The following is a 72,089-nucleotide window of genomic DNA, read 5'->3' as shown; positions in this document are numbered from 1 at the left end:
CCGCAAATATCAGTACATAGGCTGCCTTATTCAACAGCGAACCACACGTAATGTCTAGGACATTCGTTGCACAACTACTGGTCGAAGCACATAAAGATCTTTTATCTTAGTGTTAACAACTTCCCACAGGTGCTCTGTTCAACAACGTATTTACATAAATTTCTCTGATTCTGAATGAGCAGAAAATTAAGTAGCTGTGTAACAGTAAGAAAAATCAATGGTGAAAAGATGTTATTCGCTCAGATACCTACAGCATTAGAGAAGCGAAGACAGGGGACAATTCTCTGAACTTCAAGTAAAATATGCGAGGGACGCTAAACTAAAAACTCAACACCTCTTTGCGGAACATCAATGATATGTCTCTCTACGTAACCAAAATTTACATTCCAAAATAATAAATAATGATACTGTTCTGATTTTACAATACTCATTAGGACTTCATGTGTCAGTTGCTAACGATGTGGAGTATCAGCTTTAACACAACAACAACACATAATTCCCAATACACTGTTAATCGCCAATGAGTAAACATTTATAAGTTTAGTTTTTTTATTTTAAGACTATAGTATGAAACTGCAAAAGTTGCCTAAGGCTAATTACACTTGCGCTGAATTAATAGTGTCTATTTATATTCTTTTATGCTAGAGGCAGAGTCGAAGAAGCTACACAGAGTAACTAGCAATGTCCCAAGTTATGTATTCAGTGGTGGACCTCTCTGAACATCTAGATGATAAAACAGTCAAGCAGTTCGTTACTTAACACTACAAGTGTTGACATAGCCGAGAAAGGTCCAACATGCAAAACAAGATCACTGTAGTAAGTGGTCAAATTCACTTAGCGTGTCTAACTGAATTACAAAATACGCAAAAATTATAAGAACAGGCCGAAAAGATATAAATATTTACATAGTATGATAAAAGTTTGGCCGAACAGATAAAAATATTTACTAAGTATGACAAATGATTTGAATAATGTGAAACAATCATAAATATGTAGGTATGCACAGCTAACTTACAAATATGTTGGTTTGTTCGAGTAAAATATACCGCTCTTTTCACTGAAACCTGAAAGTCGGCTCAGAAATCGCGTACAGTATTTGAGTAACACAAGTAAATAATAGTTTGTAATTTATATTCTCGACGTCTTGGAGATTATGAAATTTTTGAAATGTTAGGGGTCTATGACGTGGAGGGGTAGATGCTGGACTGTAATAAAAGCCATAATACTTTCACCTAATTTATTTAAATATTCAAAAAAACTAGGAGTATGGAAACTGCTTTTGTTTTACAATACAACACGTCCGCACTGAACGATAGATAATAATAATTTCGGTCAGAATGAACATAATAAGAACAGCTCCAACGAATTGCAGTTATTAAACTCACACTCGAAATTAAATGATGATCAATGAACTTTAAAATAGTTTTCCTATTGGCCATCAGAGGGCCATCTTAAGGCGTCCTACGATCTGCAATGCCTTTGGGGTGGCGTCCCCTGTTAAGAGCAACCCTGCACTCGTGCACCGAGCGTGCACCGAATCACATCGAATAACATCCTGTTCGCAAATGTCTAGATCCAACCACTGTTTCATCATAGTACGTTACACCATAATCGTAAAACAGATTGGCATAAAGAAGTTTGCGAAAAATTCCCTCAGTCCTTTAGATATTCCACTCAGGCTGACTGCTCACCAAGCATGTAACGATTACATTCGCTGATGACATTGCTTTCCTCAGTGAGCGGAATAAATAGTCTAACGAGTATACAATATGGACTGAGAGTAAACGGAAGGAAGAAGAAAATAATGAGAGGTAGCAACACTGAGAACAGTGAGAAACGTAAAATCTATTGGGGTTCACAAAGTAGAGGAAGTTTAGGAATTCTGCGGAGAAAGGAGGACATTAAAAACAGAGGAGATCATTCGCGTCCAGTTAAAGTCTATTACTGTCAACACGTGAGGCAATTCTAACCTTACGACTTATCTTAGAAGAAAGATTAAGAAACGGCAAACCTACGTTTCTAGCGTTTGTAGACTTAGAGAAAGCCTTTGACAATTTTGGTGGTAGGAAGCTCCCACGTTAGGCGCGTAATGGGATCCCTTAAGGACTTGGCTGACAAGAAGGGTAAGAAAACCAATGTGCACTCCACGTGCGTACTGGGTGGAGTCATTCGAGAGTTCGAAAGGGTCCTCTCGGATGCCGTGAGGAGCACAGGGTGCAGCCAACTGCAGGTGGTTGCTCATGTCGGTACCAACGATGTGTGTCACTTTGGATCACAAGAGATTTGCCGCATAGTTGACAGGACCGATTGCGGACCTATGGGACAGAGCCGAGCGCAATGTCTGATTCAGAGGCTCAGACGGTTCTACGATCGCGCAGACTCCAGATTCCTCGACTTGCGCCAAAGGGTGATTGGGTTTTGGGTTCCGCTGAATTGGTCAGGAATCCACTATATGCAGGAAGTTACATTAAAGGGTCCCGAGGAAACACAAGAAGGGCTTCAGTTACAGTTGTGAATTGTCGTAGCTGTGTTGGGAATGTACCAGTGCTCCAAGCGCTAATAGAAAGCACTGATGCTCAAATCGTTATAGGCACTGAAAGCTGACTAAAGCCGGATATAAGCTCAGCCGAAGCCTTTGCGAAAAACCTAAGGGTGTTGCGAAAGGACAGGGTAAACACGATCGGCGGTGGCATGTTTGTTGCTGTGGGAAGTAGTTTATCTCGACGCGAAATAGAAGTAGATACGCCCTGTGAGATAATTTGGGCAGAAGTCATAGTTGGCAGCCGGAATAAAATAATAATTGGATCGTTTTACCGACATCCCAATTCGAATGTTAAAGTTGCTGAAAGGTTCAAAGAAAACATGAGTTTGATTTCAAACACCTACCCGACTCATATGATAATAGTTGGTGGTGAATTTAATTTACTCTCGATGTGACTGCGAAAATACATGTTCAATGCCGAAGCACGCATAAAATATAACCCGAAATTGTGCTAAACGCAAAATCCGAAAATTATTCGGGCAGTTAGTTCATGAGCCCGCGCGAATTGTAAACTGTTGTGGAAACACACTTGACCTCTACAGGGAGGAACGATCGCTACGATAAAATAAGGGAAATCAGAGCTCGTACGGAAAGATATACGTGTTCATTCTTTCCGCGCTATACGACATTAGAATAATAGAGAATTGTGAAGGTGGTTCGATGAACCCTCTGCCAGGCACTTAAATGTGATTTTCAGAGTATCCCTGTAGATGTAGAACAACACAGTACATTCCACGTCATACAGAATCAGCTGCCTCGAATGGATGGGAGGTGTTGAACCAATCACGTGTCAGCTCTGGCCTTGCACCAAATGAATTTACACTGTTTCACTTCCTTACATGCTTTCAGCATTGAGACAGCGAGGCTGAGATACAGACAGCTGTGACTCCAGGTGTTAGTAGTATACAATTTTCGTGTGCCCGTATTTTATGGCTGTTGGAACTAATGGGAAACCCTTGTACGTAGTTAGCTATTTAGCAAATTGTCCGTTTCTCAGCACAGTCTCTTGACCGATTTTGAAAATATGTTTCGGAGTACACCAGGCTTTTCATGATTAATCCTTCAGTTAATATAATCCCAAAATTTATCACGTCTGAACAGTTGAAACAAAATGGTCGATCGTGTCTAAATGTGTGGTATAGTATATGAATTATCTCATTTCTTTTCGTCCATCTAGGCTGGAGTGTTAGATAGATCTAGACATCCACATGATTGTTGAGGTGGTATTTGATGCCATCTGTATTGGATTTGACGGAGCAGGGGGATATGCAGCAGAGATCGTTCAAGAGCATGGCCCGAATAGAACGCTCGAGGAGAACCTGAGAAGAGTGAGGACATGTTACAAGTAACTACCTATGCAAACCGACGCACTCCTTCCACATACGTAACATTGAAGACACCGCCAATCAGAATTCATTATAAATATCTACATGTTATAATGCCGACTATCAGAATTAAATATTGAGCAACAAAGCACCCAAAAACCTTCGAATTAGAATTAACAGAACTATCGAATGTATAAATAAACAAACGTACTCACATAATGAAAATGTCAAATGAAGTAAAAGAAAAACAGAAGTAGCAGAAGTGTAAATGTTCCTTGCCCACGAAATTTTTAGACATGCTGTTGAGATGATCACTATATCATCCACATTCGAAAGTAAACAAGGTAACACATTTTAGTATTCAATTTGAAGTCAAATATGTAGGATGTTTAGTTTCGTTTTTTTCGTCAGAAACAGTTTGTGTTCGTTATGATTTTCCATTCGTTGTTTAACTAACCAATTAGTACAATATTAGCCTGGAAATCATTAAAGTTAAAGCAGAAGGTTTTCCAGGCGTTTTTGACATATACTTATTGAATGTATGACAATTTCTGTTTGATGTTAGTGTTCCAACAGCACGTAGGGAAAATAAAACACAAGCACTGTTATAGTTCGACGGTGAAAAAACGTTAACCTGAAAAGTACAATCTGTCTTAAACCGATTTTCCCCCTTTACAAACACGGAGTTTCAGTTTTCTGTACGTATCGGTACTAAAGCTTTCATCGTGACGTTTCACATCACCACCGAATTCGTCACAATATGAAAGGTTGTCCTAGTTACAAAAATGGAACTGGGAGAAATCAGAAGTCAGTTGTGCCTAAATATATTACAAACCATCCACTGTGACAAGAAATTACTTACAACAGCTGAAAGAGTCGAACAATTTGTTTCACAGAGTTTAAAAACTAGAACTGCGACTGTGCCTACATCTACATCAGCCGACTAGCCTTTCCAGGACCAATTGCGTGCCTCTGGCGCAGAGATGAGTCGAGGGTCTGAATCAGAGGCTCAGACGGTTCTGCGACCGTGTAGGCTGCAGATTCCTCGACTTGCGCCAAAGGGTAGTTGAGTTTCTGGTTCCGCTGAATAGCTCAGGTGTCCACTATACGCAGGAGGCGGTTACACGGGTAGCAGGGGCTGTGTGGCGTGCACTCGGAGGTTTTTTAGGTTAGAGGGTCTCGGGAAAACACAAGAAGGTTGTCACTCACATAGGGTGCAGGCCGAACACAGGAAGAACGTAGATACAGGAACCATCGGTATAACAGTTATAAATTGCCGTAGCTGTGTCGGGAAAGTACCAGAGCTCCAAGCGCTAATAGAAGGCACTGATAATCTAAACGTTATAAGCGTTGAAAGCTGGCTAAAGCTGGAGATAAGCTCGGCTGAAACTTTTGCGTAGAACCTAACGTTCCGAACACGGTTGGCGGTGGCGTGTTTGTTGCTGTTAGATGCAGTTTATCTTGTCTCCTGGAGAGCTTCTGTAAAGTTTGGAAGGTAGGAGACGAGGTACTGGCAGAAGTAAAGCTGTGAGTACCGGGCGTGAGTCGTGCTTCGGTAGCTCAGATGGTAGAGCACTTGCCCGCGAAAGGCAAAGGTCCCGAGTTCGAGTCTCGGTCGGGCACACAGTTTTAATCTGCCAGGAAGTTTTCATATCAGCGCACACTCCGCTGCAGAGTGAATATCTCATTCTGGAAACATCCCCCAGGCAGTGGCTAAGCCATGTCTCCGCAATATCCTTTCTTTCAGGAGTGCTAGACCTGCAAGGTTCGCAGGAGAGCTTCTGTAAAGTTTGGAAGGTAGGAGACGAGGTACTGGCAGAAGTAATGCTGTGAGTACCGGGCGTGAATCGTGCTTCGGTAGCTCAACTGGTAGAGCACTTGCCCGCGAAAGGCAAAGGTCCCGAGTTCGAGTCTCGGTCGGGCACACAGTTTTAATCTTCCAGGAAGTTTTCAGCTCCATAGTTAACAATCATCTACAACCGTTCACTCGACGAAAGATCCGTACCCAAAGACTGGAAACTTACACAGGTCGAATCAATATTCATTAAATGTAGTACGAGTAATCCACACAATTACAGGCCCACATCATTAACGTCGATATGCAGCTGGATTCTGGAACATGTATGTTCAACATTATGAATTACCTCGAAGGAAACGGTCTACTGACACACATTAAACATGGGATTAGAAAACATCGTTCCTGTGAACCACAATCAGCTCTTTAATCACATGAAGTGTTGAGTGCTATTGACAAGGGATTTCGGACCGAATCCTTATTTCCGGATTTCCGGAAGACTTTTGACACCGTACCATCGAAGCGTCTCGTAGCTTGTAGGGAAATTGCATGCCTCTGAAATATCTTCTCAGTTATGTGACTGGGTTTGTGATATCCTGCCGGAAGTGGAGACCGAGAGGTTCTAGGCGCTACAGTCTGGAACCACGCAACCGCTACGGTCGCAAGTTCGAATCCTGCCTCGGGCATGGATGTGTGTGATGTCCTTAGGTTAGTTAGGACTAAGTAGTTCTTGGTTCTATGGGACTGAGGACGTCAGAAGTTAAATCCCATAGTGCTCAGAGCCATTTGCCCTTTGTGACTTCGTGGCAGAGAGGCCACAGTTTGTAGTAACTGGCGGAAAGTCATCGAGTAAATCAGAAGTGATTTCTGGCGTTCCCAATGTTGTGTTATGGGCCCTTTCCTTTTCCTTATCTATACAAACGATTTGGGAGAGGTCTGAGCAGCTGTCGTTGGTTGTTTGCAGATGACGCTGTCGTTTATCGACTAATAGAGTCATCAGAAGATCAAAACTAATTGGAAAACGATTTAGAATAGATATCTGTATGGTGCTAAGCTTGGCAGTTAACCCCAAATAACGAAAAGTTTGAGGGCTCCACATGAGTGCTAAAAGGAATTCGTTAAACATCGTTTACCTGATAAATCAGTCAACTCTAAAAACCGTAAATTCAACTAAATACCTGGGAATTACTATTACTAACAACTTAATTTGGAAAGAACACATAGAATATGTTGTGGGAAGGCTAATCAAAGACGGCGTTTTGTTGGCTAGACTCGTAGGAAATATATCAGACCTACGAAGAAGACTGCCTAAACTACGCTTGTCCGTCCCCTTTTAGAATACTTTTGCACGGTGTGGGATCTTATTTGCACGGTATGGGATCTGATTTGCAGATTATCCATGTAGATATAGATGTAGATGGTAAAGGGTTCATCGAACCAACGTCACGTTGTTTCACAACCGTTCCAATTTGGAACAGCGATTGGGAAAAAAGAACACTTAAATCTTTTCGTGCGAGCTCTGATTACTTCTACTTTTTATGATGATCATTTCACTATACGTCGCCAACATGATATTTTCACAATCGGTGGAATAAGTTTGTGGTTGTAATTTTGTGAGGGGATCAGGCCGCAACATAAAAAAATCTTTGCTTTATTAACTGTTACCCTGTTTCGCGACGGTACAAAACGTACTGACCTTCTTTGAGCTAAGGCTATTCTAAGCGAAATAACGTTCAACGTCTGTTCGAGAATTTGTACATGTAGGATTTGTACATGTACCTCAGTTGCAGCCATTTTGCCTCTTATTAAAGAACACATCGGTTTTTTACATTTTTCCGCATAGCATTAATTGGAAATTTAGATCTACATATTTTTAATGTGTGTTGTAATGGCCTGGAAGTGTCACTTTAAATTGCTCTTACAATGAAATGGTTGGTATGAGAAGCGTACCAGTCTTGCACAGAACTGGTCAGTGTCTTGCATTGTCTCATTAAACAAATGTTTTGCACAGACTTCCTGATCAGAAGAGAGTGATGGGTGGGAGGGGCAACCTTCACATTTCAGAATAGCTATACCTATAGCTGAAAATTTGTCTGACAAACATACAACTTATTATCCGCATTGTCGCAGCGGAATTGAATATCAGTTTATTGCTCTTATTCAGTATACGTATTCATGGATTCGGAATATTGATAATTACACGTTTCAAAACTGTTGTACGGTGAATGTCTTGTGATTAAGCTTCGACAAATGTGTAACCCTCTTGAAGTCAGTTTCAAAAGTAGTCTATCATTTTTTATTAAGTCACACTTTTTGGTGCAGGTAATGCATCCGAAATGTAAACGTAGTTTACCACTAATTTTCATCAAATATATGTACACTTCTCTTCATTTTAATGAAATTATCTCTTTCTCGTCCTGTTTTGTGCATATTCCAAATAAAGCACTGGCCAAGGAAGTGTACCTATATTGCCTGTCGCTGTACCACACATACAGTTCTGTATTGCAAGAGCTGAATCGTGTGTGTAAATGATATCCACAAGAGAGGTCGATTCGCTTGGGGGGGGGGGGGGGGGGGGGACCTAGCATTAACTACCGCATACGCGCTTCGAAACTCTCTTGAGCCGAGCTTCACACCACGCCAGAATTCCTCCTTTGTTATTCCACATCGCATTGGGTGTGTAGCCATTGGGGAATATAGCGACCCATCCAAACCATTGCATATTTTTCTGAGTTTCTTCTGACACTCGAAGGACACAGACCCATCCTAAATCCTTTCACAATCTGCACAGTCCATCGAATCACAAACTCATTCAGTGTGTCAGCTGATAAACCCCAAACCTTGTTGGTAAATGTCTGATGCAACCATATTTGGTCCAACTAAAGGTTCAGTGTTATCCAAACTACACAATATACATGAATTAAAAATTAGTTTATATTCATACGCAGTCATCACCACCACTTTACAACTCATTATAAGCTGATCAAAATTAACAGCAAGGGAAACAAAGCGAGGTGTTGCACTCACCGAAAAATATGAATAAAGCGGTAGATCGACCGCTTGCTTTTAAAGACATGTTGTTACACAATTGTTTAGGCAATTTGCTGTAACTATTCTCCGTTACCATTATTTATGTAAATACGTCATCTAAGAAATAAAGCGAGATAATTCCTTTAAATTTCGTAATTAAAAAAAAAGAAGTCTGATAGTGAAATTTTTAATTAAAAATTAGTTAGCGTAATCCTGGAATTTACGTGTACCTTTGTATTGAATTAAACTGGACACTTGCCATCTTAACGGGCTAGTAACGAATTAGTATGGTTGGTGAGGCTCTGTGGTACAGCCAAGAGCGGTCATCTCTCATTAGTTTGTATCTCAGGCAAATTTGTCAACAATGAAATATCGCACGACATGATGCGGGCAGTAGCGTAGCAACATTGCGATTCTGAATCGTGCTGCGTAAACATATTGCCTGTGCTTACGTGCTTTTTGTCGAGTTATTCGTTGTGCTATAGTTCTCCATCTTAGCGCCACAAGCTTCTCAACTGAATATCTGCGTCGCTTGCCGAAAACCGTCTTCAGATAGAAGATCGTGAAAAGGCAGCGTTGAGTGAGACGCTGAACGGAACCGTAAGTGACCAGTCAACATCTTGTTTACCCAAATTAACATCATTTGCTGTCGATGTCGTGTCCAGACTACTTCTGCTGGAATCTGTGGCCTGATGTGCCAAATCAGACGTATCTAGCTTCATTAGATGTTTAGTCATACTATCTAATTTTTATCGATAAACGGGAACTACAAAATGTTTCACTAAATTATAAGTACCAATCCCCCTGCTCTGTTTTGCGCAAAGCACATACCACTATATGTAACACATATAGGAGTTACTAATAATGCCAAGGGAAGAAACCAATGTTAATGGCGTATACATAGAATCCTGCACACTGTTCTACACTGCTAGAGAGGAAACTGATTCTTAGTCATCCTGTACGACAATTGTAGTGCTCTTCAAATCAATGTGACTTCCTCTATCACGAGCGATACTCGCTGTTCAGCTTACTGACAGACTACATCTCTCGGTCATTAACTGTCCAGTTCTCTTATGTGGGTGCACGAAATAAGTACACTGAGCTCGCATTTACGTTGCGAGCTACTTTATTTTTTAAGTTACTACCTATTTGTGAATGTTGAGGGAGAATTTGTGTTAAATGCCTTCCTATATATTAAGGCTCAATCTTGGGTTGTTATCAGTGGACTTTGTAGTAATAGTAGGATAAGAATGGAGACTAAATGTGGCACCTTGCTGCTGTCAATCGCTAAACGCCTATTGTACAGTTGTGTAACCATTCTGTAGTCAATGGTGAATTAATGGACGTACAGATACTCATTAGACTTCTCTTATTAATAGTTATACAGGTAGACTGCATAGATCTGTTCCACTCAAAAATTTCTGGCACTTGTAAGGGGAGATACACTGAGTGGAGACATTTCCCACAAACACTCTTCAGATTTTGGGAAACCCGAGGCTACGGTAATCCATTTCGTACCCCTCATGCTCTGGAATGTTTTCCTGCCATTGATAACAGGGACAATAACTTTGACACTGTCGAACACATATGGACAACATGTTACACTTGGGACAGGACCTTCCGTATGGTATTTTACAATAATATGTTCTCACTTCATGGACTAAAGACAACACCATTTTGTACACACGAGCTCAGTGAAATAATCTCGTACAGTCAGCTCGTGTACAGGATATCCGAAGTCAATTACACATGCCGGTTTCTTGTCATTCACGAAAAATTCAAGAAATGAAGTTCTCAACGCACCCCTACTCACAAGCTCCACCTTTTCTGCCGTCAGGAGTTTCAGTGTGTTGTTCATGGCACTGTCTTGTACCACAACACTGTCATTTTATCTACAGAAAACTTTTTCCCTAATTTTTCTTCATTAACTGGACAATGTGTTGATACATGACTCACCAACTGCTAATACACGTATATTAATTGTTTTTCCTACTTCTGTGGCATGGCCTAACCAATAGGGAGTGGAGGGGGCAGGTTTCCGTCCTAAACATAAATTAACTTCTCAACGCCAATTCTCTTAAGCTAAGCAGACAGACGCAAGTGTTCGGTTATTAGTTTGAAATAAAGCAGAGCATGTATGGGTATGGACTAGTTGTAAAATAAAGCAGAGCATGTATGGATGTGGACTATTGGTATATATCATCAAAGTTCAATGCCCATCACTCGGCACAGCAAAAATAACCTGTGACGGCTATCCATCCCCCCCCCCCTTCCCACCTCCCAATCTTCCCGACCCTTCACGTCCCATTTCTACGACTAAACCTTGCTATGTACCTATTAGGTAATATAATTAATTACTAATGAATAGGTTGTGTTTGTATCCCGCATCTACATCGGTACTCCTTTCCCCACCTGATGGTGGGTGACGACACGTAATTCTGGTACCATTAAATGATTCCCCCATCTCTGTTCCATACAGGAATGGCGCCTGGGCAAAACAGATCTCGGTATACGACTCTATTAGCTTTGACTTCTCTAATATCTCGGTATGATTTTTTCACGATGTGGAAGGAAGTACGTGTATTGTTCGACTCTTCGTGGAAAGTACTCTCCTGGAAACTTAGAGGTAAACCACAGTGTGATGGACAATGCCTCTCTTCTTAAGTGGCCACTGCAGTTAGTTGCGCATGTCTGTAAAGCTCCAGCGTCGACTAAACGATCCAGTGACGAAGCATTCCACTCTTCGTTGAATCTTTTCTTTCTCAAAAAAATGGTTCAAATGGCTCTCAGCACTATGGGACTTAACATCTATGGTCATCAGTCACCTAGAACTTAGAACTACTTAAACCTAACTAACCTAAGGACAGCACACAACACCCAATCATCACGAGGCAGAGAAAATCCCTGACTCTGCCGGGAATCGAACCCGGGAACCCGGGCGTGGGAAGCGAGAACGGTACCGGACGACCACGAGCTGCGGACCTTTCTATTTCCCTCTTCTTTTAGTCCTACCTGGTAAGGGTCCCAGGGCGATGTGCAGTGTTCGAGAATCGTTCGAACAAATATTTTGCTAGGCACTTCTATTTTAGATGTGCTACATTTCCTTAAAACTCGTGATGTGAATCTCGTTTTGCTATATGCGTTACCTACTATTTGCTTTATGGTGTCATTCCAGTTAAGGTAGCACCGGATTTTCTGTTTGCCTGTTAAGTACGGTACGAGAGTAATCCCAAAAGTAAAGTCTCCTATTTTTTTATACGTACAGAACTCTGTTTGTGTGGCAGTTTGTCATACTGTTATGGAGAGTGCTTCACGTGCTGTGTGTAAACATGCGCACGCCGCGCTGAGGCGCTCAGACTTGGCTTGTCAGCCGTTGAGAATGGAGCTCTACATCTACATCTACATCTACATGATTACTCTGCAATTCACATTTAAGTGTTTGGCAGGGGGTTCATCGAACCACAATCATACTATCTCCCTACCATTCCACTCCCGAACAGCTCGCGGGAAAATCGAACGCCTAAACCTGTCTGTTCGAGCTCTGATTTCTCTTATTTTATTTTGATGATCATTCCTACCTATGTAAGTTGCGGTCAACAAAATATTTTCGCATTCGGAAGAGAAAGATGGTGACTGAAATTTCGTAAATAGATCTCGCCGCGACGAAAAACGTCTTTGCTTTAATGACTTCCATTCCAACTCGCGTATCATATCTGCCACACTCTTTCCCCTATTACGTGATAATACATAACGAGCTGCCCTTTTTTGTACCCTTTCGATGTCCTCCGTCAATCCCACCTGGGAAGGATTCCATACCGCGCAGCAATATTCTAACAGAGGACGAACGAGTGTAGTGTAAGCTGTCTCTTTAGTGGACTTGTCGCATCTTCTAAGTGTCCTGCCAATGAAACGCAACCTTTGGCTCGCCTTCCCCACAATACTATCTATCTGGTCTTTCCAACTGAAGTTGTTCGTAATTTTAACACCCAGGTACTTAGTTGAATTGACAGCCTTGAGAATTGAACTATTTATCGAGTACTCGAATTCCAACGGATTTCTTTTGGAACTCATGTGGATCACCTCACTTTTTTCGTTATTTAGCGTCAACTGCCACCTTCCACACTATACAGAAATCTTTTCTAAATCGCTTTGCAACTGATACTGGTCTTCGGATGACCTTACTAGACTGTAAATTACAGCATCCTCTGCGAAACACCTAAGGGAACTGCTCAGATTGTCTCCCAGGTCATATATATAGATCAGGAACAGCAGAGGTTCAGGACGCTTCCCTGGGGAACACCTGATATCACTTCAGTTTTCCTCGATGATTTCTCGTCTATTACTACGAACAGCGACCTTCCTGACAGGAAATCACGAATCCATTCGTACAACTGAGACGACACCCCATAGTCCCGCAGTTTGATTAGAAGTCGCTTGTGAGGAACGGTGTCAAAAGCTTTCCGGAAATCTAGAAATACGGAATCAACTTGAGATCCCCTGTCGACAGCGGCCATTACTTCGTGCGAATAAACCATGCTGAATACGTATCAATAAATCGTTCCCTTCGAGGTGATTCATAAAGTTTGAATACAGTATATGCTCCAAAACCCTAATGCAAACCTACGTCAATGATATAGGCCTGTAGTTCGATGGATTACTCCTACTGCCCTTCTTAAACACTGGTGCGACCTGCGCAATTTTCCAATCTGCAGGTACAGATCTATCGGTGAGCGAGCGGTTATATATGATTGCTAAGCTCCCGTTGGATGTTACCACCAAGTCCGAATTGCGATCAGTCATTCGGTTTTTAAACGCAAATGGCACTGAGACGATTGAAATCCATCGCCAATTGACGGAAGTGTGTTGAGAGTCGTGCATGATGTCAAAAATATTCGTAAGTGGTGTAGAGAGTTTGCAGATGGTCGGACCGAAATTCACGACGAACAAAAGAGTTGGAGACCAATACTTTCTGAGGAGACAGTGCTGGAGGTTAAGCAAAGCATGCACGAAGATCGGCGGATCTCCCTGGATGATCTCTGCACGTTTATTTCTGAGGTTTCCCGAAGCACCGGTCACAGAATTTTAACGAAGACACTGAGCTACCGGAAGGTGTCACGCATGCTGACTGAGGACCACATGCGGCAACGAGTTGATGCTACACGCACATTTCTTCACCGCTTGCAGCCGAACAGGACAACTTTCTGGACTCAATTATCGCGGGCTGCGAAACATGGGCATACAACTTCGCACCTGACAGCAAGCAGCAATCACGCCAGTGGCGGCATCCTTCTTCGCCAAGGCCGCGGAAACTCAAATAGTCTGCCGGTAAAGTCATGACAACCGTTTTCTGGGATCGGAAAGGGGACTTGATGGTCGCCTTTATTCCCAGTGGTACCACAGTTAATGCTGACAGGTTCTGTGAGACTCTGAAAAAACTCAAACGGGCAATTCAGTATAGTGGAAGAAGAATTTTGAGGAGGGGCGTACACATTCTCCATGACAACGCTCGCCCACACATCGCTCCGCAAACCGTTGCTCTCCTGCAACAGTTTCAGTGGAACATAATCACCCACTCACCCTATAGTCCTGACTTGGCGCCCAGTGACAATCACCTGCTTCCTAGGTTAAAAGAACATTAGGCCGGAAAGTGATTCAGCTCCGACGACGAGGTGAAAGAAGACGTTCATAACTTTCTGAACAGTGTGGCGGCGAGCTGGTATGAAATGGTCATACAAAAACTGCCACAGCGTCTACAAAAATGCATCGACAGGAATGGTGATTACGTAGAAAAATACCTAAATGTTCAAGCAGTAAACTGATGTAATCCATTGTAGAAATAAACAGGTCATTGTACTTATAAAACATTGGAGACAATACTTTTGGGATTAGCCTCGTAGAACAATCGGGTATCTTTGAAAACACCGAGATATGAATCTAACGTCCTGGTAAACTGTCAGACCCTACACCAATATAAATACTCTGCAGGTCCTTTTGCAAAACGGTACAGTCTTATTATAGACACCTCCGTCATCTGCGACCATTTGTTACATAATTACATTAAACGAGGTATTGAAAATTTTGATCATACACTTACGTCTCTCACGACAGAACCTCTTTGCTGCTGGTGAATCTTCCGGCTACAGTGGCTATTGTCCGTGATACCTTCCTGCTCCTATCATTTCGACCAGAGCTATGTTGGACATCTTCAGCATTGCTCCTGATTCTGCACAGTCTCGGTGGCACAAAACATTAGTCGTTAGGACGTAGCGGCACTTGGAACAGCTCTCAAGATTTCCAGTGCTTAGCCAGAAAAGCCGCCACTTTTTACCCCGGTTTTATTAGTTAACTCTCTCTCTCTCTCTCTCTCTCTCTCTCTCTCTCTCTCTCTCTGTGTGTGTGTGTGTGTGTGTGTGCGCGTGTGTGTGTGTGTGTGTGTGTGTGTGTGCGTGTGTGTGTGTGTGTGAGAGTGTGTGTGTGTGTGTGTGCGTGTGTCTCTATGTGTGTGTCTATGTGCGTCTGTGTGTGTGTGTGTCCCTCCCGTACATTCACATACATATTCTCGGTCTTGCACACTTTTCTCATGTCGATATTAGGCGTACATCTGCCTTCGAATATGTAAGTAGTCAACAGCTTTAACGTGCTTCTCAGCTTCTGAGTCTTATGCTTCATTTTAAATACATATAGTTCTTGCAGCTCTAGAACATAGCACTGACACTGAAAAAGTGGACGAGTATCTGTTCTATATTAATGAGTGTAGGTGTGTATACGGGTCTAAATGGCCTGCCCTCGTTCTGATAAATGTGCATTTACGGTGTACCTAGCTCTTACGTGCTATTGTGAAGTTGGTGATTGAGTGGTAAACGATGGGAAGTGAAGACTAGCAATCGCGAGTCGTACATCGGAAGCCGATTAGTTACGAGCGACCGAAACAAACTGCCATCTTCAAAACGTTACGTAATAGCAGTATTCCCAACAGCTACACAATGACCTGTCTCTGTTATAGAAATTCTGTCGACATTAGAGAAAACAAAGTCTACCTGTAATTTTTCATTTTTCCAGGAAACTATGGAAAATACTTATGAGGAACTTGTTTCAGCATGTTTCTTAAGAAGTAGACTTATGACTTCGATGTGACTTTCTTAACATTTTATTACAATAAAAAAGAAATTTTGTAGATGTGGAAGGGAATGAAGCAAGGTCAATTTTATTTATCTGCTCTGTGGCAGTGGAAAGAAGTTCCTCTAATCACTCTGAATGTTGATGGTTACATTTTTTCGATACTGTTGTGTAGCTGATGTCTCACGATTAAGTATCCACAATTTCTTAGCTCTGTCTATTCACTATGCCTCACTTTTGGGTACAGGAACAGGAGTAAAGTAGTCCTTTAATTTGGATCGAATGTCTTACCGTAGATATTAGTTCCTCACGCATTCTGTTTTCCTCATATTTCACATACGGCACTGACCTAGAAACTGCGTGCAGTCCCACGTCTACAGCGCTTCCATACCATCACGTAACGTTTCGCTTTGTAAGTGTTTGAATGGTTCTCACAAGGGTGTTATTTCGATTGGTGGATCTCGATATACTACTGCATACACATTTAGACGCACTATAGAAACGGAGCATCCCCATCTGCATGAATTCCTCAGCAGTTAAGTCAGTCCTCATCGTAATGGATGTGTCATCTTCTCCAACTACAGTCTCCATGAAAACATCGCAACTATTTCTTATTCTTTCCCCACGCTCACTGTATTTGGACTCCACCTTACCGAAGATCTGCACACCACAATTACCCCTGATCCACTCAGTGTGTCGGCAAATAAATCTCTGAACGTCTTAGCAAATGTCTGATGCAAAGTTTTTCGTCGAGCTAGAAGTTCATTGTTATTCAAAATTCACAAGATGTGTATGTTTCGGATCCATATGTATCCATAAGTAGTCATCACCGTCATTTTAGAACTCACTAAAACATGATCTGAAGTACCGCACTGGGCGAACAGTCGTACTGTACTCATCGAAACAGTATGTGTATGGGTGTGTGTCGACTGCTTGCCTTTAAAGGAAACGTATTACACCATTCTGTATGCATCTGCGTGTAGCTGCTCTCAGACATAACGGCTTCTGTCAGAGCATGGCTTCATTTCGAGACATCGCCAGAAATTATTCCTTTATAATAGGTAATCAGTAAATCTCATAGTGAAATTTTATATTGAATACTAACTTCCTTGTGTATGGAACTTCTGCTTTTGCATCACAGTTGTATGGTAAATTCTGAAGATGACAGGCCAACCAAGTCTTGCGAAGCGCTGTGGAATAGTCGGAAGAGGCCGTTGGTCATTAATTTAGGTACCAGGCCTATTTTTCAAGAATGTGATATCGCAAGACACGGTAAGGACAGTTGCGTCGAAGTATTGCGATTTTTAGTCGTGCTGCGTAAACATATTGTCTGTGCTTGCGCGATTTTCGTTGAGTTATTCTTTGTGCTAAGTGCTTCTTCTTGACGAGACAAGCTTGGCAGCTAGATATCTGAATTACTTGTCGGGACCCGTCCTTAAATATAAGAACAGAAAAAACCGACGGGACCGTAAGTTCTCGCTAAATATATTCTCTCGGCCATCCCTTCGCCACACTAATATCCTGTAAACTGCTACTGTAGTGCATTGTGGCCTAACATGTCCAATCGGTAGGATCCATCCATTTTTTATTGTTTAATTGTAACATATATATTTTACCGAAAATAGATCCTTTCCTGATATCCGAGTTGATGATCACTGTGAGAGAGTTGTCTCACAAAATTGTCGTACACCGTTTCGATAAATGATTTTCTGCATTACAAAAATTTGCACGATTTTTTTTTTTACTTATTTTATCAACCGGATTTAATGGCCATGAGCAGGCGTTGTTCTGATTTATATTAGCGTAAAGTACCACGTTGCATACTGCATAAGTGTGGATTACAAACATATTATATTTTATTGTATACGACTTACCAGCTGTCGATATACGTACACATTTTGCTTTTGCTGGTTCTGGAACATGGACATACCCAGCTGCAGAAAAGGAGGCCAATTTTCCTCCCAAGAGAGAAATTATCATCCTGTATCAACAAACGGTCAAACATAATTGTTTCGGTGTCAGTTTGAAGAAAAGCGGAACTTTTATTGGGAGCTGACTAGTAACTTGTCTCGTAAAATCACTAAGCCGTTCCACACTTCACGGCAGAGCTAGTACGAGTTGCTTGCACCTACAACCCCCTTGTCCCCATTCCCATAAATCATTTTAGGTATTTACTTCTACTGCGATGTTGATGCTATCAATTGAGACGTTGTGCATGTGTTGTGTAATTAGAATAAACGGAGCATTCAAAATTGTTGTCATCCAATGCAGGCTTCCACGACCGTTCGGCTTAGCTGCCTATGAATCTTCCATTTTGCATGACTGCAGTCCAGAAAACATTTTTGTTCTTCACGCTTCGGTCAGAGCTGGCGTGGACACCTCAGGAGGTGCTCCTGGTTCTGGTGAGTCGTGCAGAAGCAAGCGGCCAGTCGACAAGTCAGAGTGGAACTAGCATTACCTCATTATTTGTCCAATACAACTCTCGACGGATAGTCAGAAAAAAAAAGTTTCATGGGCCACGATCACGCAATCCAGTAGATTCACCAGTAGCCATTTAATATTTTATTTAACAATGGATTCTCGCTTCAGAATAGGACGATCACACCATATAATATATTTTAGAACAACGCAATTGGTAGAGGAGGGAAAAGAATTTAACTTAAGAGACGCAATAACGTTCGTAGATTATGAAAAAGCTTTTGTAAAAGTCAGTAGACACGAGCTGTGGCATGTTATGGAAAAAGGTTCTTTCCAAAGTATCTAATTAAGTCATTTAAAGCTCTTTACATAGAGACTGAAATTATAATCGAATATATAGGTAACTTGCACAAAAAACATACAACGCAAGTAGTTACAAATGTATGTAGCCTATCTCCGGATCTTTTCATCTTCTACAGGGATGACCTATTCAGGGCGTGGAAACAAAGTATCACCTACGGCAAAAAGACCAACAGAGAGGAATGTGTTAGTACTCTACTATAGGCAAGTCATCATATGATGAAATTTCGACATTGATATTAGTAATAAGGTCTTAACATGTAACGCTATCTGTGTAACAATTAGAAATGCTCATCAAATGCAAGCCATGAGAGAGATATCGATGAAGCTTCGACGACAAGGTAGAAACCACGGCGCTCTATGCATCTTAAACCTAATTTCCCACGCAGAGGATATGCACTGGGTATAATCTGGTTAATGAGATTTCTCCATAGTGTTAAAGTGTGCACCAGAAGACATCATTCCAGAAATATAGACATTAAGAATGAGTTACTAACTGTTTTAATCCTTAAGAAAATAGACCAACAAAGGAAAATATGGCTGGAGCATGTTTCAGTACCGTTTATATCAATCCGCAATAGCAGTTTGACCGCAATCTAATTTCCAGTGAAGCCGAAACCGTGTAAAAAGCATTGACTTTATACTCTCAGCTGTGGCTTTCGGAAGAACCCTGCTGTGAGCCGAGCCATCCAACCACATATTTCGTTGCAAAATGCGGACTTCATACTCGATGTTACATTTGTTGCTAAGAACACTATCGCAGCGCGGTATTTATTCAGCTTATAACAGCCTTCCCGCCCACAGGCACGCATTTGGGTTCGAATTTCTCTACAGTACCAATATGTCACATTTTTGACAGTTTCAGATTACAGTTCTAATTTTCTGTTAGGTCGTTTTGTTATCTGTCTGTTGGATACCGATATTGCAGTTAATTTTAACTAACTTTTCGATGAGGTAGAGACTTGAAACTTTCAACACAGTCCAGGACTTCATGAAATGCAATATTAACTTCCTACCTTGTCTAGTGTGTGGCCAAAAGTACTTTTTCAATGAGTCCTAATGCCGATGTGTTGGACATTAGAAATGTTACAACGTAATTCAAAAGTGGATGAGAGTGAAATTTTAACTCGGTTTTTTGACTGATTCATGGAGGTGGGTACTATGGATACAATTGTCAGCCCCCTCTTTCCCTGTTCGTCTTTGTAGGTAAGTCTCCATGTGAGCCTGGATATCTGCAATTCTTTAATTTCACGGGCTTATCGCGAGATATACATAAGAGGAACTAATAAACTGGTAAACTCTGGTGAAGAGTAACTAAAATGAACGTGAAATATACCACAATGCATTTGGTTGATTCGGTGAAAAAGTCCAAACTGTGAGGTCATGGGTCCTATACGGTTAGGGAAGAATTGGGAAGGAAATCGCCGAGGCCTTTCACTGGTACACCGCATGTGAGTGTTGCGTTCTCATGAAGGTATTTGAAATAGGATGATAAAGTTTGACACACATCAGATAAGAAGCAGGAAATAATTATTTTCAAAAAAATCAAGTTTTAATATACTATGTTTCTAAATCGGAGTAAGAAGTATAAATTAATTTTTCATATCCACGTGCAGGTTCGTATTTTCTTACAGATAGTCCTGAAAAACTATGAACGTACTTGTAAGATCTAAAACGAAAAACGAGGAACTCATGCAAGAAGTTATTAATTCTTGAACTCTTTAATGTACTGAGCACTGTCCACGTTTTTAGTTTTAAATCTTACAAGTATTTTTCATAGCTATCAAAAATTCACAATCAAATATTTGCTCTATTACGTGTAAGGGCTTAAGCTTCTGTACAGAATTAGGGACACTTATAGTTTTTTTTCTGATTTAAGATGCGTGGCATATTAAAAATTGATTTGTAGTTAAATATCTATTCTCACTGGACTATCGATAGTCACTAGGACTTCCGTCATCAGAGATTTACTCATCTACATCTGCAGCTGCATCTACACCTATATTGTTTGGTGGAGTCGAGGGCGGGATTCATGACTCTCTGTGAACGACCCCGAACCCTTGAGTACCCACCTGATAACTGATCCTTCTGTGGGGCCTTTACTCTCATCCGCGAAGGAATGTAATGTCAATTAAATGCAAGTTTGACCTCTCCTGAAGACAGAGCTGCGATAATCTTTCTGATGGTCGATGTAGATTCTTCTGAGGAAACGTTTCGATCCGTTTATTCCTGGCCTTTGCTCTAAATAACTGGCATTTCTATACTCTATTTTCTTGAAATGTTAGTGCCTATTCACCAGCGCCCTAGCACATCGTATCTATGAGAGAAAGGAACGATCTTTCCCTCGTGAGCGAATTGTTACAACACGGAGAGACTTGGCAAGAACGGATGTGGAACTTTTGGACATTTTCTATCAACTAAGTAGCACAATGCATCGAGCTGATTGGGACAAGATCGACTGCATCACTCACACGAGCGAGCAGAACGAATTAGAGCGCTGCACTGAACGACAGATGAAAAAGTTTGAACGATGCCGGAAGCAGACAGTCAAGGCGATTCCCGACGTGTCACGCACAGTGGTCAAACTCACTGAACGGCAATTGACCGAAGAAGAAGTGTCTGCTCTTCAAAAACGAGTTAGTTCGAAATGTGTACATAAATGATTTAAAATTACCACAAGCGACAATAAGCATTCGTAATATCTGTCTCTTAATAACATATTCATTTAATTTTATATACGGTTATGACATCTTGCCACTAAATATAATCGATTTATTGTAAGCGGTTCGAAAATAAACACACTAATATCCATGATTAATATATGACGTCGATGAGCAAAGCCGATGAGTTAAATCGTATTCTTCAGTTGGCCCATGCTAGCAGCGCGTCTCAGAATTCGCATGATTTCTAGTGACATTTTGCACAGAAATTATACTGCTACCATATACCGTAACCCAGTAATGGCTTGTAGGCAATTTCATTTATAGATGCACTTCAAAGAAACGAAAGTCATGCTTTCGGCTTCCCTAATACTGATATATAGATACGGTCACATTGCATTTTAATTTTTGTACTACCCTAAATATTTATACTACTATGTGGCCACACCCGCTCGGTATGTTCAGAACTATTCTTGTGTCCACAGAGAATGTGATTATTTATCTTTGTTATAGGCACTATCACGTTTATCCGTAATTAAACATAACGATTATCTATTTTACCATAAATTTTCGGTACCAGTATAGAATTGTTGAACGACGGTATTTTTCTGCAAGAAAGAAAATCTTCGGCTAACATTCTTGTGCTGCCTCTGATCCTATCATACTAGTAAACCGAGACTGTTAGAGGTCTTACTACGCTTTCTTGGCGATCACTCGATGCGGCTTTCGTTTCGGTGGAACTTTCGCCAGCCAGTAGAACACGCAACGCTCTGTTAGTCCCGGCAAACACAAGTTATTGCCCTAATGCAAGACTTTTCGTTTTCTTACACTTTACAATGTCATCTAAGTGTTTCCTCATCCAATGCAGATAGCTACAGATTTTTTTCGTAGAAAATGAATGCGCATCATTCACTCTCTTTTCTCATATTCATATTTTCTCGACATTGTTTCAATTGTCGGCATTATTGTGATTTACGTGAATATCAACACCGAATATCTGCTTGCATTTGCACGTATATTTTGCAGGCATATTCTTGTGAATCCCAGAGTTACAGCTGTTTCAGAGCTATTTTATAGCCTTAACCGCACCACATGTATCAGCCAGTGGAAGCAGGGATGAATATCTAGAGTAAAAACTAGACACTTTTGGGATCAGTTTCAAGAGAAGCATGTTGAGTTCCGTCAATCTGACGATGTGAGCAACGCATGGTCTCTGTTTCACTTCAATTGAAGGTTGTTTCACCAAGCCACAGTGTAAATTCAGAAATCGAAAGACACGTGCTACTACACTTGTATTCATCTCATGCCTTCTAGAACCGAAATATTCAATGAGTCATTAGTATTGTTCCACTGTCTCCTTCTACGTTCACAAATGATGTGATCAGAGCTATTTTGTAGCTTCAGGAAGTAATGAAGTTTAAGCGACCTCGGCTATTGGACCTATAGTATGCTGACTATTTCAGAAAGTCACCAACTAATTAGCAGAAGCACGAGACAACAGAAAGCCAAACTGTGGACACCAACTATTCTGCGGTAGAGCTGGACAACGCTGTGACAGCAAAACACCACTTCCTCTTCAGATGAATGACTGCATTTTTCTCCTAATGAAGCTGATCTAAAGCCCCTAAATAAATAAATAATTGTGACTTAATGATGATTTGAACCCATCTACAGCCGTATGAAGCAGATGTGACTCAAACTCACCTCTACTTCAATCAACTATTCCTTCTCATCCTTAGTAGAAGGTAACCAACGCGGCGGGGGTTGTCATTCGATATAAAGAGTGGGATTGGTTGTTCCACGCTTGGTACTTTTGCTCCCTTTCTTTGGGCGCCGTTTCCCAGAAAAAGACTGGTGGCCTATTTTCATGCAGATGTGGCATTAAACTGGAAGGTGAATAATGTGTGGGAATATTGAAGAAGGGCACATAGAAGTAGCCAACATGAAAAATACCACATGTGTAACTTCTGTTTTACATCACATGTAATGTTGAAAAAATGTTCCTATATAAACAGTGAAACCCATCACTCTTACGTGATGTATCTAACACCAATCAGAAAGATGTTTGTGTTTCTCTTCTGCTAACCATAATAAGTCCACCCAATGTCACTGAAACTGAATTCGTCTGAGTGTGTCATTTTATTACCTAAAACATTACTCCAGTAAGACTTTATAAGTTATTTGTGAACCAATACTTACATTTCGGAAAAAATCATTCATTATCAGAGATTGAGACGTTTCCAATAGTTTCATCTGCATGTTGTCAACATGTTCTAATTCCAAACTTCATGACTACCCAGCCGCCAACAGTGGACACGCTGTCATTCTAATATATTAACGTTTTAACTCTGGTCGATATTTGAAATGATTATTTATTTTTTTTCGCAGATGTTCCGCAGGCTTTTGGGCGCGTTCTGCCTCCGCTTTAGGACGGAGTCAGATGATGAGTCTTTCGAAGACTTGATAGATGAAGATTTAATTGGAAAGCCAGAGGTGAGAAACATCGAGATTTATTGAACAAAGCGTAATAATTATGAGTATGTACTTTGTACTTAGTAGGACAATACACCCATTACATAACAAATTGCTATAACCACTACTGAAAGTGGGAAGTCCACCTCGGTTAAACGAAGAATGTCAATTTTCAAATAACAGTTGACTTCATACGTTCGTATAAACGAGTTTCTAGCATCAATCAATGGAAGTATCAATGGACTGTCTAGACATTCCTCTAATGAGTACATTGTACTCAGCAGTTCGACAAAAACTGCTGTTCATATACGCTCATACATGCAAATACACTCGGACACAATAGATATTTTGCACGATATAACTTACTGAAGTCACATTTATTCACCCGCACATTTTCATCAATATAGTGATAGGAATGAGAAGTATAATGCTATTATTGACATGTAAAACTTCAAGAGTTGGCAACAAATCGTTTTAACTTGGTGAATTTGCAATACTGCCAAATTTGATAACGCTAATATTGCAATAGTTTTTATTTTATACGTGAATAAACACACAAGAAATATTATACTTAAATAAAGAGTAGAAAAAAACGCAAGTAACCACAAAAGAATGAATTGTCACGGTGGAAACAAATCTCCCACAGAGGATGAGCACCGCGCGTTGGCGGCTGCGCTCAGACGTGGACGAGTTGGTGCTGCTGGCAGCGCAGGCGGAGAAGACCCGGCCACCGCCTGCTGCTGTTGACGTAGACTGTGGCAAAGTCATCAGGAAGGTAAGCTAGCATTGCGGCTGTCACTGAGGGTTGATATGACACACTACCGGCAGGATAGGGGACGACGAAATTCCAGACGAAGCTCAGATACTACACACTGGTGAATCATGAAGCACCCCCACCCAACTGTCCCCATCACCACCACCACCGTCCCGCCCCATTTAAAGCTCATACACTGCTGCCCACTGACGTTGCCCATTTTCAAAACGGTGGCGTTCTTCTAAATTATCTAAATCCGAAGAAGTATAACTTAGGACATTGACGGGACCGTTGAGTTCGCGAATCTTACATTTCTTATCGTTGTCATATATCTGTAGATCGCTATCTAGTGCACAAGTTAGCGTACTCCTTGGGACGAGCTTAGTTCATACTACTTGTATTTTCAGCGCAAACTCCAAGACCAACAATTTCGTGACACTTCTTGTCCACCCATCAAATGCTATCCATTTATAATGAAATGTACTGAACTCATAGTTCCACTAATAACGAGCCCAAAAGGTTTGAGTCAGATTTTAGTAATTAGCTGAAATACATATCCAAATCTCCTAGGGGATAATAATGTTGGACGTGTGATTTTCTTATGCTATTTGATACCGAAACTTTTCTTATTTTGCTCAAGATTCGTTGCATACTACTAGTAGATTCAAATGGTATGCTCAAACTACAGGCAGAATTCATCCAACATTTGCATTTTCAGACCACTACAAAGTTGCACAAGACTATTTACGGCTGAGGTACCATAAGTAATGAGGTCGTCATTGCTCATGAGTATGTTTTGAATCGTCTTTCTTTTATCCTATCACACAAAAAACAGAACAGTCCATGCCTCGGAAGAAAATCATCTTAGAAAATATTTGTACTCTTGCTATGTGATGTAGGTTCTAAGTATATTAACGCAAAGAATTGTTTTCTGTGCAGGTCAATGATGCTTGGATAATTGTGACGACCGCCGAGATCCATGAGCCGCCAGTGATGGAGTGTGACGAGGACATCCCGCCGATCCCTCGCCGCCGCAGAGGGTGTCGGAGGTGCTGGGCGGAGAAAGTGGGGGCGAAGACCGTAGTGAGCCCACTTGGTGGCCGGGCTCACCGCTTCACTACCCACTAAACGTATTCCAGTAGCGGCAGATGACGAGGAACTCCAGCTGATCCCTCGTCACTATATAAAGTGTTGGAAGTGCTGGGTGGACAAATTGGGGGCAAAGACTGTTGTGCTCTTACATGTTGAGTGGGAACATTGGGCCAGGGTGGATGACGGGATACTTTCATCGATGCCACGCCGCCAGAGAGGGTGTCACAGGTGCTGGGTGAAGAAAATTGTGTGTTTGCATGCAGTCTGGAGAGACTCGCTCCACAACCAATAAACATATTCATGAGGGAAGAAAGTGGCAGATGACGTGGAAGTCCCGCCGATACCAAGTCACAGAGAGGATATTGGAGGTGCTGGGTGGAGAAGATTGAGGCGAAAACTGTTGTACAGTGGCGTGGTGCCTGAAGACACTGGATCACCCGCCAATAAACATATTCATGAGACATTAATCCCATCAGATAACGATTGAGTCCCGCCGATGCCACATCGGCAAAGTTGGCATCGGAGGTCCAGCGTGTAGAAAGTCAAATTGATAACGGTTGTGCTATTATGGTTGGAGATGCAAGTTCACCAGCCAATAAACATATTCATGAGACATGATGCCAATCACATGACGAGTGAGTCCCGCCGATGCCAAATCGCCAAAAATGGCATCGGAGGTCCTGGGTGAAGACAGAGTGAAAACTGCTCTGCTATTGCATTATGGACGGAGACACAAGCTCACCAGCCAATAAACATATTCATGAGACATGAAGACCATCAGATAACGAGTGAGTCCCGCCGATGCCACATCGCCAAAGTTGGCATCGGAGGTCCTGGGTGAAGGATGTCGGAGCGAAAACTGATGCATAAGTGCATTTTGGGTGGGGACACTGGCTCACCAAGCAGTAAACATTTTCATGAGGCAAGAAGGTCAGCAGAAGATCAAGAGTTGAATTGATGCCACATCGCCAGGGAGTGCATCGGAGATCCTGTGCGAAGAAAATCGGAGAGCAGGCTGTTGTGCGGTTGAATGATGGGTGGTTACACTCGCTCACCAAGAGGCAAGAAGGACACCAGATGACGACGAAGTTCTGCTGATGCCACGTCGCCAGAAAGATGTGCCTCGATGTGAATTAAAATTATCTAAATTGTATAAATATTTGGACTGTATAATTCATTAAATTTATGAATGAAACATCGCTGAACTACTGACTTTATATGTTCCTGTGTTAACTAGGCTTAACTCTCATCCTGCTCTCCTTTAACAGATACTGAAATACCAATTACTGCGTTCACCAAGGTTGCATGAATCTCCCTTTATAAATGTGTCTGCACAGAGAGAAGTATCTCGCAGTGTTACCATTTTAGATGTGGATCTCACACGACAATATTATACGTGAATTGCCGCAAATATCAGTACGTAGGCTGCCCTTATTCAACAGCGAATCACACGTAATGTCGAGGACATTCGTTGCACAACTACTGGTCAAAGCACACAAAGATCTTTTATCTTAGTGTTAACAACTTCCCACAGGTGCTCTGTTCAACAATGTATTTACATAAATTTCTCTGATTCTGAATGAGCAGAAAGTTAAGTAGCTGTGTAACAGTAAGAAAAATCAATGGTGAAAAGATGTTATTCGCTCAGATACCTACACCATAAGAGAAGCGAAGACAGGAGACAACTCTCTGAACATTAGGTAAATTATGCGAGGGACGCAAAACGAAAAACTCCACACCTCTTCGCGGAACGTCAATGATATGTCTCTCTACGTAACCAAAATTTACATTCCAAAATAGCAAATGATGATACTGTTCTGATTTTACAATACTCATTACGACTTCATGTGTCAGTTGCTAACGATGTGGAGTATCAGCTTTAACACAAAAACAACATATATTTCCCAATACACTGTTAATCGCCAATGAGTAAACATTTATAAGTTTAGTTTTTTTATTTTAAGACTATAATATGAAACTGCAAAAGTTGCTTAAGGCTAATTACACTTGCGCTGAATTAATAGTGTCTATTTATATTCTTTTGTGCTACAGGCAGAGTCGAAGAAGCTACACAGAGTAACTAGCGATGTCCCAAGTTATGTATTCTGCGGTGGACCTCTCTGAACATCTAGATGATAAAACAGTCAAGCAGTTCGTTACTTAACACTACAAGTGTTGACATAGGCGAGAAAGGTCCTACATGCATAACAAGATCACTGTAGTAAGTGGTCAAATTCACTTAGCGTGTCTAACTGAATTACAAAATACGCAATAATTATAAGAACAGGCCGAAAAGATATAAATATTTACATAGTATGATAAAAGTTTGGCCGAACAGATAAAAATATTTACTAAGTATGACAAATGATTTGAATAATGTGAAACAATCATAAATATGTAGGTATGCACAGCTAACTTACAAATATGTTGGTTTGTTCGAGCAAAATACACCGCTCTTTTTAATGAAACCTGAAAGTCGGCTCTGAAATCGCGTACAGTATTTGAATAACACAAGTAATTAATAGTTTGTAATATATATTCTCGACGTCTTGGAGATTATGAAATTTTTGAAATGATAGGGGTCTATGACGTGGAGGGGTAGATGCTGGACTGTAATAAAAGCCATAATACTTTCACCTAATTTACTTAAATATTCAAAAAAACTAGGAGTATGGAAACTGCTTTTGTTTTACAATACAACACGTCCGCACTGAACGATAGATAATAATAATTTCGGTCAGAATGAACATAATAAGAACAGCTCCGACGAAATGCAGTTATTGAACACACAGTCGAAATTAAATGAAGATCAATGAACTTCAAAATAGTTTTCCAGTTGGCCATCGGAGGGCCACCTTAAGGTGTCCTACGGTCTGCAATGCCTTTGGGGTTGCGTCCCCTGATAAGAGCAACCCTGCACTCGTGAACCGAGCGTGCACAGAATCACATCGAGTAACATCCTGTTCGCAAATGTCTAGATCAAACCACTGTTTCATCATAGTACGTTACACCAAAATCGTAAAACAGATTGGCATAAAGAAGTTTGGGAAAAATTCCCTCAGTCCTTTAAATATTCCGCTCAGGCTGACTGCTCACCAAGCATGTAACGATTAGATTCGCTGATGACATTGCTTTCCTCAGTGAGCGGAATAAATAGTCTAACGAGTATACAATATGGACTGAGAGTAAACGGAAGGAAGAAGAAAATAATGAGAGGTAGCAACACTGGAAACAGTGAGAAACGTAAAATCTATTGGGGTTCACAAAGTAGAGGAAGTTTAGGAATTATGCGGAGAAAGGAGGACATTAAAAACAGAGGAGATCATTCGTATCCAGTAAAAGTCTACTACTGTCAAATATACCCGTTAATTTGAGGAAGAGATATCTGAGAATGTACGTTTGGAGCAAATTATTCTATTGTAGTGGAACACGGTCTATGGTAATACAGGGCCAGAAGAGAACCGAAGAATTTGGGATGTGGTGCTACAGTATGGTGTTGAAAGTAAGGTAGACTGAAATATTAAGTAATGATGAGATTCTCCGTAGAATCGGTGAGGAAAGGAATGTATGGAGAATACTGACAGAATAATTGGACTTCTGTTAATACATGATGGAATAACTGTCATGGTTCAAGAATGAACTTTAGAGGGTAGAAACTGTAGAGGAAAACAGAGATTGGAATAAGTCCAGCAGGCAACTGAGAATGTCCCAGATGGTTAGGTTGGCACAGTAGAGGAATCTGTGATGGGCCGCAGGCTGCTTCAAGCAAGTCAGACAACAGGCTGGTGATGGGTGACTGTGTAGCTCATATAGTCAACGGGGGCGGCAAATAAGGTCTCCTTGCCAAATTACAAACAAATCAACAACCTGTGCTAAGGCAGCGTAGTGGTTTGTATCTGAGTATCACTTCTGAGACATAAATTCTTATTAAAAAAGGATATATGTAAATAAATAAACGGACACTGTCAATGATCGTTAAGGAGTCTTCTACTGATCGAGCTTCTGTCGTGAATGGAGGCTGCAAATGCTGATCGATAATGTTAGTGCGATCTCAGAAGGATAATGCAGAATAAGCGAAGGAACAGGGAAGTAACCGCTTCTGTGACATCTACGAGTTCCTAACCAAGAGCACATTTAATTTATTATATCATCTGAGTGCTTTAATACCTTAGTTTCTTGAGTTTCTGCGTGAAAATTTAATATCTAGTAGCCACTCTTATCGCGTTTTCATTTGCGTCAGAAAGTAATCCGATTTTGTGACATATTACAAGTATTTAGTTTAACCTGAGTGCTTCGGTAGTTAGGTTTCTGAATATCTGCGTATTACTAGACACAGTTGGTGCTTTTTCGTCACGGTATACATCTACAGTACAGGTGCATAGCACGTGCCGGTAGTCCATTTATATTAATAGTTTAGTTTCCCACGGTCTTTAGTATGGACAGGGACTGCGATTGCAGTGTGCGGATGCGAGCCGATTTGGTGACACTTCGCTCTCATCTTCAGGCTGTGATGTCTTCGGTTACACAGCTTGAGACTGCAGTGGATGGGTAGCACTGTTGTGGGCTGGCTGTGGGGATCCAAGGGACGTCCAGCACGTCAGAGTCCTCCGATCGTTCCTCACCGGTGGCTAATCCAGTTACTGCTCGCACTGAGGCTGACCCCTCCCCTGTGGTCGAGTGCGATGTTCCCCAGGGGTGAAGCAGGTGGCTAAGGACTTCCAAGGCGGACGCACGTAAGACTTCCCCGGTTTGTCTGACAAGTAAATTACGGGTGGTGTCTGTGCCTGACACTGTCACTGAGACAGATACTGTCGCCTATCCTGTTTCGGAGGAAACCACTCAGACTGCAAGTTCCGGGCAATCGCAGAGGGTCGAACTATTGGTGGTAGGAAGCTCCCACGTTAGGCGCGTAATGGGATCCCTTAAGGACTTGGCTGACAAGAAGGGTAAGAAAACCAATGTGCACTCCGCGTGCGTACTGGGTGGGGTCATTCGAGAGTTCGAAAGGGTCCTCTCGGATGCCGTGAAGAGCACAGGGTGCAGAAAAACTGCAGGTGGTTGCTCATGTCGGTACCATTGATGTGTGTCACTTTGGATCACAAGAGATTTGCCGCATAGTCGACAGGACCGATTGCGGACCTATGGGACAGAGCCGAGCGCAATGTCCGAATCAGAGGCTCAGACGGTTCTACGACCGCGTAGACTGCAGATTCCTCGACTTGCGCCAAAGGATGATTGGGTTTTGGGTTCCGCTGAATTGGTCAGGAGTCCACTATATGCAGGAGGGGGCTACACGTTTGACTGGGACTGTGTGGCGTGGACTGGTCGGTTTTTTACGTTAAAGGGTCTCAAGGAAACACAAGAAGGACTTCAGTTACAGTTGTGAATTGTCGTAGCTGTGTTGGGAAAGTACCAGTGCTCCAAGCACTAATAGAAAGCACTGATGCTCAAATCGTCATAGGCACTGACAGCTGACTAAAGCCGGATATAAGGTTAGCCGAAACCTTTGCGAAGAACCTAAGGGTGTTGCGAAAGGATAGGGTAAACACGATCGGCGGTGGCATGTTTGTTGCTGTCAGAAGTAGTTTATCTCGTCGCGAAATAGAAGTAGATACTCCCTGTGAGATAATATGGGCAGAACTCATAGTTGGCAGCCGGAATAAATTAATATTGGACCCTTTTACCGACATCCCAATTCGGATGCTAAAGTTGCTGAAAGGTTCAAAGAAAACTTGAGTTTGATTTCAAACACCTACCCGACTCATATGATAATAGTTGGTGGTGAATTTAATTTACTCTCGATATGACTTGAAAATACATGTTCAATTGCGAAGCACGCATAAAATATGATCCGAAATTGTGCTAAACGCCAAATCCGAAAATTATTTCGAGCAGTTAGTTCATGAGCCCAGCGAATAGTAAACTGTTGTGGAAACACACTTGACCTCTTAGCAACATATAATCCTGAGTTAATAACGAACATCAAAATCGATTCAGGGATTAGTGAACACAGGTTTCTCGTAGCGAGATTGAATATTGTAATGTCCAAATCCTCGAAAACTAAGCGAAAAAGGAGATAAAGTTCACTTGTAGCCTTACTGAGAGAGAATCTCCACTCATTCCAAATTAATAATATAAGTGTAGATCATATGTGGCTTGAATTCAAAGAAATATTATCGTCAGAAAACGGGTGAAAACACTGTTGCAGAAACAACGAAAGAAACATGCCGTATTTAAACGGACGCAAAATCCCCAGGACTGGCGATCTTTTACTGAAGCGCGGACTACAATGCGTGACGCCTATAACAGTTTCCACAACGAAACTTTGTCTCGAAACATGACAGAAATTCAAAAGAGGTTCTGGATGTATGTGAAGTATGTTAGCGGCAAAAAATAATCAATGCCTTCTCTCAGCGATAGCAATGGAGATACTATCGAAGACAGTGCTGCCAAAGCACGCTTACTAAACACAGCCTTCCGAAATGCCTTCACAAAAGAAGACGAAGTAAATAATCCAGAATTCGAATCGAGAACAGCTGCCATCATGAGTAACGTACAAGTGAATATCCTCGGAGTTGTGAAGCAACTTAAATCACTTAATAAATGAAAGTCTTCTGGCCCAGACTATATACCAGTTAGGTTCCTTTCGGGGTATGCTGATGCATTAGCTCCGTACTTAGCAATCATATACAATCTTTCGCTCGACGATAGATCCGCACTCAAAGATTGGAAAACTTCACAGGTCACACCAATGTAAGACAGGTAATAGCAGTAATCCACTAATTTAGAGGCCCATATCGTTAACGTCGATATGCAACAGGATTTTAGAACATGTATTGTGTTCCAACAGTATGAATTAACGGTTTGTAGTAATTGACGGAAAGTCATCGAGTAAATCAGAAGTGATTTCTGGCGTTCCCCATGGTAGTGTTATAGGCCCTTTGCTGTTTCTTATCAACATAAACGATTTGGGAGACAATCTGAGCAGCCGTACTGTTTGCAGACGACGCTGTCGTTTATCGACTAATAAAGTCATCAGAAGAAAGAAACTGTAAAACGATTTAGAAAAAAAATATCTGAATTGAGCGGAAAGTGGCAGTTGACCCTAGTGAACTAAAAGTGTGAAGTCATCCACATGAGTGCTAAAAGGAACTCAAACTTTGGTTACACGATAAATCAGTCTAATGTTAAAGCCGTAAATTCAACTAAACACCTAGGTATTACAATTACGAACAACTTAAATTGGAAGGAACATCTAGAAAATGTTGTGGGGAAGGCTAATCAAGAACAGCGTTTTATTGGAAGGACACTTAGAAAATGTAACAGACCTACTAAGGAGACTGACTACACTACGCTTTTCCGTCCTCTTTTAGAATACTGATGCGTGTCGTGGGATCTTTACCAGGTAGGACTGACGGGGTACATCGAAAAAGTTCAAAGAACAGTACAACGTTTGTTATTCCGAATGCGGAACTATTTTGTTGAGACCGACCTCTACAGGGACGAACGATCGCCACGATAAAATAATGGAAATCAGAGCTGGTACGGAAAGATATACGTGTTCATTCTTTCCGCGCTATACGACATTAGAACATAAGAGAATTGTGAAGGTGGTTCGATGAACCCTCTGCCCGGCACTTAAATGTGATTTTCAGAGTATCCCTAAAGATTTAGAACAACACAGTACATTCCACGTCATACAGAATCAGCTGCCTCGATTGGGTGGGAGGTGTTGAACCAAGCACGTTTCAGCTCTGGTCTTGAACCAAATGACTTTACACTGATTCACTTCCTTACATGCTTTAAGCATAGAGACAGCGAGGCTGAGATACAGACAGCTGTGACTCCAGGTGTTAGTAGTACACAATTTTCGTGTGCCCGTATTTCATGGCTGTTGGAACTAATGGGAAACCCTTGTACGTAGTTAGCTATTTAGCAAATTGTCCGTTACTCAGCACAGTCTTTTCACCGATTTTGAAAATATGTTTCGGAGTACACCAGGCTTGTCATGATTAATCCTTCAGTTAATATAATCCCAAAATTTATCACGTCTGAAAAGTTAAAACAAAATGGTCGATCGTGTCTAAATGTGAGTTATAGTATATGAATTACCTCATTTCTTTTCGTCCACCTAGGATGGATTGTTAGATAGATCTAGACATCCACATGATTGTTGAGGTGGTATTTGATTACATCTGTATAGGATTTGACGGAGCAGGGGGAAATGCAGCTGAGATCGTTCAAGAACATGGCCTGAATAGAACGCTCTAGGAGAACCTGAGAAGAGCGAGGACATGTTTACAAGTAACTACCTATGCAAAGCGACACACTCCTTCCACAGACGTAACATTGAAGACACCGCCAATCAGAATTCATTGTAAATATCTACATGTTATAATGCCGACAATCAGAATTATATATTTAGCAACAAAGCAACCAAAAACCTTCGTAATAGGATTAACAGAACTATCGAATGCATAAATAAACAAACGTACACTCATAATGAAAATGTCAAATGAAGTAAAAGAAAAACAGAAGTAGCAGAAGTGTAAATGTTCCTTGCCCATGAAATTTTTAGACATGCTGTTGAGATGATCACTATATCATCCACTTTCGAAAGTAAACAATTTAACACATTTTAGTACTCAATTTGAAGTCAAATATGTAGGATGTTTAGTTTCGTTTTTCGTCAGAAACAGTTTATGTACGTTATGATTTTCCATTCATTGTTTAACTAAACAATTAGTACAATATTAATCTGGAAATCAGTAAAGTTAAAGGAAGGGGTTTTCCAGGCGTCTTTGACATATACTTATTGAATGTATGACTATTTCTGTGTGATATTAATTTTCCAACAGCATGTAGGGAAAATAAAACACAACTACTGTTGCAGTTCGACGGTGAAAAAACGTTAACCTCAAAAACGAAATCTGTCTTAAAGCGATTTTCGTCCTTTACAAACACGGAGTTTCAGTTTTCTGTACGTATCGGTACTAAAGCTTTCATCGTGACGTTTCACATCACCACCGAATTCGTCACAATATGAAAGGTCGTCCTAGTAACAAAAATGGATTTGGGAAAAATCAGAAATCAGTTGCGCATAAGGATATTACAAACCATCCACTGTGACAAGAAATTACTTACAACAGCTGAAAGAGTGGAACAATTTGTTTCACAGAGTTTAAAAACTGTAACTGCGACTGTGTCTACATCTACATGAGCAGACTAGCCTTTCCAGGACCAATTGCGTGCCTCTGGCGCAGAGATGAGTCGAGGGTCTGAATCAGAGGCTCAGACGGTTCTGCGACCATGTAGGCTGCAGATTCCTCGACTTTCGCCAAAGGGTAGTTGAGTTTCTGGTTCCGCTGAATAGGTCAGTTGTCCACTATACGCAGGAGGCGGTTACACGGGTAGCAGGGGCTGTGTGGCGTGCACTCGGAGGTTTTTTAGATTAGAGGGTCTCGGGAAAACACAAGAAGGTTGTCGCTCACATAGGGTGCAGGCCGAACACAGGAAGAACGTAGATATAGGAACCATCGGTATAACAGTTATAAATTGCCGTAGGTGTGTCGGGAAAGTACCAGAGCTCCACGCGCTAATAGAAGGCACTGATAATATAAACGTTATAGGCTTTGAAAGCTGGCTAAAGCTGGAGATAAGCTCGGACGAAACTTTTGCGAAGAACCTAAAGTTCCGAAAGGATAGGCTAAACACGGTTGGCGGTGGCGTGTTTGTTGCTGTTAGATGCAGTTTATCTTGTCACGAAATTGAAGTAAATAGTTCCTGTGAATTAGTATGGGCAGGAGTGATAGCTGGCAACCGGAATACAATAATAATTGGACCATTTTACCGACCTTCCAGCTCAGATGATGCAGTTGCTGAAAGGTTCAAAGAAACTTGAGATTAATTTAAAAACACGTACCCGACGCTTACGATTATAGTTGGTCGTGACTTTAACTTATGTTGACAAAACTACATGTTTAATTCCGGAAGGACGCATAAAACATCATCCGAAATTGTACTAAACGCATTCTCTGAACGTTCTTTCGAGCTGACGCGAATAGTAAACGGTTGTGAAAAGACACTTGATCTCTTAGCAACAAACGATTATGAGTCAATAACGAGCATTAAAACAGATACATGCATTAGTGAACATAGGGCTGTCGTAGCGAGATTGAATATTGTAACCCCAAAATTCTCCAAAAATAAACGAAAAATACACCTATTCATAAAAGTAGATGAAAATTCACTACAGGCCTTCCTGAAAACAATCTTCACTCCTTCCAAATGAATTATATAAGTGTAGACCAGATGTAGCTTGAATTCAAAGCAATAGTATCGGCAGCAATTGAGAGATTAATATCAAATAAATTAAAGAACGACAGAGCTGATCCGCCTCGGTACACAAAACGGGTCTTAACACAGCTGCAGAAACAAAAAAAAAAAAACATGCCAATTTTAAATAGTCCCAAAATCCCCATGATTGGCGATCTTTTACAGAAGCGGACTTCGATGCGAGATGCTTATAATAGATTCCACAACAAACGTTTCTCTCGAATTCCGGCAGAAAATACAAAGAGAAAAAGTGGTTCAAATTGCTTTGAGCACTACGTGACTCAACTTCTGAGGTCATTAGTCCCCTAGAATTTAGAATTACATAAACATAACTAACCTAAGGTTATCACACACATCCATGCCCGAGGCACGATTCGAACCTGCGACCGTAGCGGTCGCGCGGTTCCAGACTGTAGCGCCTAGAACCACTCGGCCAAAATCCAAAGAGATTCTGGTCGTATGCGAAGTATGTTAGCGGCAAGAAAGAACCAGTACCTTCTCTGAGCGATAGCTAAAGACATACAGACAGTGATGCCAAAGCGTAGTTACTTAAACATATCCTTCCGGAATCTCTTCACAAAAGACGAGGTAGTAAATACTTAGAAATTCGAACCACGAACGGCTGCCAACATGAGTAACATAGAAGTAAATATCCTCGGAGAAATGAAGCCACTTAAATCACTTAATACAAGAAAGACTACTGGTCCAGACTGCATACCAATTTTTCCAGAGTATTCTGATGCATTAGCTCCATAGTTAACAAACATCTACAACCGTTCGCTCGACGAAAGATCCGTACCCAAAGACTGGAAACATACACAGGTCGAATCAATATTCATTATAGGTAGTACGAGTAATCCACATAATTACAGGCCCACATCATTAACGTCGATATGCAGCAGGATTCTGGAACATATATTGTGTTCAACATTATGAATTACCTCGAATGAAACGGTCTATTGACACTCATTAAACATGGGATTAGAAAACATCGTTCTTGTGAAACACAACTAGCTCTTTATTCACATGAAGTGTTGAGTGCTATTGACAAGGGATTTCAGACTGATTCCTTATTTCCGGATTTCCGGAAGGGTTTTGACACCGTACCATAGAAGCGGCTCTTAGCTTGTATGGAAATTGCATGCCTCTGAAATATCGTCTCAGTTATGTGACTGGGTTTGTGATATCCTGCCGGCCGTAGAGACCGAGCGGTTCTAGGCGCTACAGTCTGGAACCACGCAACCGCTACGGTCGCAGGTTCGAATCGTGCCTCGGGCATGGATGTGTGTCCTTAGCTTATTAGGTCTAAGTAGTTCTAGGTCTAAGGGACTGAGGACGACAAAAGTTAAATCCCATTGTGCTCAGGGCCATTTGCCCTTTGTGTCTTCGTGTGAGAGAGGCCACAGTTCGTAGTAACTGGCGGAAAGTCATCGAGTAAATCAGAAGTGATTTCTGGCGTTGCCAGTGTTGTGTTATAGGCCCTTTGCTGTTCCTTATCTATACAAACGATTTGGGAGACGTTCTGAGCAGCCGTCGTTGGATGTTTGCAGATGACGCTGTCGTTTATCGACTAATAAAGTCATCAGAAGATCAAAACTAATTGGAAAACGATTTAGAATAGATGTCTGTGTGTTGCTAAGCTTGGCAGTTTACCCTAAATAACGAAAAGTTTGAGCGCTCCACATGAGTGCTAAAAGGAATCCGTTAAACATCGTTTACCTGATAAATCAGTCAAATCTAAAAGCCGTAAATTTAACTAAATACCTGGGAATTACTATTACTAACAACTTAATTTGGAAAGAACACATAAAATATGTTGTGGGAAGGCTAATCAAAGACGGCGTTTTGTTGGCTAGACTCGTAGAAAATATAACAGACCTACTAAGGAGACTGCCTAAACTACGCTTGTCCGTCCCTTTTTAGAATACTTTTGCACGGTGTGGGATCGTATTTGCACGGTATGGGATCCGATTTGAAGATTATCCATGTAGGTGTAGATGTAGATGGTAAAGGATTCATCGAACCAACGTCAAGTTGTTTCACAACCGTTCCAATCTTGAACAGGGTTTGGGAAAAAAGAACACTTAAATCTTTTCGTGCGAGCTCTGATTACATCAACTTTTTATGTTGATCATTTCACTATACGTCGCCAACATAATATTTTCACAATCGGAGGAATAAGTTTGTGATTGTAATTTCGTGAGAGTATCGGGCCGCAACAGAAAATATCTTTGCTTTATTGACTGCCGCCCTGTTTCGCGACGGTACAAAACGAGCTGACCTTCTTTGAGCTAAGGCTATTCTAAGCGAAATAACGTTCAACGTCTGTTCAATTGCACCACGTTTTGGTCAGTAGAATTTGTACATGTAGGATTTGTACATGTACCTCAGTTGCAGGCATTTTGTCTGTTATTAAAGAAAACATAGGTTTTTTCCATTTTTCATCTTTTCAGGAAACTCCGCAAAACGTTGTTTGGAAATTTAGATCTGCATATTTTTAAGGTGTGTTATGATGCCCTTGAAGTGTCACTTTAAATTACACTTACGATGAACTGGTTGGCATGAGAAAGATACCAGTCTTGTACAGAACGGATGTTTTGCGCAGAGTTCCCGATCGGAAGAGAATGATGGGTGGGAGGGGCAAAACCTTCACTTTTCAGAACTTTACCTATAGATAAGGGTTCGTCTGACAACCATACAACTTATTATCCGTATTGTCGCAGCGGAATTGAAAAACAGTTTATTGCTCTACCTCAGTATACGTATTTATGGATTGTGAATATTGAAACATAACACTATATGTAACACATATAGGAGTTACTAATAATGCCAAGGCAAGAAACCAATGTTAATGGCGTATACATAGAATCCTGCACACTGTTCTACACTGCTAGAGAGGTAACAGATTCTTAGTCATCCTGTACGACAATTGTAGTGCTCTTCAAATAAATGTGACTTCCTCTATCACGAGCGAACTCGCTGTTCAGCTTCCTGACAGACTACATCTCTCGGTCATTAACTGTCCAGTTCTCTTATGTGGGTGCACGAAATAAGTCGCATTTACGTAGCGACCTACTTTATGTTTATCAAGTCACCACCTACTTGTGCATGTTGAGGGAGAATTTGTGTTAAATGCATTCCAATAAATAATGGCGCAAACTTGGGTTGTAATCAGTGGACTTTGTAGTGATAGTAGGAAAAAAATGGAAAGTAAATGTGGCACCTTGCTGCTGTCTACCGCTAAACGCGTATTGTAAAGTTGTGTAAAGTTGTAGTCAATGGTGAATTAATGGACATACAGACACTCATTAGACTTCTCTTATTAATACCTTTACTGTAGACTACATAAATCTGTTCCACTCAAAATTTTCTGGTACTTGTAGGGTGAGATACACTGAGTGGAGACATTTCTCACACACCCTCTCCAGATGATGGGAAACCCGAGGCTACGGTAATCCATTTCGTAACCCTCATGCTCTGGAATGTTTTTCTGCCATTGATAACAGGGACAATGACTTCGACACTGTCGAACACATATGGACAACATGTTACACTTGGGACAGGACCTTCCGTATGGTATTTTAGATAAATATGTTCTCTCTTCATGAACTAAGGCAACACCATTTCGTACACACGAGCTCAGTGAAATAATCTCGTACACTCAGCTCGTGTACAGGATATCCGAAGTCAATTACCCATGCAGGTTTTTTGTCATTCACGAAAAATTCAAGAAATGGAGTTCTCAACGCACCCCTACTCACAAGCTCCACCTTTCCTGCCGTCAGGTGTTTCAGTGTGTTGTTCATGGCACTGTCTTGTACCACAGCACTGCAAATTGATCTACAGAGAGCTTTTTCCCTAATTTTTCTTCATTAACTGGACAATGTGATGATACATGAATCACCAACTACTAACAAACGTATATTAATTGTTTTTCCTACTTCTGTGGTATGGCCTATCCAATGGGGAGTGGAGGGGGCAGGTTTCCTTCCTAGATATAAATTATCTTCTCAACGCCAATTCTCTTAAGCTAAGCAGACAGACGCAAGAGTTGGGTTATTAGTTTGAAATAAAGCAGAGCATGTATGGGTATGGACTAGTTGTAAAATAAAGCAGAACATGTATGGATGTGGACTATTGGTATGCATCATCAAAGCTCTATGCCTTTCACTCGGCCCAGCAAAAATAACCTGTGACGGCTTTCCATTCCCCCCCCCCAATCTTCCCGCCCCTTCACTTCCCATTTCTACGACTACTTCTTGCTATGTACCTATTAGGTAATATAATTAATTACTATTGAATAGATTGTTCTTGTATCCCACATCTACATCGGTACTCCTTTCCCCACCTAATGGTGGGTGACGGCAGGTAATTCTGGTACCATTAAATGATTCCCCCATCTCTGTTCCATTCACGAATGGCGCCTGGGTAAAACAGATTTCGGTATACGACTCTATTAGCTTTGACTTCTCTAATTTCTCGGTATGTTTTTTTCCCGATGTGGAAGGAAGTACCTGTATTGTTCGACTCTTCGTGGAAAGTACTCTCCTGGAAACTCAGAGGTAAACCACAGTGTGATTGACAGTGCCTCTCTTGTTGCGTCGGCCACTGCAGTTAGTTGCGCATGTCTGTAAAGCTCCAGCGTCGACTAAACGATCCAGTGACGAAGCATTCCACTGTTCGTTGAATATTTTCTTTCTCCCTCTTCTTTTAGTCCTACCTGGTAAGGGTCCCAGAGCGATGTGCAGTATTCGAGAATCGTTCGAACAAATATTTTGCTAGGCACTTCTATTTTAGATGTGCTACATTTCCCTAAAACTCTCGTTTTGGTATATGCGTTCCCTACTATTTACTTTATGGTGTCATTCCAGTTAAGGTAGCACCGGATTTTCTGTTTGCCTGTTAAGTAAGGTACGAGAGTAATCCCAAAAGTGAAGTCTACTATTTTTTTATACGTACAGAACTCTGTTTGTGTGGCAGTTTGTCATACTGTTACGGAGAGTGCGTCATGCGCTGTGTGTAAAGATGGGCACGCCGCGCTGAGGCGCTCAGTCTTGGGATTGTCAGCCGTTGAGAATGGAGCTCTACATCTACATCTACATCTACATGATTACTCTGCAATTCACATTTAAGTACATGGCAGAGGGTTCATCGAAGCACAATCATACTATCTCCCTACCATTCCACTCCCGAAGAGCTCGCGGGAAAATCGAACGCCTAAACCTTTCTGTTCGAGCTCTGATTTCTCTTATATTATTTCGATGATCATTCCTACCCATGTAGGCTGGGGTCAACAAAATATTTTCGCATTCGGAAGAGAAAGATGGTGACTGAAATTTTGTAAATAGATGTCGCCGCGACGAAAAACGTCTTTGCTTTAATGACTTCCATCCCAACTCGCGTATCATATCTGCCACACTCTATCGCCTATTACGTGATAATACAAAACGAGCTGCCCTTTTTTGTACCCTTTCGATGTCCTCCGTCATTCGCACCTGATAAGGATCGCACACTGCGCAGAAATAATCTAACAGAGGACGAACGAGTGTAGTGGAAGCTGTCTCTTTAGTGGACTTGTTGCATCTTATAAGTGTCCTGCCAATGAAACGCAACCTTTGTCTCGCCTTCCCCACAATACTATCTATGTGCTCTTTCCAACTGAAGTTGTTCGTAATTTTAACATCCAGGTACTTAGTTGAATTGACAGCCTTGAGTATTGTACTATTTATCGAGGACTCGAAATCCAACGGGTTTCTTTTGGAACTCATGTGGGACACCTCACACTTTTCGTTATTAAGCGTCAACTGCCACTTGCCACATTATACAGCAATCTTTTATAAATCGCTTTGGAACTGATACTCGCCTTCGGATGACCTTACTAGACGCTAAATTACAGCATCATCTGCGAACAACCTAAGAGAACTGCTCAGATTGTTACCCACGACATTTATATATATAAGGAACAGCAGAGGTCGCAGGACGCTTCCCTGGCGAACACTTGATATCACTTCAGTTTTACTCGATGATTTGCCGTCTATTACTACGAACTGCGACCTTCCTGATAGGAAATCACGAATCCATTCGCACAACTGAGACGATACCCCATAGGCCCGCAGCTTGATTAGAAGTCGCTTGTGAGGAACGGCGTCAAAAGCTTTCCGGAAATCTATAAATATGGAATCAACTTGAGATCCCCTGTCGACAGCGGCCATTACTTCGTGCCAATAAAGAGCTAGCTGGCTTGCACAAGAACGATGTTTTCTGAAACCATGCTGATTATGTATCATTAGATCGTTCCCTTCGAGGTAATTCATAATGTTTGAATACAGTATATGCTCCAAAACCCTAATGCAGACTGACGTCGATGATATAGGTCGGTAGTTCGATGGAATACTCCTACTACCCTTCTCAAACACTGGTGCGACCTGCGCTGTTTTCCAATCTGCAGGTACAGATCTATCGGGGAGCGAGCGGTTATATATGATAGCTAAGCTCCCGTTGCATGTTACCACCGAGTACGAATTGCGAACAGTTATTCGGTTTTTAAACGCAAACGGCACTGACCCGATTGAAATCCATCGCCAATTGACGGAAGTGTGTTGAGAGTCGTGCATGATGTCAAAAATATTCGTAGGTGGTGTAGAGAGTTTGCAGGTGGTCCGACCGAAATTCACGACCAACAAAGGAGCGGGAGACCGTCACTTTCTGAGTAGACAGTGTTGAAGGTTGAGCTAAGCATGCACGAAGATCAGCGGATCACTCTAGATGATCTCTGCATGTTGTTTTCTGAGGTTTCCCGAAGCACCGGTCACAGAATTTTAACGAAGGCACTGAACTACCGGAAGGTGTGTGCAAGATGGGTGCCATGCATGCAGACTGAGGACCACATGCGGCAACGGGTTGATGCTACACGCGCATTTCTTCACCGCTTGCTGGCGAACAGGACAACTTCCTGGACTCAATTGTCACGGGCTACGAAACCTGGGCATACCACTTAACACCTGATACCGAGCAGCAATCATGCCAGTGGCGGCATCCTCCTTCGCCAAAGCCGCGGAAACTCAAACAAACACAGTCTGCCGGTAAAGTTATGACAACCGTTGTTTGGGATCGGAAAGGGGTATTGTTTGTCACCTTTATTCCCAGTGGGACCACAGCTAATGCTGACAGGTTCTGTGAGACTCTGAAGAAACTCAAACGGGCAATTCAGAATAGTAGAAGAAGAATGTTGAGGAAGAGCGTGTACAATCTTCATGACAACGCTCGCCCACACATCGCTCGGCAAACCGTTGCTCTCCTGCATCAGTTTCAGTGGAACATAATCAGCCACTCACCCTATAGTCCTGACTTGGCGCCCAGTGACAATCACCTGCTCCCTAGGTAAAAAGAACATTAGGCTGGAAAGTGATTCAGCTCCGACGACGAGGTGAAAAAAAGACTTTCTGAACAGTATGGCGGCGAGCTGGTATGATATGGGCATACAAAAACTGCCACAGCGTCTACAAAAATGCATCGACAGGAATGGTGATTATGTAGAAAAATACCTAAATGTTCAAGCAGTAAACTGATGTAATCCATTGTGGAAACGAACAGGTCTATGTACTTATAAAACATAGGAGACCATACGTTTGGTATTAACCTAGTAGGACAATCGGGTCTCTTTGAAAACACCTAGGAATGAATCTAACGTCCTGGTAAACTGTCAGACCCTACACCAATCATAAATCCTCTGCAGGTCCTTTCACAAAACGGTATAGTCTTATCATAGACACCTCCGTCATCTGCGATCATTTGTTACATAATTACATTAAACGAGGTATTCAAAATTTTGATCATACACTTACGTCTCTCATGACAGAACCTCTTTGCTGCTGGTGAATCTTCCGGCTTCAGTGGCTATTGTCCGTCATACCTTCCTGCTCCCATCATTTCGACCAGAGCTTTGATGGATATCTTCAGCATTGCTCCTGATTCTGATCAGTCTCGGTGGCACAAAACATTAGTCGTTAGGACGTAGCGGAACTTGTAACAGCTCTCAAGAATTCCAGTGCTTAGCCAGGAAAGCAGCCACTTTTTACTCCGGTTTTATTAGTTAGCTCTCTCTCAATCTCTGTGTGTATGCGTGTGCCTGTGTGTGTGTGTGTGTGTGTGTGTGTGTGTGTGTGTGTGTGTGTATTTGTGAGTCTATGTGCGTCTGTGTCCCTCCCATACATTCACATACATTATCTCGGTCTTGCACACTTTTCCCATGACGGTATTAGGCGTACATCTGCCTTCGAATATGTAAGTAGTCAACAGCTTTAACGTGCTTCTCAGCTTCTGAGTTTTATGCTTCATTTTAAATACATGTAGTTCTTGGAGCTCTATAACATAGCACTGACACTGAAAAAGTGGACGAGAATCTGTTCTACGTTAATGCGTGTAGCTGTGTATACGGGTCTAAATGGCCTGCCCTCGTTCTGATAAATGTGCATTTACGGTGTACCTAGCTCTTACATGCTATTGTGAAGTTGGCGATTGAGTGGTGATCGATGGGAAGTGAAGACTACCAATCGCTAGTCGTACATCGAAAGCCGATTTGTTACGAGCGACCGAAACAAACTGCCATCTTCAAAACGTTACGTAATAGCTGAATTCCCAACAGCTACACAATGATTGCTGAAAAAAATAGCGCTCAGTGTCTGTTCACCCACATCACGGTTTAATTCAATAATATATGTAGATAAGTACCTGTCTCTGCTATAGAAATTCTGTCGACAGTAGAGAAAATAAAGTCTTCCTGAAATTTTTCATTTGTCCAGGAAACTATGGAAAATATTTATGAAGAATTTGTTTCAGAATTTTTCTTAAGAAGTGGAGTTCTGACCTCGATATGACTTTCTTAACATTTTATTACAATAAAAAAGAAATTTTGTAGATGTTGAAGGGAAAGAAGCAAGGTGAATATTACTTATCTGCTCCGTGGCAGTGGAAAGAAGTTTCTCTAAACACTCTGAATGTTGATGGTTACATTTTTTCGATACTATTGTGCAGCTGATGTCTTACGATTAAGTTTCCAGAATTTCTTAGCTCTGTCTATTCACTATGCCTCACTTTTGGGTACAGGGACAGTAGTAAAGTAGTCCATTAATTTGGATCGAATATCTTACCGTAGATATTAGTTCATCGCACATTCTGTTTTCCTCATATTTCACATACGGCACTGACCTAGAAACTGCGTGCAGTCCCAAGTCTACAACGCTTCCATACCATCACGTTACGTTTCGCTTTGTAAGTGTTTGAATGGTTTTCACAATGGTGTTATTTCGCTTGGTTGTTCTCGATATATTACTGCATACACATTTAGACGCACTATAGAAACGTAGCTTCGCCATCTGCATGTATTCCTCCTCAGTTAAGTCAGTCCTCATCGTAATGTATGTGTCATCTTCTCCAACTACAGTTTCCATGAAAACTTCGCAACTATTTCTTACTCTCACCCCACGCTCACTGTATTTAGACTCCACCTTATCGACGATCTGCACACCACAATTACCCCTGACCCACTCAGTGTGTCGGCAAATAAATCTCAGAACGTCTTAGCAAATGTCTGATACAAAGTTTTCCGTCCAGCTAGAAGTTCATTGTTATTCAAAATTCACAAGATGTGTATGTTTCGGATCTATATGTATCCATAAGTAGTCATCACCGTCATTTTACAACTAACTATAACATGACCTGAGGTACCACTCTAGCCGAACAGTCGTACTGTACTCATCGAAAAAGTATGCGTATGGGTGTGAGTCGATTGCTTGCCTTTAAAGGAAAAGTATTACACAATTCTGTAGGCACCTGCGTGTAGCTGCTCTCAGATATAACGGCTTCTGACAGAGCATGGCTTCATTACGAGACATCGCCAGAAGTTATTCCATCATAATAGGTAATCAGTAAATCTCAGGGTGAATTTTGTATTGCTTACTAAAGTGTTCAGCGATAAAAATTGCAAACTTCCTTGTGTATGGTACTTCTGCTTTTGCATCCCAGTTGTAGTGGTAAATTCTGAAGATGACAGGCTAACCACGTATTGGGAAGCGCTGTGGAATAGTCGGAAGCGGCCGTTGGTCATTAATTTAGGTACCAGGAGTATTTGTCAAGAATGTGATTTCGCAAGACATGGTGAGGACAGTTGCGTAGAAACATTGCGATTTTTAGTCGTGCTGCGTAAACATATTGTCTGTGCTTGCGTGATTTTCGTTGAGTTATTCTTTGTGCTAAGTGCTTCTTCTTGACGAGACAAGCTTGTGAGCTAGATATCTGAATTACTTGTCGGGACCCGTCCTTAAATATAAGAACAGAAACACCCGGCGGGACCGTAAGTGCTCGCTAAATATATTCTCCCAGTCATCCCTTAGCCACACTAATATCCTGTAACCTACTACTGCAGTGCATTGTGGCCTTACATGTCAAATCGGTATGATCCAGCCATTTTTGGATGTGTAATTGCAACAGATATATTTTACCGAAAATAGATCCTTTCCTGATATCCAAGTTGATGATCACTGTACGAGAATTGTCTCACAAAATTGTCGTACGCCGTTTCGGTAAATGATGCACCCAACTGGGTTTTCAGCGTTACAAAAATTTGCACGATTTTTATTTACTTATTTTATCAACCGGATTTAATGACCATGAGCAGGCGTTGTTCTGCATTATTTTTACGTACTGTACCACGTTGCATACTGCATAAGTGTGGATTACAAACATATTTTATTTTATTGCATACGACTTACCAGCTGTCGATATAGGTACATATTTTGCTTTTGCTGGTTCTGGAACATGGACATACCCAGCTGCAGAAAAGGAGGCCAATTTTCCTCCCAAGAGAGAAATTAGCATCCTGTATCAACAAACGGTATCAGTTTGAAGAAAAGCGGAATTTTTATTTGGAGCTGACTAGTGGCGTGTCTCGTAAAATCACTAAGCCGTTTCACACTTCACGGCAAAGCTAATATGTGTTGCCTGCACCTACAACCCCCTTGTCCCCATTCCTACAAATCATTTTAGGTATTCACTTCTTCTGCAATGTTAATGCTATCAATTGACACGTTGTGCATGTGTTGTGTAATTAGAATAAACGGAGCATTCAAAATTTTTATCATCCAATGCAGGCTTCCACGACCGTTCGGCTTAGCTGCTTCTGAATCTTCCATTTTGCATGACTGCAGTCCAAAAAACATTATTGTTCTTCACGCCTCGGTCAGAGCTGGGGTGGACACCTTCAGGAGGTGCTCCTGGTTCTGGTGAGTCGTGCAGAAGCAAGCGGTCAGTCGATAAGTCAGAGTGGAACTAGCATTACCTCATTATTTGTCCAACACAACTCTCGACGGATAGTCAGAAAAAAAAGTTTCATGGGCCACGATCACGCAATCCGGTAGATTCACCAGTAGCCATTTAATATTTTATTTAACAATGGATTCTCGCTTCAGAATAGGACGATCCCACCATATAATATATTTTAGAACAACGCAATTGGTAGAGGAGGGAAAAGAATTTAACTTAAGAGACGCAATAACGTTCGTAGGTTATGAAAAAGCCTTTGTGAAAGTCAGTAGACACGAGCTGTGGCATATTGTGGATAAAGGTTCTTTCCAACGTATCTAATTAAGTCTTTTAATGCTCTTTACATAGAGACTGAAATTATACTCGAATATATAGGTAACTTGTACAAAAAACCTACAACAGAAGTAGTTACAGAAGTATGTAGCCTATTTCCAGATCTTTTAATCTTCTACTGGGATGACTTATTCAGGTCGTGGAAACAAAGTATCACCTGCGCCAAAAGACCAACAGAGACAAATGTGTTAGTACTCTACTATAAGCAAGTCATCATGTGATGAAATTTCGACATTGATATTAGTAATATGGTCTTAACAGTAAACGCTATCTGTGTAACAATTAGAAATGCTCAACAAATGCAAGTCATGAGAGAGATATCGATGAAGCTTCGAAGACACGGTAGAAACCACGGCGCTCCATGCATCTTAAACGTAATTTCCCATGCAGAGGATATGCACTGGGTATAATCTGGTTAATGAGATTTCTCCATAGTGTTAAAGTGTGCACCAGAAGACATCATTCCAGAAATATAGACATTAAGAATGAGTTACTAACTGTTTTAATCCATAAGAAAATAGACCAACACAGGAAAATTTGGTTGGGGCATGTTTCAGTATCGTTTATATCAATCCGCAATAGCAGTATGACAGCAATCTAATTTCCAGTGAAGCCGAAAACGTGTAAAAAGCATTGACTTTACACTCTCACCTGTGGCTTTCGGAAGAACCCTGCTGTGAGCTGAACCATCAAAGCACATATTTTGTTGCAGAATGAGGACTTCATACTCGATGTTACATTTGTTGCTAGGAACACTATAGCAGCGCTGTATTTATTCAGCTTATAACTGCCTTCCCGCCCACAGGCACGCATCAGGGTTCGAATTTCTCTACAGTACTAATTTGTCACGTTCTTGGTAGTTTCAGATTACAATTCTTGTTCTGACATGTATGCAATAGCTTACTGATCGTTTGAATGCTGGCTTATGCTGTATACGTCGTTTTATAGGATTTTACTCTAACATCACATCGCCAGATATACCATTACTTTCTTCTAATTTTCTGTTAGGTCGTTTCGTTATCTGTCTGTTGGATACAGATATTGCAGTCAATTGTAACTAACTTTTCGATGAGGTAGAGACTTGAAACTTTCAACATAGTCCAGGAGTTCATGAGAATGCAATATTAACTTCCTACCTTGTCTAGTGTGTGGCCAAAAGTACTTTGTCAATGAGTCCTAATGCCGATGTGTTGGACATTAGAAATGTTACAACGTAATTCAAAAGTGGATGAGAGTGAAATTTTAACTCGGTTTTTTGACTGATTCATGGAGGTGGGTACTATGGATACAATTGTCAGCCCCCTCTTTCCCTGTTCGTCTTTGTATGTAAGTCTCCATGTGAGCCTTAATATCTGCAATTCTTTAATTTCACGGTCTTATCGCGAGGTATACATAAGAGGAACTAATAAACTGGTAAACTCTGGTGAAGAGAAACTAAAATGAACGCGAAATATACCACAATGCATTTGGTTGATTCGGTGAAAAAGTCCAAACTGTGAGGTCATGGGTCCTATACGGTTAGGGAGGAATTGGGAAGGAAATCACCGTGGCCTTTCACTGGTACACCACATGTGAGTGTTGCGTTCTCATGAAGGTATTTGAAATAGGATGATAAAGTTTGACACACATCAGATAAGAAGCAGGAAATAATTATTTTCAAAAAAATCAAGTTTTAATATACTATGTTTCTAAATCGGAGTAAGAAGTATAAATTAATTTTTCATATCCACGTGCAGGTTCGTATTTTCTTACAGATAGTCCTGAAAAACTATGAACGTACTTGTAAGATCTAAACCGAAAAACGAGGAACTCATGCAAGAAGTAATTAATTCTTGAACTCTTTAATGTACTGAGCACTGTCCACGTTTTTAGTTTTAAATCTTACAAGTATTTTTCATAGCTATCAAAAATTCACAATCAAATGTTTTGCTCTATTACGTGTAAGGGCTTAAGCTTCTGTACAGAACTAGGGACACTTATAGTTTTTTTTCTGATTTAAGATGCGTGGCATATTAAAATTTGATTTGTAGTTAAATATCTATTCTCACTGGACTATCGTTAGTGACTAGGACTTCCGTCATCAGAGCTTTACTCATCCACATCTGCAGCTGCATCTACACCTATATTGTTTGGTGGAGTGGAGGGCGGGATTCATGACTCTCTGTGAACGACCCCGAACCCTTGAGTCCCCACCTGATAACTGATCCTTCTGTGGGGCCTTTACTCTCATCCGCGAAGGAATGTAATGTCAATTAAATGCAAGTTTGACCTCTCCTGAAGAAAGAGCTGCGAGAATCTTTCTGATGGTCGATGTAGATTCTTCTAAGGAAACGTTTCGATCCGTTTATTCCTGGCCTTTGCTCAAAATAACTGGCACTTCTATACTCTATTTTCTTTAAATGTTAGTGCCTATTCACCAGCGCCATAGCACATCGTATCTATGAGAGAAAGGAACGATCTTTCCCTCGTGAGCGAATTCTTACAACACGGAGAGACTTGGCAAGAACGGTTGTGGAACTTTTGGATATTTTCTATCAACTAAGTAGCACAATGGATCGAGCTGATTGGGACAAGATCGACTGCATCACTCACACGAGCAAGCAGAACGAATTAGAGCGCTGCACTGAACGACCGATGAAAAAGTTTGAACGATGCCGGAAGCAGACAGACAAGGCGATTCCCGACGTATCACGCACAGTGGTCAAACTCACTGAACGGCATTTGACCGAAGAAGAAGTGTCTGCTCTTCAAAAACGAGGGAGTTCGAAATGTGTACATAAATGATTTAAAATTACCACAAGCGACAATAAGCATTCGTAATATCTGTCTCTTAATAACATATTCATTTAATTTTATATACGGTTATGACATCTTGCCACTAAATATAATCGATTTATTGTAAGCGGTTCGAAAATAAACACACTAATATCCATGATTAATATATGACGTCGATGAGCAAAGCCGATGAGTTAAATCGTATTCTTCAGTTGGCCCATGCTAGCAGCGCGTCTCAAAATTCGCATGATTTCTAGTGACATTTTGCACAGAAATTATACTGCTACCATATACCGTAAGCCAGTAATGGCTTGCAGGCAATTTCATTTATAGTTGCACTTCAATGAAACGATAGTCATGCTTTCGGCTTCGATAATACTGATATATAGATACGGTCACATTGCATTTTTATTTTTGTACTACCCTAAATATTTATACTACTATGTGGCGACACGTGCTCGGTATGTTCAGAACTATTCTTGTGTTCACAGGGAATGTGATTATTTATCTTTGTTATAGGCACTATCACGTTTACCCGTAATTAAACATAACGATTATCTATTTTACCATAAATTTTCGGTACCAGTATAGAATTGTTGAACGACGGTATTTTTCTGCAAGAAAGATAATCTTCGGCTAACATTCTTGTGCTGCCTCTGATCCTATCATACTAGTAAACCGAGACCGTTAGAGGTCTTACTACGCTTTCTTGGCGATCACTCGATGCGGCTTTCGTTTCGGTGGAACTTCCGCCAGCCAATAGAACACGCAACGCTCTGCTAGTCCCGGCAAACACAAGTTATGGCCCTAGTGCAAGACATTTCGTTATCTTTCACTTTACAATGTCATCTAAGTGTTTCCTCATCCAATACAGATAGCTACAGATTTTTTTCGTAGAAAATGAATACGCATCATTCACTCTCTTTTCTCATATTCATATTTTCTCGACATTGTTTCAATTGTCGGCATTATTGTGATTTACGTGAATATCAACACCGAATATCTGCTTGCATTTGCACGTATATTTTGCAGGCATATTCTTACGAATCCCAGAGTTACAGCCGTTTCAGAACTTTTTTATAGCCTTAACCGCACCATATGTATCAGCCAGTGGAAGCAGGGATGAGTATCTAGAGTAAAAACTAGACACTTTTGGAATCAGTTTCAAGAGAAGCATGTTGAGTTCCATCAATCTGACGATGTGAGCAACGCATGGTCTCTGTTTCACTTCAATTGAAGGTTGTTTCACCAAGCCACAGTGTAAATTCAGAAATCGAAAGACACGTGCTACTACACTTGAATTCATCTCATGCCTTCTAGAACCTAAATATTCAATGAGTCATTAGTATTGTTCCACTGTCTCCTTCTACGTTCACAAATGATGTGATCAGAGCTATTTGGTAGCTTCAGGAAGTAATGAAGTTTAAGCGAGCTCGGCTATTGGACCTATAGCATGGTGACTATTTCAGAAAGTCACCAACTAATTAGCAGAAGCACAAGACAACAGAAAGCCAAACTGTGGACACCAACTATTCTGCGGTAGAGCTGGACAACGATGGGACAGCAAAACACCACTTCCATTTGAGATGAATGACTACATTTTTCTCCTAATGAAGCTGATCTAAAGCCCCTAAATAAATAAATAATTGTGACTTAATGATGATTTGAACCCATCTACAGCCGTATGAAGCAGATGTGACTCAAACTCAACTCTACCTCAATCAACTATTTCTTCTCATCCTTAGTACAAGGTAACCACCGCGGCGGGGGTTGTCATTCGTTATAAAGAGTGGGAATGGTTATTGGACGCTTGTTACTTTTGCTCCCTTTCTTTGGGCGCCGTTTCCGAGAAAAAGACTGGTGGCCTATTTTCATGCAGATGTGGCATTAAACTGGAAGGTGAATAATGTGTGGGAATATTGAAGAAGGGCACATAGAAGTAGCCAACATGAAAAGTACCACATGTGTAACTTCTGTTTTACATCACATGTAATGTTGAAAAAATGTTCCTATATAAACAGTGAAACCCATCACTCTTACGTGATGTATCTAACACCAATCAGAAAGATGTTTGTGTTTCTCTTCTGCTAACCATAATAAGTCCACCCAATGTCACTGAAACTGAATTAGTCTGAGTGTGTCATTTTATTACCTAAAACATTACTCCAGTAAGACTTTATAAGTTATTTGTAAACTAATACTTACATTTCGGAAAAAATCATTCGTTATCAGAGATGGAGACGTTTCCAGTAGTTACATCTGCATGTTGTCAACATGTTCTAATTCCAAACTTCATGACTGCCCAGCCGCCAACAGTGGACACGCTGTCATTCTAATATATTAACGTTTTAACTCTGGTCGATATTTGAAATGATTATTTATTTTTCTTCGCAGATGTTCCGCAGGCTTTTGGGCGCGTTCTGCCTCCGCTTTAGGACGGAGTCAGATGATGAGTCTTTCGAAGACTTGATAGATGAAGATTTAATTGGAAAGCCAGAGGTGAGAAACATCGATATTTATTGAAAAAAGCGTAATAATTATGAGTATGTACTTTGTACTTAGTAGGACAATACACCCATTACCTAACAAATTGCTATAACCACTACTGAAAGTGGCAAGTCCACATCGGTTAAACGAAGAGTGTCAATTTTCAAATAACAGTTGACTTCATACGTTCGTATAAACGAGTTTCTAGCATCAATCAATGGAAGTACCAATGGACTGTCTAGACATTCCTCTAATGAGTACATTGTACCCAGCAGTTCGACAAAAACTGCTGTTCATATACGCTCATAAATGCAAATACACTCGGACACAATAGATATTTTGCACGATATAACTTACTGAAGTCACATTTATTCACCCGCACATTTTCATCAATATAGTGATAGGAATGAGAAGTATAATGCTGTTAGTAACATGTAAAACTTCAAGAGTTGGCCACAAATCGTTTTAACTTGGTGAATTTGCAATGCTGCCAAATTTGATAACGTTAATATTGCAATAGTTTTTGTTTTATACGTGAATAAACACACAAGAAATGTTATACTTAAATAAAGAGTAAAAAAAAAACGCAAGTAACCACAAAAGAATGAATTGTCACGGTGGAAACAAATCTCCCACAGAGGATGAGCACCGCGCGTTGGCGGCTGCGCTCAGACGTGGACGAGTTGGTGCTGCTGGCAGCGCAGGCGGAGAAGACCCGGCCAGCGCCTGCTGCTGTTGACGTAGACTGCGGCAAAGTCATCAGGAAGGTAAGCTAGCATTGCGGCTGTCACTGAGGGTGGATGTGACACACTACCGGCAGGATAGGGGACGACGAAATTCCAGACGAAGCTCAGATACTACACACTAGCGAATCATGAAGCACCCCCACCCAACTTTCCCCATCACCACCACCACCGTCCCGCCCCATTTAAAGCTCAGACACTGCTTCCCACTGACGTTGCCCATCTTCAAAACGGTGGCGTTCTTCTAAATTATCTACATCCGAAGAAGTATAACTTAGGACATTGACGGGACCGTTGAGTTCGCGAATATTACATTTCTTATCGTTGTCATATATCTGTAGATCGGTATCTAGTGCACAAGTTAGCGTACTCCTTGAGACGAGCTTAGTTCATACTTCTTGTATTTTCAGCGCAAACTCCAAGACCAACAATTTCGTGACACTTCTTGTCCACCCATCAAATGCTATCCATTTATAATGAAAAGTACTGAACTCATAGCTCCACTAATAACGAGCCCAAAAGGTTTGAGTCAGATTTTAGTAATTAGCTGAAATACATATCCAAATCTCCTAGGGGATAATAATGTAGGACGTGTGATTTTCTTATGCTATTTGATACCGAAACTTTTCTTAATTTGCTCAAGATTCGTTGCATACTACTAGTAGATTCAAATGGTATGCTCAAACTACAGGCAGAATTCATCCAACATTTGCATTTTCAGACCACTACAAAGTTGCAAAAGGCTATTTACGGCTGAGGTATCATAAGTAATGAGGTCGTCATTGTTCATGAGTATGTTTTGAATCGTCTTTCTTTTATCCTAACACACAAAAAAAAAGAACAGTCCATGCTTCGGAAGAAAATCATCTTAGAAAATATTTGTACTCTTGCTATGTGATGTAGGTTCTAAGTATATTAAAGCAAAGAATTGTTTTCTGTGCAGGTCAATGATGCCTGGATAATTGTGACGACCGCCGAGATCCATGAGCCGCTAGTGATGGAGTGTGACGAGGACATCCCGCCGATCCCTCGCCGCCGCAGAGGGTGTCGGAGGTGCTGGGCGGAGAAAGTAGGGGCGAAGACCGTTGTGAGCCCACTTGGTGGCCGGGCTCACCGCTTCACTACCCACTAAACGTATTTCAATGGCGGCAGATGACGAGGAACTCCAGCTGATCCCTCGTCACTATATAAAGTGTTGGAAGTGCTGGGTGGACAAATTGGCGGCAAAGACTGTTGTGCTCTTACATGTTGAGTGGGGACATTGGGCCAGGGTGGATGACGGGATACTTTCATCGATGCCACGCCGCCAGAGAGGGTGTCACAGATGCAGGGTGAAGAAAATTGTGTGTTTGCATGCAGTCTGGAGAGACTCGTTCCACAACCAATAAACATATTCATGAGGGAAGAAAGTGGCAGATGACGTGGAAGTCCCGCCGATACCAAGTCACAGAGAGGATATTGGAGGTGCTGGGTGGAGAAGATTGAGGCGAAAACTGTCGTACAGTGGCGTGGTGCCTGAAGACGCTGGATCACCCGCCAATAAACATATTCATGAGACATTAATCCCATCAGATAACGATTGAGTCCCGCCGATGCCACATCGGCAAAGTGCGCATCGGAGGTCCTGCGTGTAGAAAGTCAAATTGAAAACGGTTGTGCTATTATGGTTGGTGATGCAAGTTCACCAGCCAATAAACATATTCATGAGACATGATGCCAATCACATGACGAGTGAGTCCCGCCGATGTCAAATCGCCAAAAATGGCATCGGAGGTCTTGGGTGAAGACAGAGTGAAAACTGCTCTGCTATTGCATTATGGACGAAGACACAAGCTCACCAGCCAATAAACATATTCATGAGACATGAAGACCATCAGATAACGAGTGAGTCCCGCCGATGCCACATCGCCAAAGTTGGCATCGGAGGTCCTGGGTGAAGGATGTCGGAGCGAAAACTGATGCATAAGTGCATTTTGGGTGGGGACACTGGCTCACCAAGCAGTAAACATATTCATGAGGCAAGAAGGTCAGCAGAAGGTCGAGAGTTGAATTGATGCCACATCGCCAGGGAGTGCATCGGTGATCCTGTGTGAAGAATATCGGACGGCAAGCTGTTGTGCGGTTGAATGATGGGTGGTTACACTCGCTCACCAAGAGGCAAGAAGGACACCAGATGACGACGAAGTTCTGCTGATGCCACGTCGCCAGAAAGATGTGCCTCGATGTGAATTAAAATTATCTAAATTGTATAAATATTTGGACTGTATAATTCATTAAATTTATGAATGAAACATCGCTGAACTTCTGACTTTATATGTTCCTGTGTTAACTAGGCTTAACTCTCATCCTGCTCTCCTTTAACAGATACTGAAATACCAATTACTGCGTTCACCAAGGTTGCATGAATCTCCCTTTATAAATGTGTCTGCACAGAGAGAAGTATCTCGCAATGTTACCATTTTAGATGTGGATCTCACACGACAATATTATACGTGAATTGCCGCAAATATCAGTACATAGGCTGCCCTTATTCAACAGCGAATCACACGTAATGTCGAGGTCATTCGTTGCACAACTACTGGTCAAAGCACACAAAGATCTTTTATCTTAGTGTTAACAACTTCCCACAGGTGCTCTGTTCAACTATTTATTTACATAAATTTCTCTGATTCCGAATGAGCATAAAATTAAATAGCTGTGTAACAGTAAGAAAAATCAATGGTGAAAAGATGTTATTCGCTCAGATACCTACACCATAAGAGAAGCGAAGACAGGAGACAACTCTCTGAACATTAAGTAAAATTTGCGAGGGACGCAAAACGAAAAACTCCACACCTCTTCGCGGAACGTCAATGATATGCCTCTCTACGTAACCAAAATTTACATTCCAAAATAACAAATGATGATACTGTTCTGATTTTACAATACTCATTAGGACTTCATGTGTCAGTTGCTAACGATGTGGAGTATCAGCTTTAACACAAAAACAACATATATTTCCCAATACACTGTTAATCGCCAATGAGTAAACATTTATAAGTTTAGTTTTTTTATTTTAAGACTATAATATGAAACTGCAAAAGTTGCTTAAGGCTAATTACACTTGCGCTGAATTAATAGTGTCTATTTATATTCTTTTGTGCTAGAGGCAGAGTCGAAGAAGCTACACAGAGTAACTAGCGATGTCCCAAGTTATGTATTCTGTGGTGGACCTCTCTGAACATCTAGATGATAAAACAGTCAAGCAGTTCGTTACTTAACACTACAAGTATTGACATAGCCGAGAAAGGTCCTACATGCAAAACAAGATCACTGTAGTAAGTGGTCAAATTCACTTAGCGTGTCTAACTGAATTACAAAATACGCAAAAATTATAAGAACAGGCCGAAAAGATATAAATATTTACATAGTATGATAAAAGTTTGGCCGAACAGATAAAAATATTTACTAAGTATGACAAATGATTTGAATAATGTGAAACAATCATAAATATGTAGGTATGCACAGCTAACTTACAAATATGTTGGTTTGTTCGAGCAAAATATACCGCTCTTTTTACTGAAACCTGAAAGTCGGATCTGAAATCGCGTACAGTATTTGAATAACACAAGTAATTAATAGTTTGTAATATATATTCTCGACGTCTTGGAGATTATGAAATTTTTGAAATGTTAGGGGTCTATGACGTGGAGGGGTAGATGCTGGACTGTAATAAAAGTCATAATACTTTCACCTAATTTATTTAAATATTCAAAAAAACTAGGAGTATGGAAACTGCTTTTGTTTTACAATACAACACGTCCGCACTGAACGATAGATAATAATAATTTCGGTCAGAATGAACATAATAAGAACAGCTCCGACGAAATGCAGTTATTGAACTCACAGTCGAAATTAAATGAAGATGAATGAACTTTAAAATAGTTTTCCAGTTGGCCATCATAGGGCCACCTTTAGGTGTCCTACGGTCTGCAATGCCTTTGGGGTTGCGTCCCCTGATAAGGGCAACCCTGCACTCGTGAACCGAGCGTGCACAGAATCAGATCGAGTAACATCCTGTTCGCAAATGTCTAGATCCAACCACTGTTTCATCATAGTACGTGACACCAAAATCGTAAAACAGATTGGCATAAAGAAGTTTGGGAAAAATTCTCTCAGTCCTTTAGATATTCCGCTCAGGCTGACTGCGCACCAAGCATGTAACGATTAGATTCCCTGATGACATTGCTTTCCTCAGTTAGCGGAATAAATAGTCTAACGAGTATACAATATGGACTGAGAGTAAACTGAAGGAAGAAGAAAATTATGAGAGGTAGCAACACTGAGAACAGTGAGAAACGTAAAATCTATTGGGGTTCACAAAGTAGAGGAAGTTTAGGAATTCTGCGGAGAAAGGAGGACATTAAAAACAGAGGAGATCATTCGTATCCAGTAAAAGTCTACTACTGTCAAATATACCCGTTAATTTGAGGAAGAGATATCTGAGAATGTACGTTTGGAGCAAATTATTCTATTGTAGTGGGACACGGGCTATGGTAAAACAGGGCCAGAAGAGAACCGAAGAATTTCGGATGTGGTGCTACAGAATGGTGTTGAAAGTAAGGTAGACTGAAATATTCTGTAATGATGAGATTCTCCGTAGAATCGGTGAGGAAAGGAATGTATGGAGAATACTGACAGAATAATTGGACATCTGTTAATACATGATGGAATAACTTTCATGGTTCAAGAATGAACTTTAGAGGGTAGAAACTGTAGAGGAAAACAGAGATTGGAATAAGTCCAGCAGGCAACTGAGAATGTATCAGATGGTTAGGTTGGCACAGTAGAGGAATCTGTGATGGGCCGCAGGCTGCTTCAAGCAAGTCAGACAACAGGCTGGTGATGGGTGACTGCGTAGCTCATATAGTCAACGGGGGCGGCAAATAAGGTCTCCCTGCCAAATTACAAACGAATCAACAACCTGTGCTAAGGCAGCGTAGTGGTTCGTATCTGAGTATCACTTCTAAGACATAAATTCTTACTAAAAAAGGATATATTTAAATAAATAAACGGACACTGTCAATGATCATTAAGGAGTCTTCTACTGATCGAGCTTCTGTCGTGAATGGAGGCTGCAAATGCTGATCGATAATGTTAGTGCGATCTCAGAAGGATAATGCAGAAGAAGTGAAGCAACAGGGAAGTAACCGCTTCTGTGACATCTACGAGTTCCTAACCAAGAGCACATTTAATTTATTATATCATCTGAGTGCTTTAATACCTTAGTTTCTTGAGTTTCTGCGTGAAAATTTAATATCTAGTAGCCACTCTTATCGCGTTTTCATTTGCGTCAGAAAGTAATCCGATTTTGTGACATATTACAAGTATTTAGTTTAACCTGAGTGCTTCGGTAGTTAGGTTTCTGAATATCTGCGTATTACTAGACACAGTTGGTGCGTTTTCGTCACGGCCTACAGTACAGGTGCGTAGCGCGTGCCGGTAGTCCATTTATATTAATAGTTTAGCTTCCCACGGTCTTTAGTATGGACAGGGACTGCGATTGCAGTGTGCGGATGCGAGCCGATTTGGTGACACTTCGCTCTCATCTTCAGGCTGTGATGTCTTTGGTTACACAGCTTGAGACTGCAGTGGATGGGTAGCACTGTTGTGGGCTGGCCGTTCGGATCCAAGGGAAGTCCAGCACGTCAGAGTCCTCCGATCGTTCCTCACCGGTGGCTAATCCAGTTACTGCTCGCACTGAGGCTGACCCCTCCCCTGTGGACGAGTGGGAGGTTCCCCAGGGGTGAAGCAGGTGGCTAAGGACTTCCCCGGCGGCCGCACGTATGACTTCCCCGGTTTGTCTGACAAGTAAATTACGGGTGGTGTCTGTGCCTGACACTGTCACTGAGACAGATGCTGTCGCCTATCCTGTTTCAGAGGAAACCACTCAGACTGCAAGTTCCGGGCAATCGCAGAGGGTCGAACTATTGGTGGTAGGAAGCTCCCACGTTAGGGGCGTAATGGGATCCCTTAAGGACTTGGCTGACAAGAAGGGTAAGAAAACCAATGTGCACTCCGCGTACGTACTGGGTGGGGTCATTCGAGAGTTCGGAAGGGTCCTCTCGGATGCCGTGAAGAGCACAGGGTGCAGAAAAACTGCAGGTGGTTGCTCATGTCGGTACCATTGATGAGTGTCACTTTGGATCACAAGAGATTTGCCGCATAGTCGACAGGACCGATTGCGGACCTATGGGACAGAGCCGAGCGCAATGTCTGAATCAGAGGCTCAGACGGTTCTACGACTGCGTAGACTGCAGATTCCTCGACTTGGGCCAAAGGATGATTGGGTTTTGGGTTCCGCTGAATCTGTCAGGAGTCCACTATATGCAGGAGGCGGCTACACGTTTGAGTGGGACTGTGTGGCGTGGACTGCGTGGTTTTTTACGTTAAAGGGTCTCAAGGAAACACAAGAAGGACTTCAGTTACAGTTGTGAATTGTCGTAGCTGTGTTGGGAAAGTACCAGTGCTCCAAGTACTAATAGAAAGCACTGATGCTCAAATCGTTATAGGCACTGACAGCTGACTAAAGCCGGATATAAGGTTAGCCGTAACCTTTGCGAAGAACCTAAGGGTGTTGCGAAAGGATAGGGTAAACACGATCGGCGGTGGCATGTTTGTTGCTGTCAGAAGTAGTTTATCTCGTCGCGAAATAGAAGTAGATACTCCCTGCGAGATAATATGGGCAGAAGTCATAGTTGGCAGCCGGAATAAATTAATAATTGGATCCTTTTACCGACATCCCAATTCGGATGCTAAAGTTGCTGAAAGGTTCAAAGAAAACTTGAGTTTGATTTCAAACACCTACCCGACTCATATGATAATAGTTGGTGGTGAATTTAATTTACTCTCGATATGACTTGAAAATACATGTTCAATTCCGAAGCACGCATAAAATATGATCCGAAATTGTGCTAAACGCCAAATCCGAAAATTATTTCGAGCGGTTAGTTCATGAGCCCAGCGAATAGTAAACTGTTGTATAAACACACTTGACCTCTTAGCAACATATAATCCTGAGTTAATAACGAGCATCAAAATCGATTCAGCGATTAGTGAACACAGGTTTCTCGTAGCGAGATTGAATATTGTAATGTCCAAATCCTCGAAAACTAAGCGAAAAATATACCTATTCAAAAAAGGAGATAAAGTTCACTTGTTGCCTTACTGAGAGAGAATCTCCACTCATTCCCAATTAATAATATAAGTGTAGATCAGATGTGGCTTGAATTCAAAGAAATATTATCGTCAGATTTATACCAAATAAACTAACATATGACGGAGGTGATCCTCCTTTGTACAGAAAACGGGTGAAAACACTGTTGCAGAAACAACGAAAGAAACATGCCGTAATTAAACGGACGCAAAATCCCCAGGACTGGCGATCTTTTACAGAAGCGCGGACTTCAATGCGTGACGCTTATAACAGTTTCCACAACGAAACGTTGTCTCGAAACATGACAGAAATTCCAAAGAGATTCTGGATGTATGTGAAGTATGTTAGCGGCAAAAAATAATCAATGCCTTCTCTGAGCGATAGCAATGGAGATACTATCGAAGACAGTGCTGCCAAAGCACGCTTACTAAACACAGCCTTCCGAAATGCCTTCACAAAAGAAGACGAAGTAAATAATCCAGAATTCGAATCGAGAATAGCTGCCAACATGAGTAACGTAGAAGTGAATATCCTCGGAGTTGTGAAGCAACTTAAATCACTTAATAAAAGAAAGTCTTCTGGCCCAGACTGTATACCAATTAGCTTCCTTTCGGGGTATGCTGATGCATTAGCTCCGTACTTAGCAATCATATACAATCTTTCGCTCGACGATAGATCCGCACTAAAAGATTGGAAAACTTCACAGGTCACACCAAAATGTAAGACATGTAATAGCAGTAATCCACTAATTTACAGGCCCATATCGTTAACGTCGATATGCAACAGGATTTTAGAACATGTATTGTGTTCCAACAGTATGAATTAACGGTTTGTAGTAATTGACGGAAAGTCATCGAGTAAATCAGAAGTGATTTCTGGCGTTCCCCAAGGTAGTGTTATAGGCCCTTTGCTGTTTCTTATCTACATAAACGATTTGGGAGACAATCTGAGCAGCCGTGCTAGGTTGTTTGCAGACGACGCTGTCATTTATCGACTAATAAAGTCATCAGAAGAAAGAAACTGTAAAACGATTTAGAAAAAAATATTTGAATTGAGCGGAAAGTGGCAGTTGACCCTAATGAACGAAAAGTGTGAAGTCATCCACATGAGTGCTAAAAGGAACTCAAACTTCGGTTACACGATAAATCAGTCTAATGTTAAACCCGTAAATTCAACTGAACACCTAGGTATTACAATTACGAACAACTTAAATTGGAAGGAACATATAGAAAATGTTGTGGGGAAGGCTAATCAAGGACTGCGTTTTATTGGAAGGACACTTAGAAAATGTAACAGTCCTACTAAGGAGACTGCCTACACTACGCTTTTCCGTCCTCTTTTAGAATACTGCTGCGTGTCGTGGGATCTTTACCAGATAGGACTGACAAGGTACATCGAAAAAGTTCAAAGAACAGCAGAACGTTTGTTATTCCGAATGCGGAACTGTTTTGTTGAGACCGACCTCTACAGGGACGAACGATCGCCACAATAAAATAAGGGAATTCAGAGCTGGTACGGAAAGATATACGTGTTCATTCTATCCGCGCTATACGACATTAGTATAAAAGAGAATTGTGAAGGTGGTTCGATGAACCCTCTGCCAGGCACTTAAATGTGATTTTCAGAGTATCCCTGTAGATGTAGAACAACACAGTACATTCCACGTCATACAGAATCAGCTGTCTCGATTGGGTGGGAGGTGTTGAACCAAGCACGTTTCAGCTCTTTTCTTGCAGCAAATGAATTTACACTGTTTCACTTCCTTACATGCTTTAAGCATTGAGACAGCGAGGCTGAGATACAGACAGCTGTGACTCCAGGTGTTAGTAGTATACAATTTTCGTGTGCCCGTATTTTATGGCTGTTGGAACTAATGGGAAACCCTTGTACGTAGTTAGCTATTTAGAAAATTGTCCGTTACTCAGCACAGTCTCTTCACCGATTTTGAATGTATGTTTCGGGGTACACCAGGCTAGTCATGATTAATCCTTCAGTAATATAATCCCAAAATTTATCACGTCTGAAAAGTTGAAACAAAATGGTCGATCGTGTCTAAATGTGTGTTATAGTATATGAATTACCTCATTTCTTTTCGTCCACCTAGGATGGATTGTTAGATAGAGCTAGACATCCACATGATTGTTGAGGTGGTATTTGATTACATCTGTATAGGATTTGACGGAGCAGGGGGAAATGCAGCTGAGATCGTTCAAGAACATGGCCTGAATAGAACGTTCGAGGAGAACCTGAGAAGAGCGAGGACATGTTTACAAGTAACTACCTATGCAAAGCGACACACTCCTTCCACAGACGTAACATTGAAGACACCGCCAATCAGAATTCATTATAAATATCTACATGTTATAATGCCGACTATCAGAATTAAATATTTAGCAACAAAGCAACCAAAAACCTTCGTAATAGGATTAACAGACCTATCGAATGCATAAATAAACAAACGTACACTCATAATGAAAATGTCAAATGAAGTAAAAGAAAAACAGAAGTAGCAGAAGTGTAAATGTTCCTTGCCCATGAAATTTTTAGACATGCTGTTGAGATGATCACTATATCATCCACTTTCGAAAGTAAACAAGGTAACACATTTTAGTATTCAATTTGAAGTCAAATATGTAGCATGTTTAGTTTCGTTTTTCGTCAGAAACAGTTTATGTACGTTATGATTTTCCATTCATTGTTTAACTAAACAATTAGTACAATATTAATCTGGAAATCAGTAAAGTTAAAGGAAGGGGTTTTCCAGGCGTCTTTGACATATACTTATTGAATGTATGACTATTTCTGTATGATATTAATTTTCCAACAGCATGTAGGGAAAATAAAACACAACTACTGTTGCAGTTCGACGGTGAAAAAACGTTAACCTCAAAAATGAAATCTGTCTTAAAGCGATTTTCGTCCTTTACAAACACGGAGTTTCAGTTTTCTGTACGTATCGGTACTAAAGCTTTCATCGTGACGTTTCACATCACCACCGAATTCGTCACAATATGAAAGGTCGTCCTAGTAACAAAAATGGATTTGGGAAAAATCAGAAATCAGTTGCGCATAAGGATATTACAAACCATCCACTGTGACAAGAAATTACTTACAACAGCTGAAAGAGTGGAACAATTTGTTTCACAGAGTTTAAAAACTGTAACTGCGACTGTGTCTACATCTACATGAGCAGACTAGCCTTTCCAGGACCAATTGCGTGCCTCTGGCGCAGAGATGAGTCGAGGGTCTGAATCAGAGGCTCAGACGGTTCTGCGACCATGTAGGCTGCAGATTCCTCGACTTGCGCCAAAGGGTAGTTGAGTTTCTGGTTCCGCTGAATAGGTCAGGTGTCCACTATACGCAGGAGGCGGTTACACGGGTAGCAGGGGCTGTGTGGCGTGCACTCGGAGGTTTTTTAGATTAGAGGGTCTCGGGAAAACACAAGAAGGTTGTCGCTCACATAGGGTGCAGGCCGAACACAGGAAGAACGTAGATATAGGAACCATCGGTATAACAGTTATAAATTGCCGTAGGTGTGTCGGGAAAGTACCAGAGCTCCACGCACTAATTGAAGGCACTGATAATCTAAACGTTATAGGCTTTGAAAGCTGGCTAAAGCTGGAGATAAGCTCGGACGAAACTTTTGCGAAGAACCGAAAGTTCCGAAAGGATAGGCTAAACACGGTTGGCGGTGGCGTGTTTGTTGCTGTTAGATGCAGTTTATCTTGACACGAAATTGAAGTAGATAGTTCCTGTGAATTAGTATGGGCAGGAGTGATAGCTGGCAACCGGAATACAATAATAATTGGACCATTTTACCGACCTTCCAGTTCAGATGATGCAGTTGCTGAAAGGTTCAAAGAAACTTGAGTTTAATTTAAAAACACGTACCCGACGCTTACGATTATAGTTGGTCGTGACTTTAATTTATGTTGACAAAACTACATGTTTAATTCCGGGAAGGACGCATAAGACATCATCCTAAAATGTACTAAACGCATTCTCTGAACGTTCTTTCGAGCCGACGCGAATAGTAAACGGTTGTGAAAAGACACTTGATCTCTTAGCAACAAATGATCCTATGTCAATAACGAGCATTAAAACAGGTACATGCATTAGTGAACATAGGGCTGTCGTAGCGAGATTGAATATTGTAACCCCAAAATTCTCCAAAAATAAACGAAAAATACACCTATTCATAAAAGGAGAAGAAAATTCACTACAGGCCTTCCTGAGAAACAATCTTCACTCCTTCCAAATGAATTATATAAGTGTAGACCAGATGTAGCTTGAATTCAAAGCAATAGTATCGGCAGCAATTGAGAGATTAATATCAAATAAATTAACGAACGACAGAGCTGATCCGCCTCGGTACACAAAACGGGTCTTAACACAGCTGCAGAAACAAAAAAAAAAACATGCCAATTTTAAATAGTCCCAAAATCCCCATGATTGGCGATCTTTTACAGAAGCGGACTTCGATGCGAGATGCTTATAATAGATTCCACAACAAACGTTTCTCTCGAATTCCGGCAGAAAATACAAAGAGAAAAAGTGGTTCAAATTGCTTTGAGCACTACGTGACTCAACTTCTGAGGTCATTAGTCCCCTAGAACTTAGAATTACATAAACATAGCTACCCTAAGGTTCTCACACACATCCATGCCCGAGGCACGATTCGAACCTGCGACCGTAGCGGTCGCGCGGTTCCAGACTGTAGCGCCTAGAACCACTCGGCCAAAATCCAGAGAGATTCTGGTCGTATGTGAAGTATGTTAGCGGCAAGAAAGAACCAGTACCTTCTCTGAGCGATAGCTAAAGACATACAGACAGTGATGCCAAAGCATAGTTACTTAAACATATCCTTCCAGAATCTCTTCACAGAAGACGAGGTAGTAAATACTTAGACATTCGAACCAAGAACGGCTGCCAACATGAGTAACATAGAAGTAAATATCCTCGGAGAAATTAAGCCACTTAAATCACTTAATACAAGAAAGACTACTGGTCCAGACTGCATACCAATTTTTCCAGAGTATTCTGATGCATTAGCTCCATAGTTAACAATCATCTACAACCGTTCGCTCGACGAAAGATCCGTACCCAAAGACTGGAAACTTACACAGGTCGAATCAATATTCATTATAGGTAGTACGAGTAATCCACATAATTACAGGCCCACATCATTAACGTCGATATGCAGCAGGATTCTGGAACATATATTGTGTTCAACATTATGAATTACCTCGAATGAAACGGACTATTGACACACATTAAACATGGGATTAGAAAACATCGTTCTTGTGAAACACAACTAGCTCTTTATTCACATGAAGTGTTGAGTGCTATTGACAAGGGATTTCAGACTGATTCCTTATTTCCGGATTTCCGGAAGGGTTTTGACACCGTACCATAGAAGCGGCTCTTGGCTTGTAGGGAAATTGCATGCCTCTGAAATATCGTCTCAGTTATGTGACTGGGTTTGTGATATCCTGCCGGCCGTAGAGACCGAGCGTTTCTAGGCGCTACAGTCTGGAACCACGCAACCGCTACGGTCGCAGGTTCGAATCCTGCCTCGGGCATGGATGTTGTCCTTAGCTTATTAGGTCTAAGTAGTTCTAGGTCTAAGGGACTGAGGACGACAAAAGTTAAATTCCATAGTGCTCAGGGCCATCTGCCCATTGTGTCTTCGTGTCAGAGACGCCACAGTTCGTTGTAACTGGCGGAAAGTCATCGAGTAAATCAGAAGTGATTTCTGGCGTTGCCAGTGTTGTGTTATAGGCCCTTTGCTGTTCCTTATCTATACAAACGATTTGGGAGACGGTCTGAGCAGCCGTCGTTGGATGTTTGCAGATGACGCTGTCGTTTATCGACTAATAAAGTCATCAGAAGATCAAAACTAATTGGAAAACGATTTAGAATAGATGTCTGTGTGTTGCTAAGCTTGGCAGTTTGCCCTAAATAACGAAAAGTTTGAGGGCTCCACATGAGTGCTAAAAGGAATCCGTTAAACATCGTTTACCTGATAAATCAGTCAAATCTAAAAGCCGTAAATTTAACTAAATACCTGGGAATTACTATTACTAACAACTTAATTTGGAAAGAACACATAAAATATGTTGTGGGAAGGCTAATCAAAGACGGCGTTTTGTTGGCTAGACTCGTAGAAAATATAACAGACCTACTAAGGAGACTGCCTAAACTACGCTTGTCCGTCCCTTTTTAGAATACTTTTGCACGGTGTGGGATCTTATTTGCACGGTATGGGATCCGATTTGAATATTATCCATGTAGGTGTAGATGTAGATGGTAAAGGATTCATCGAACCAACGTCAAGTTGATTCACAACCGTTCCAATCTTGAACAGCGATTGGGAAAAAAGAACACTTAAATCTTTTCGTGCGAGCTCTGATTACATCTACTTTTTATGTTGATCATTTCACTATACGTCGCCAATATAATATTTTCACAATCGGAGGAATAAGTTTGTGATTGTAATTTCGTGAGGGGATCGGGCCGCAACAGAAAATATCTTTGCTTTATTGACTGCCACCCTGTTTCGCGACGGTACAAAACGAGCTGACCTTCTTTGAGCTAAGGCTATTCTAAGCGAAATAACGTTCAACGTCTGTTCAATTGCACCACGTTTTGGTCAGTAGAATTTGTACATGTAGGATTTGTACATGTACCTCAGTTGCAGGCATTTTGCCTCTTATTAAAGAAAACATAGGTTTTTTCCATTTTTCATCTTTTCAGGAAACTCCGCAAAACATTGTTTGGAAATTTAGATCTGCATATTTTTAAGGTGTGTTATGATGCCCTTGAAGTGTCACTTTAAATTACACTTACGATGAACTGGTTGGCATGAGAAAGATACCAGTCTTGTACAGAACGGATGTTTTGCACAGAGTTCCCGATCGGAAGAGAATGATGGGTGGGAGGGGCAAACCTTCACTTTTCAGAACTTTACCTATAGATAAGGGTTCGTCTGACAAACATACAACTTATTATCCGTATTGTCGCAGGGGAATTGAAAAACAGTTTATTGCTCTACCTCAGTATACGTATTTATGGATTGTGAATATTGAAACATAACACTATATGTAACACATATAGGAGTTACTAATAATGCCAAGGCAAGAAACCAATGCTAATGGCGTATACATAGAATCCTGCACACTGTTCTACACTGCTAGAGAGGAAATAGATTCTTAGTCATCCTGTACGACAATTGTAGGGCTCTTCAAATAAAAGTGACATCCTCTATCACGAGCGATACTCGCTGTTCAGTTTACTGACAGACTACATCTCCCCGTCATTTACTGTCCAGTTGCCTTATGTGGGTGCACTAAATAACTTCATTGAGCTCGCATTCACGTAGCGACCGACTTTATGTTTATCAAGTCACCACCTACTTGTGCATGTTGAGGGAGAATTTGTGTTAAATGCATTCCAATAAATAATGGCGCAAACTTGGGTTGTAATCAGTGGACTTTGTTGTGATGGTAGGAAAAAAATGGAAAGTAAATGTGGCACCTTGCTGCTGTCTACCGCTAAACGCGTATTGTAAAGTTGTGTAAAGTTGTAGTCAATGGTGAATTAATGGACATACAGACACTCATTAGACTTCTCTTATTAATAGCTTTACTGTAGACTACATAAATCTGTTCCACTCAAAATTTTCTGGTACTTGTAGGGTGAGATACACTGAGTGGAGACATTTCTCACACACCCTCTCCAGATGATGGGAAACCCGAGGCTACGGTAATCCATTTCGTAACCCTCATGCTCTGGAATGTTTTTCTGCCATTGATAACAGGGACAATGACTTCGACACTGTCGAACACATATGGACAACATGTTACACTTGGGTCAGGACCTTCCGTATGGTATTTTAGATAAATATGTTCTCTCTTCATGAACTAAAGACAACACCATTTCGTACACACGAGCTCAGTGAAATAATCTCGTACACTCAGCTCGTGTACAGGACATCCGAAGTCAATTACCCATGCAGGTTTTATGTCATTCACGAAAAATTCAAGAAATGGAGTTCTCAACGCACCCCTACTCACAAGCTCCACCTTTCCTGCCGTCAGGTGTTTCAGTGTGTTGTTCATGGCATTGTCTTGTACCACAGCACTGCAAATTGATCTACAGAGAGCTTTTTCCCTAATTTTTCTTCATTAACTGGACAATGTGTTGATACATGACTCACCAACTACTAATAAACGTATATTAATTGTTTTTCCTACTTCTGTGGTATGGCCTAACCAATGGGGAGTGGAGGGGGCAGGTTTCCTTCCTAGATATAAATTATCTTCTCAACGCCAATTCTCTTAAGCTAAGCAGACAGACGCAAGAGTTGGGTTATTAGTTTGAAATAAAGCAGAGCATGTATGGGTATGGACTAGTTGTAAAAAAAAGCAGAACATGTATGGATGTGGACTATTGGTATGCATCATCAAAGCTCTATGCCTTTCACTCGGCCCAGCAAAAATAACCTGTGACGGCTATCCATCCCCCACCCCCCCCCCCCCCCAATCTTCCCACCCCTTCACTTCCCATTTCTACGACTAATTCTTGCTATGTACCTATTAGGTAATATAATTAATTACTATTGAATAGATTGTGTTTGTATCCCACATCTACATCGGTACTCCTTTCCCCACCTAATGGTGGGTGACGGCAGGTAATTCTGGTACCATTAAATGATTTCCCCATCTCTGTTCCATTCACGAATGGCGCCTGGGTAAAACAGATTTCGGTATACGACTCTATTAGCTTTGACTTCTCTAATTTCTCGGTATGATGTTTTCCCGATGTGGAAGGAAGTACCTGTATTGTTCGACTCTTCGTGGAAAGTACTCTCCTGGAAACTCAGAGGTAAACCACAGTGTGATTGACAGTGCCTCTCTTGTTGCGTCGGCCACTGCAGTTAGTTGCGCATGTCTGTAAAGCTCCAGCGTCGACTAAACGATCCAGTGACGAAGCATTCCACTGTTCGTTGAATATTTTCTTTCTCCCTCTTCTTTTAGTCCTACCTGGTAAGGGTCCCAGAGCGATGTGCAGTATTCGAGAATCGTTCGAACAAATATTTTGCTAGGCACTTCTCTTTTAGATGTGCTACATTTCCCTAAAACTCTCGTTTTGGTATATGCGTTCCCTACTATTTGCTTTATGGTGTCATTATAGTTAAGGTCGTTCCGGATTTTCTGTTTGCCTGTTAAGTAAGGTACGAGAGTAATCCCAAAAGTGAGGTCTACTATTTTTTTATACGTACAGAACTCTGTTTGTGTGGCAGTTTGTCATACTGTTATGGAGAGTGCTTCATGCGCTGTGTGAAAAGATGGGCACGCCGCGCTGAGGCGCTCAGTCTTGGATTGTCAGCCGTTGAGAATGGAGCTCTACATCTACATCTACATCTACATGATTACTCTGCAATTCACATTTAAGTACATGGCAGAGGGTTCATCGAAGCACAATCATACTATCTCCCTACCATTCCACTCCCGAACAGCTCGCGGGAAAATCGAACGCCTAAACCTTTCTGTTCGAGCTCTGATTTCTCCTATATTATTTCGATGATCATTTCTACCCATGTAGGTTGGAGTCAACAAAATATTTTCGCATTCGGAAGAGAAAGATGGTGACTGAAATTTTGTAAATAGATGTCGCCGCGACGAAAAACGTCTTTGCTTTAATGACTTCCATCCCAACTCGCGTATCATATCTGCCACACTCTATCCCCTATTACGTGATAATACAAAACGAGCTGCCCTTATTTGTACCCTTTCGATGTCCTCCGTCAATCGCACCTGGTAAGGATCCCACACCGCGCAGCAATATTCTAAAAGAGGACAAACGAGTGTAGTGCAAGCTGTCTCTTTAGTGGACTTGTTGCATCTTATAAGTGTCCTGCCAATGAAACGCAACCTTTGTCTCGCCTTCCCCACAATACTATCTATGTGGTCTTTCCAACTGAAGTTGTTCGTAATTTTAACATCCAGGTACTTAGTTGAATTGACCGCCTTGAGTATTGTACTATTTATCGAGTACTCGAATTCCAACGGGTTTCTTTTGGAACTCATGTGGGACACCTCACACTTTTCGTTATTTAGCGTCAACTGCCACCTTCCACATTATACAGCAATCTTTTATAAATCGCTTTGGAACTGATACTCGCCTTCGGATGAAATTACTAGACGCTAAATTACAGCATCATCTGCGAACAACCCAAGAGAACTGCTCAGATTGTTACCCACGACATTTATATATATCAGGAACAGCAGAGGTCGCAGGACGCTTCCCTGGCGAACACTTGATATCACTTCAGTTTTACTCGATGATTTGCCGTTTATTACTACGAACTGCGACCTTCCTGATAGGAAATAAAAAATCCATTCGCACAACTGAGACGATACCCCATAGGCCCGCAGCTTGATTAGAAGTCGCTTGTGAGGAACGGCGTCAAAAGCTTTCCGGAAATCTATTAATACGGAATCAACTTGAGATCCCCTGTCGACAGCGGCCATTACTTCGTGCGAATAAAGAGCTAGCTGGCTTGCACAAGAACGATGTTTTCTGAAACCATGCTGATTATGTATCATTAGATCGTTCCCTTCGAGGTAATTCATAATGTTTGAATACAGTATATGCTCCAAAACCCTAATGCAGACTGACGTCGATGATATAGGTCGGTAGTTCGATGGAATACTCCTACTACCCTTCTCAAACACTGGTGCGACCTGCGCAGTTTTCCAATCTGCAGGTACAGATCTATCGGGGAGCGAGCGGTTATATATGATTGCTAAGCTCCCGTTGGATGTTACCACCGAGTACGAATTGCGAACAGTTATTCGGTTTTTAAACGCAAACGGCACTGACCCGATTGAAATCCATCGCCAATTGACGGAAGTGTGTTGAGAGTCGTGCATGATGTCAAAAATATTCGTAGGTGGTGTAGAGAGTTTGCAGGTGGTCCGACCGAAATTAACGACCAACAAAGAAGCGGGAGACCGTCACTTTCTGAGTAGACAGTGTTGAAGGTTGAGCTAAGCATGCACGAAGATCAGCAGATCACTCTGGATGATCTCTGCATGTTGTTTTCTGAGGTTTCCCGAAGCACCGGTCACAGAATTTTAACGAAGACACTGAACTACCGGAAGGTGTGTGCAAGATGGGTGCCATGCATGCTGACTGAGGACCACATGCGGCAACGGGTTGATGCTACACGCGCATTTCTTCACCGCTTGCTGCCTAACAGGACAACTTCCTGGACTCAATTGTCACGGGCTACGAAACCTGGGCATACCACTTAACACCTGATACCGAACAG

Source organism: Schistocerca serialis, chromosome 8 (genome assembly GCF_023864345.2).
Source record: "Schistocerca serialis cubense isolate TAMUIC-IGC-003099 chromosome 8, iqSchSeri2.2, whole genome shotgun sequence".
Taxonomy (NCBI): domain Eukaryota; kingdom Metazoa; phylum Arthropoda; class Insecta; order Orthoptera; family Acrididae; genus Schistocerca; species Schistocerca serialis.
The sequence above is the reverse complement of the archived record's forward strand: the minus strand, read 5'-3'. Positions refer to the sequence as shown.